The sequence below is a fragment of the Dromiciops gliroides genome, chromosome 1, assembly GCF_019393635.1.
Source record: "Dromiciops gliroides isolate mDroGli1 chromosome 1, mDroGli1.pri, whole genome shotgun sequence".
NCBI classification, from domain to species: domain Eukaryota; kingdom Metazoa; phylum Chordata; class Mammalia; order Microbiotheria; family Microbiotheriidae; genus Dromiciops; species Dromiciops gliroides.
The window spans coordinates 477,143,784-477,215,872 of record NC_057861.1 but is presented as its reverse complement, the minus strand read 5'-3'; positions in this window follow the sequence as shown (position 1 = coordinate 477,215,872).

Below are 72,089 nucleotides of genomic sequence, written 5' to 3'. Positions count from 1 at the left end.
TAAATAACCTAATTTTAAATAATGAGGGGATTAAAGAACAAGTCACAGAATAAATAAAAAATATTAAAGAGAATAATAATAATGAAACAATATGCCAATACTTATGGGATGCAGCAGAAGGAGTAATCAGAATAAAATATATATCTCTAAATACTTAAAGAGTAGACCAATGAATGAAGTAGAAAATCTAAAAAACAAAAACAAAACAAAACTAGAAAATGGACAAATTAAAAATCACCAAATACCAAACCACAAATACTAAAAATTAAAGATGAGATTAATAAAATTGAATGTAAAGAAAACATTGAAATAATAAATCTATTTGAGTTTTATAATTAAAAAAACTAGGTTGGTTTCATTAAAGAAAAATCACAATGAAATGAGTAAGCCATTGGCTAATATGATTTTTTTAGAGAAGAAAACCAAATAACTACAATCAAAAACCAAAGGGATAAATACACCATTGATGAAGATGAAATTAAAACAAATACTAGGGGTAACTAGGTGGCACACTAGTAGATAGAGCACTAGCCCTGGATTCAGGTGAACCTGAGTTGAAATTCAGCCTCAGACACTTAACACTTACTAGTTGTGTGACTTTGGGCAAGTCACTTAACCCCAATTGCCTCACCAAAATAAATAAATAAATACTAAAAGTTATGTTCCCAATTATATACCAATAAATTTAACAATTTAATTGAAATGGAAGAATAATAACCAAAATATATACTGCCTTGGTTCATAAGTGGAAGAAATGGAATATCTAATTAAGCCTGTTAGAAAACAATAACAACAAAACAAATTGAAAAGGTTATACATGAGCCTCCTAAGAAAAAAGTACCTGGAGCAGATGGATTTAAAAGTGAATTCTACTAAATATTGAAGGATAACTAATTCTAATTTTAAATAAATCATTTGGAATGATATGCAAAGGAGTCCTATCAAACTGCTTTTATGAAGCAAAAATGGTGTGAATACCTAAACTAGGAAAAGGAAAAACAAAGAGAAAATTATATACCAATTTCACTAATGAATATTGAACAAAAATATTGAATAAAATACTAGCTAGAAAACTATAACAATCCATCACCAGATTATAGTTTGTGACCAAGTGGGATTTATACCAGAAATTCAGGGATGGATTAATATATGGAACATTATTATATCAATGACAAAGGCAACAAAAATCTTATGAATTTATCAATAGAAGCAAGAAAGATTTTTGATAAAATATAACACTCATTCTATTAAAAACACTTTGAAGCATTGGTATAAAAAGATTTTTTCTTAAAACAATAAGAAGCATATGCCTAAAATAATTAGCAGGCATTTGTAATAAGGATAAGCTAGAAGCCTTCCTAATGAGACCAGGAGTGAAATAAGGATAACTATTAGAAATACTAGCAGTACAAATAAGAAATGAAAAAAAAAATTGAAGGAATCAAAATGGGCAATGAGGTATTAAAACTAACTCCTTTTTGCAACAATATGATGACATACTTGGAAAATACTAGAGATTTAACTAAAAATCCTGTAGAAACAAATATAAAATTTAGGAAAGTAGCTAGATATAAAATAAACCCACATAAATCATCATCAGTATTTAAAATATATTAAACAAACAACAAAAATATATTTTAAGTTATATCCAGTTTAAAATAACTATAGATAACATAACACCTTGGAATATACTTGCCAAGAAAAAATCCAAACTACATGAACATAATTACAAAACATTTTTATGCAAATAAAATCAGATTTGAATAATATGAGAAATAATAATTGTTCATGTGTGGGAAGAGGTGATATAACAAAATTGCAATTCTACCTAAACTAATATATTTATTCAACGGCATCCTAATTAAATTAAAAAAATGCTGACTAGAAAAATAATGACATAATTTATTAGGAAGGATGAAAGATCAAGAATAACAAAAGAATTTATGAAAAACATAGAGGAAGAAGGTTTAGCAGTTCCAGATCTTAAGCTATAAGAAAATAATCATAAAAACTATTTGGTGCTGTCTGAGAAATGGAAAGATAGATTAGTGGAACAGAGAAGTGATCCAATAGAGAGTAATAAATTATTATAATATGCTTGGGTTTTATAAATGTAAATGTATGAATTTTGGGGAGGAATTCTTTTCTAAAGGTCTCACATCTCATATTTATAGAGAATTTTGTCAAACTTACAAGAATGTGTCATTCAACAATTGATAAACAGTCAAAGGATACAAAGACAGTTTTAGGGGGAAGAAATCAAATAAAATGCTCTAAATCCATATTATTTTTCCTTTTTCTAAATAGTATTTTATTTCTCTAATTACATAGAAAAAGAAATTTTCACATTCATTTAAAATAATGAGTTCCATTTTTTTTCTTTCTACTCCTTCTTTTCCTAAGATATAAAGTAATTTGATATAAGTTATATATGTGCAATCATGTAAAACATATTTCCATATTACTCACTTTGTGAAACAGAATAAAAGAAAAAAAACAGGAAAAAATAAAGAAAGTGAAAATAATATGGCTTCAATTTGTATTCATACTCCTTCAGTTCTTTCTCTGGATGTGGAGAACATTTTCCATCATGAGTTCTTTTTTGGTGTGGTGGTGGTTTGTTTGTTTGTTTTTTTTCTTTAAAAAAATATTTTGGGGCAGCTAGGTGACAGAGTGGATAAAGCACTGGCCCTGGATTCAGGAGCACCTGAGTTCAAATGAAACCTCAGACAGTTGGTGCTTACTAACTGTGTGACTCTGGGCAAGTCACTTAATCCTCATTGCCCCACAAAAACAAACAAATATAAATAAATAAATCAGGCAATGTATATATATATTCCCAATTACATGTAAAAACAATTTTAATATCCATTTTTTTAAACATTGTGTTCCAAATTCTCTTCCTTCCTCCCTCCACACCTAAAGAACACAAGCAATTCAATATAAGTTATACATCTGTAGTCATGCAAAACATTTCCATATTAGTCAGGCTGTGAAAGAAAGAATACAAAAACAAAACCTTAAGGAAGATAAACTTAAAAAAATATTCTGCAATCTGTATTCAGACTTCGGACTTAAGTTTTTCATGTGGAGATAGATCACATTCCTCATCATAATTCCTTCAGAGATGGTCTTGGTTCATTGTATTGCTGAAAATAAACAATTAATTTACAACCGAACATCCTACAATACTGTTGTTACTTTGTAACATTTCACACTGAGTCAGCTGATGTCTTTCCAGGTTTTTCTGAGAGTATCTTACTCATCATATCTTACAGCAGAATTGTGTTCCATCATAATCACATCCCACAATTTGTCTATCTATTCTCCAGTTGATGGGCATCTGCTCAATTTTGAATTCATTGCCTTGAGAAAAGGGCTACCATAAATATTTTTGTACATATGGGTACCTAAACTTTTTGTTTTATTCAAAGAGTAACATCATATATCTGCAAAGAAGGATAGTTTTGTTTCCTCATTACCTATTTTAATTCCTTTAATTTATTTTTCTTCTCTTATTGCTATAGCTAACATTTCTAGTACAATATTAAATATTAGAGGTGATAATGGGCATCATTGGTTCACCCCTGATTGTATTGGGAAGGTTTCAAGCTTATCCCCTTTACAGATAATGCTTGCTGATGGTTTTAGATAAATAGTACTTATCATATTTTTTTGAAGGGCAATGAGGATTAAGTGATTTGCCCAGGGCCACACAGCTAGTAAATGTCAAGTGTCTGAGGCTGCATTTTAACCCCTGCCCTCCTGAATCCAGGGCTGGTCATTTATCCACTGTGCCCCCTAAATGCCCCTAGTTCTTATCATTTTAAATAATATCCTTTTATTCCTATGCCCTCTAGTATTTTTAATAGGTATGGGTGCTGTATTTTGTCAAATGCCTTTTCTGCATCTCTTGGTATGATCATAATTCAGTTGGTTTTATTATTGAGATGGTCAATTATGCTGATAATTTTCCCAATATTGAACTAATCCTGCATTCTTGATATAAATCCTACCTGGTCTTTGTGTATGATCCTTGTGATGTGTTGCTGTATTCTTTTTGCTAATATTTGATTTAAAATCTTTGCATCAATATTCTGATTTGGAAAACAACTGACTTGGAAAATAGATATAGAACTACCTGAAAGTCATGATAAAAAAGCCTAGTTATCATCTTCCGAGAAATTATCAGAGAAAATTACCCTGATAGTCTACAGCTAGAAGATAAAATAGAAATTGAAAAAAATTCACCAATCACCTCCAGAAAGAGATCCCAAAAGTAATACTTCCAGGAATATTATAGCCAAATTTCATAGCTCCCAGGTCAAAGACAAAATATTGCATGCATCCTGAATGAATCAATTCAAGTACTGTGGAGCCACAGTCAGGATAAAACAACATTTAGCAGCTATTATAATAAAGGATCAGAGGGCTTGGAATACAATATTCTGGAGGGCAAAGGAATTGGGATTACAACCAAGAATCACCTACCTATCAAAACTGAGTATAATTCTTCAGGGGAAAAAAGTAGAATTCAATGAAAGAGAGAACTGAGTCAAATTTATTAAAATGAGCCATTCTCCAACTGACAAATGATCAAAAGATATGAAGTTTTAAGATGAAATAATGAAAGCTTTCTATACCCATATGAAAAAATGTTCTAATTCACTATTTTTTAGAAAGATTCAAGCCAAAAGAATTGTGTTACTACATTATACTTACTGAGTGGGATAATAGTATAGCAAAGGAAGATGGCAAATATAGTAAATATGGGGAAAATGATATGTTAATGCACTGTTGGTTTAGTTGTAAACTGATTCAAACATTCTATAGGGCAATTTGGAACTGTGGACAAAGGGCTATAAAACCATGTCTAGTCTTTGACCTAGTCATATCATAACTAGGTTGGTTTCCCAAAGGATATAAAAACCAAAACATTAAAGGACCAATATGTATAAAAAGTATGGCAGTCCTGTTCTTGCACTAATATTTGACATTGAGGAGATGCTCATCAATTGGGGCATGGCTGAACCAATTGTTTGGTGAAATTATGATGGAACACTATTATGCTATGAGGAGGATGAACAGGATGCTCACAGAAAAACCTGTAAAACTTACATGAACAAATGAAAAGTGAAATGTACTGTATACAAAGTAACAGTAACATGGTAAGACGATCAACTGTGAATGACTTAGCTATTCTCAGCAATACTGTTATCCAGGACAACTCTGAAGGACTTATGAAAAATATGATCTATCGCAGGAGAAAGAACTGATGGTGTCTGAATACATATTGAAGCATATTTTTTTTAGTTTCTTTTCCTTAAATTTTTTTATCTGTATTCTTTCATAACCTAATATGGAAATGTGTTTTGCATGACTACACATGAATAACATATACTGAATTGTTTGAATTCTTAAAGAGAGGTTTAGGGAGTGAGAGAGGAAGAGAATTTAGAACATGAAGTTTTAAAAATGTACATTAATGGGGCAACTAGTTGGCACAGTGAATAAAGAACCAGCCCTGGATTCAGGAGGACCTGCATTCAAATCTGGCCTCAAACACTTGACACTTACTAGCTTTTGACCCTGGGCAAGTTATTTAACACTTATTAGCCCAGAAAAAATGGAAATTAACATTGTTTTTGCATGGAATTGGGGAAAAATAAAATTCCACATAAATGAAAAAAAAGCCTGAAAGTCTTCTCTTTCATTGAATGCTTATCTTTTTCTCCTGAAGGATTATAATCAATTTTGCTAGGGAGGAGATTCTTAGTTGTGATCCCAGTTCCTTTGCCCTCCAGAATATCAGTTTTCAAGCCCCTGATCCTTTAATGTAGAAACTGCTAAATACTGTGTTATCCTGACTGTAGCTCCACAATACTTGAATTGTTTCTTCTTGGTGCTTGAAATATTTTCTTATTTACCTTGGAGCTCTGGAATTTGGCTACAGAATCCTGGGAGTTTTTATTTTGGAATCTCAGTAGTTGATTGGTGGATACATTCAATTTTCTCTTTTACCCTCTGGTTCCAGAATATGAGGGACATTTTTTCTGACAGTTGCTTAGAAGATGATTTCTAGGCTCTTTTTTATCATGGTTTTGAGGGAGTCCAATGATTTTCAAATTATCTTTCCTGGATCTATTTTCCAGATCAGTTGTTTTTCCAATGAGATATTTCACATTGCTTCCTATTTTTTTCATTCTTTTAGTCTTGCTTTATTATTTCTTGATTTCTCATAAAGTCATTAGCTTCCATTTGCTCAATTCTAATTTGTAAGGAATTATTTCCATCCTTTTCCATTTGGCCAATTCATCTTCTCAAGACATTCTTTTCTTCATTGGCTTTTTGTATGACTTTTGCCATTTTGCCTAGTCTGTTTTTAAGGTATATTTTTCAGTATTTTTTTATGATCCTTTTACCAAGCTGTTGACTTTTTTTCATGATTTTCTTAGATCACTATCATTTCTCTTCCCATTTCTTCCTCTACCTCTCTTACTTTATTTTAAAAGTCATTTTACAACTCTTCTATGGCCTGAGACCAATTCACATTTTTCTTGGAGCACTGGTTGTTGGAAATTTGACTTTGCTATTTTCTTTTGTGGGTATATTTTGATTTTCCTTGTCACCATAGAAACTTTCTATGGTGAGATGTTTTTTTTCTCTGTTTCCTCAGTTTCACAGCCTATTTCTTGACTTTAACTCATTGTTCAAGTGTGTCACTGCTTCCAGGGTGGAGGATTCAATGTCTCAAGCATCAGGGGTTTTATGTAGCTGTTTCTGAGACACTTTTAGGATTTTGTAAAATTTTGGTTCTTCCAATGTGGTATAATTTAAGGAGTGGTATGTTTACCACTGTCCTGGCCTGTGCTCTTTTCTTCAATCAAACACAAACCTGTTTTTTTACCCTGGAGTTATGAAAAGGGTTATGTTCCACTGTGACTGAAAGTTCTGGTGTTCTTTTGTTCCTCCCTGGCCTGGGATTGCCACTCAAGTTTGTGACCTAGATTCAAATATGGGCAAAGCAGCAGAGTCCTGTTTCAGTGCTAGGAAAGAGATCCCTATAATCTCCTTCTGGCCAATTGTTTGACTCACTTACCCTCTTGGGCTAAGAGTTCCAGAAGCATTTGTTGCTGCTGCTGCTGCTGCTGCTGCTGATTCAATGTATCCAAAGGCCTGCTTGTGGTTTGCTAGGGTTTGGTCTGTGCTGGTAAAGCCAGCACTCCACTCTCACCTCATTGCAACAAAACTTTCCTGCCAAACTTCCTAAGTTGTCCTTGGCTGGAAAAATTGTTTTACCCTGCCCCAGTGGGTTCTGCTTTTCCAGGAATTGTCTTATGACATTTTCCCAGGTATTTTGAAGGGTCTTGAAGAGAGCTCAGACAAATCACTGCCTTTCCTCTGCCGTCTTGACTCCTATCTGCAACACAAGTTCTTTGAAACTGTTCTTGATCATTGTATTGCCATTTATAGATGATCATCACATCATATTGCTATTGCTATGTACAATATTTTCCTGGTTCTGCTCTAAAGACTTTGTTTCATGAAAGTATTTCCAGGTTTTTCTGAAATCTGCCTGCTTATCATTTTTTGTAGCACTACAGTATTCTATTACATTCCTATACCACAACTTGTTCAGACATTTCCCAATTAATGGACATTCCCTCAATTTCCAAATCTTTGCCACCACAAAAAGAACAGCTATAAATACTTTTGTATTTCCCTTTTCTATGATCTCTTTGGAACATAGATTAAGTAGTGTTATTTCTTCATCAAAGGGTATAAACAGTTTTACTGCCCCTTGGGGAGTACTTCCAAAATACTCTAGAGAATCATTGGATCAATTCACAACTCCATTAACATTTCATTGGTGTATTCATTTTTCCACATCCTCTCCAAAATTTATCATTTTCCTTCTCTGCCATATGAACCAATCTGATAGGTGTGATATAGTGCCACAGAGATGTTATAATTTGCATTTCCCTTATCAATTATTACTTAGAACATTGTTATATGAGTAGAGATTTCTTTGATTTCTTCATCTGAAAATTGCTTGGTCTTTGACCATTTATCAATTGAAGAAAAATTTGTATTCCTATAAATTTGACTCAGTTCTCTATGTATTTGAGAAATGAAGCCTTTATAAAAGACCTTTGCTGTAAAAAATGTTTTCCAGCTTTCTGCTTTCCTTCCGATCTTGGTTACACTAGTTTTGTTGATGCAAAAACCTTTTTAAATGATCCATTTTACATCTTGTGATGGTCTCTATCTTGTTTGGTCAAAAATTCTTCCCTTGTTCATAGATAATATAGATAAATTATTTCTTGCTCTCATAATTTATGTAGGGTATCACCTTTTATGTCTAAATCATGTACCCACTTTTCCCTTGCCTTGGTATACAGTGTAAGATGTTGTTCTATACCTAGTTTCTGCCATAATATTTTCCAGTTTTCCCAATAGTTTTTGTCATATAATGAATTATTATTTTAGACCCTAGGGCCTTTGGGTTTATTAAACACTATATTAGGGGGCAGCTAGGTGGCACAGTGGATAAAGCACTGACCCTAGATTCAGGAGGTCCTGGCCTCACACACTTGACATTTACTAGCTGTGTGACACTGGGCTAGTCACTTAGCCCTCATTGCCCCACAAAAACAAAACAAAAAAGTCCACATACACACAAGCAGCAACAATAACAAAACAAACAAAAGCACTCTACACACAAACACTCACACACACATATGTGAACACATACACACATACCTGCGTCAAAGAGTGGCCTTCTCTAGGGCAGAATGGGGAGAAAGGGAGGGATACAGTTACAAATTTAAAATTTAATAAACTTAATTTAATTTAAATTTTAAAAATAATTTTAAAAGCAGATATTATTATTATCCCTATTTTACAAATGAGCAAGTTGAGGCAGCAGAGGTTATGTGATTTGCCCAGGGTCACACACCTACTAAAAGTCTAAGGCCATATTTGAATTCAGAGTTTTCTAACTCAAAGCCTAGTGTTTTATCCACTGCACCACCTAAATTTTCTATAAATTGCCCCCATAAACAGAGTTTATAAGATGTAAGTGTAAACTTTTCCCATTTCAACTTGTCATTTATTTGATGTGTTTACCTATGACACAGACATAAAATGAGAATAAATATAGTATTTGTGTAATTACGAGTGCCAAATTAATATTCAAGTCAGCTAATACTAAAGGAAAGTCTGGAGATTAGTGTTTTTTGTTTGTTTTTGTTTGTTGTTTTTTGGTACTACTCAATCATGGGTCAAAATAGCATCCTTTTGTTGTTGGCATTTTAAAATTCATGTAATCATTTCACTATAGTCTATTATACTCCACTGCACATACTCATTATAAACAAACAACCAAACTACCACCACCACAAAAATAACAAAAACTCTAGTCTATGAAGTGTGGACTATCTCTACAAAGCAAGTGGAACAAATTCTAAGAGAACCAAGGTATTAAAAACTGTTTCTAAGTATTGCTTCTCACTACTTTCTTTTGGTAATGTGTAAAATATAAAGGGTACACAATAGTCTCTATTATTTTCCAAGATGTTACAAATTTCTTTTGGATTCACATTATTTTTTTATATATGCAGAATCAGTTCACAGCACCTAATGGTGGAAAGTTACTTTCTATAATACACCCTCTTCATTTTATAGATGAAACAAAAGTCATTTACCAAAGTTAAATTACATTTGTAAGTCACCAGGTAATAATTGAGAGAACCAGAATTCAAGTTCACCTTCTCCATTTGCTAACCTAGTGTTGTTTCCACTATATAAGCTTTCCAGTAACCATTAAATGTCTATTTTTAAGGTCAATTTAGAAATAACTTATCATGATTTCATGTGATAAAAGAATATCTTACATACTCTCATGAATCCTTGTAATTTCAAAAAACGAAAAGGATCCCTTGACAGATTTTTTAATGACCATGTGAATATATCATGGTACTTAGAAAGATTGTTATTGCCTACTTGATGTCAGAGTTCCCATGAAGTTCAATGGCACCTTCAGGAAGGCAGAGCACCTCTAGAGAATAAAGTCAAGAGTCTGATATTGCAGTAATTGAGGAAAATGAATTACTCTTCTTTTAGAGATGCAAACCTGGGAATTTAAAATATCATATTTGAATAAATCTAATTCAGGATTATATTGCCATTTCATTTATTTTATGTTACAGTCAAATTTAAATTTAAATTTTTTAACTTATGAATTAGTGTTATAGGAAAAGGAGAAATTAACCTGATAAGAGTATTCCTTCATATGGTTAGATGATATATTTCCTGATATCTAAACTATTTTAAATGGTTGTAAAGCAAGAAAAAAAACAAACTTTTTTTTTATCCTGGGTTAAAAAAATGTCCCAAATATTTTGTGTGACCAGCTAAAGAAAAATGTTAACTTTTTGTACATTCTAATTAATATCTGACTGTTCTCTAAATGTAGTAAGGTTTATAAGTTTTTGTAATTTATTCTGTAACTTTGAAAATGGCAGACAATTTTTATCATAGTCTTTGAAAAATGACAAAAATATACAGGTGGAAAATACACAGTATTTTCCTCCAATTCAATAATTACTGGTATGTGAGTTTATTGGTGTCCAGACACATGACCCATTCAGTATGGGTGATGTAGATTCATTTTTTAATTTGCTGACAAACCAACCCCTATATTGCATGGGAAGTGTGTCATGAAGTTAAATGAAAGAAAACAGAAGCAATTATCATTGGATAATACAGATTGTTGTAAAATATTAATCTAAAGAAAGCACTTCAATCATACTTTTCAAAAACATGTCAGGAAATACATAAAGGAAGCCAAGTTAAAGTCTCTGATCACAGAACAAGTACCTGTAAATTATACATGAACAGCACTGTAAACTCAAAGTAGGTGGGTTACTCTACAGAATTTTTCTCCTTAAAAATGCAAAGGAATTTTCTCCCCTTCTCCACTGTGCCATATACTTTTTATTCCAAATCAAAATGCACATTCATCACTATATGCCATTCACTATCCATCACTATCAAAGACCTCATGGTTTCAGAGATTCAGAAAAAAAAGAAACTCAATATTGTATGCATTATAAGTCTAATTTATTTTAAACATATTTAATACTTTGTGTTTTTAGATCACAATATTTTATAATTATTCTCACATAAAACACATAAAAGTGAGCCTCCCCCTGTAACAAAGAGAACTATCCAACCAAAATCAATTGACACATTAACCACATGGGACCATGTCAACAATCCATACCTAAGAGTTTCTCCTCTCAGCAATGAGAAGAGTGAATTTCCTCATCAAACAAAAATAACTCAACAAGCATTTAATAATCACTTATCACATCTCCGACACTATGTACCAAAGAGAAAAAGAAATGCAAAACATTCCCTAATGTTAAACTCACATTCTACTGTGGAATGTACTACAAACAACACATGTATGTGTATATAATACACATATGTATACCTGCACATGTATCTGTATATATTTACATCCCTGCATGTATACATATATAGATACAGAAACAAGATAAATACAAAGTATTTGTATTTTAAAATGCGAAGACATAAGCAGCTTGGAGGACCAAGAAACACCTCCTGAACAAAGCGGTGCTTGAATCATCTTTTTGAAGGAAAACAGGAATTCTAACAGGTGGAGGTGAGGAGGGAGATCATTCCAGAAATCAGGAATAGGCAGTTCAAAGGTATGGAGATGGAAGACAGAACATAATGCCTGAAGAATAGTAAGAAGGATAATATGGCTGCATTATGGTACATGGGGATGGCGGTGGAGGGAGCATGACTCTATTAAGCACCTGCTCTGTGTCAGGTACTGCATTTACAAATTTCATTTCATTTCATCCTCACAAAAGTTCTTCAAGATATATGTTATTGTGATTCCCATTGTAGAGGTGAGGAAACAGAGGCTCAGTATGTAACTTGCTCAGTATCACACAGCTAAGACACAACAATTTTTTTAAGCCAAATTCAATTCTGGTCTTCTGGACTCCATACTAAGTGCTCTATCTTGCACTTAGTTGCTAGAGTGCATGCCTGCAGCTAAGAATATTGTAAATATAGGAAGGGTTTGGGATGAGAAGATATTTAAAAGCAAAGAAAGTAGTTTATATTTGATCCAATAGTAATGAAGAACCACTCTTTTTCAAATAGGGAGGGATGACATGTTCTGATACACACTTTCAGAAAATCATTTTGAAATCTATGTGGATGGATTGGAGAAGGGAGAAACTGAAAGTTCACAGAACACATATATTTCATCAAACGTTTTGTTCATAGAACAATGACTATTTCAATAAAGTAGCTTAGAGGTGGCGTGGGTTTGAATTAAGGTTGTGGTTGTGAATGTAGAAAGAAACAAAATATAAAAAACCAACTGGATATGGTAATGTACTGTCACCAGGGTCAGCAAACTATGTCCTGAGTCACTGGGCTGGATTTAGCCCCCAAGGCTGTTATTTGCTCTAAACAGTAATGGGGAAGTTGAGAAGAGGGATAAGTTTGGAGGCAAACATAATGAGCTATATTCTGAATGAAATAAGATGAGTTCTATTTTATATAACTTGAATTTCATAATTTTATAGGATGTGTAATTTTAAATATCTAGTTGGCAGAAGCTAAAATATGGGGGAGGGGAAGCATATCATGCAAGAAGACTAGAAATATAGGAAAGGGCCAGGTTATAAATGGTTTTGAATGATAAACAGTGTACCTTAGATGTGTACTTGGGGTTTATAGAGAGCCAATGGAGTTTGTTGATCTGATCAGATGTGATTTAAGAAGATCAACTTCGTAAGCTAACTGTAGGATAGATAGACACAAGTGGAGAGAAACTTGAGACAGGAAGATTGAATGGGTAGCAGTGAAAAAGAAAAGGAGGCATATATGTAAGATGCTACAGAGACAGAATTGAAAGGACTTGATAACAGATTCTCTGGACAGGGTTGTATGTATTCCCAGTGTTTAGCACACTAACAGCTAGTAAATGCCATCCTGACACAGAAGCCTGTGACTGTGTAAAGTTTTCTAGTTCAGAATATGGGTTGGAGCTCAAAGTATTTCATTCTCTGATATTTTTCCCACTTACATTTTATGATATTTTATGCCTCCTCTCTTTTGATTATCTCCAACTTACCCAGTATATAAGTGTGGGTATGTATGTATACATGCACATATATAGATATGTGTATGTATGTCTCTATGCAAATTTGGACAGGCCTTGGAATTAATGAGATGGTGGAATAGCTGCTTTTCTTCATAACCTCATCAATCTAATAACTTTAAAAGAATGGGATAATCAAAATATATAATAATTTAAGTTGCATTGACAAGATGAGTCAACAGGCAATAGTTAATTTTTTGTTGTTCAGTCTTTTTCAGTCATGCCCAAATCATTTGTGACCCCATTTAGGTTTTTTTTTTCCATATAGATATATTGGAGTGGTCTGTTATTTCCTTCTCCTCATTTTCCAAATGAGGAGACTGTGGCAAAAAGTGTTAAGTGACTTGCCTAGGGTCACAGAGCTAAGAAATATCTGAAATAAAATTTGAACACAAAAAGATGAGTCTTCCTGACTCTAGGCTTAGCACTCTCTCCACTTTGCCACCTAACCCCCTATTTACTTTATACTTACCTACACAATACATACATACATATTATCTATTATATTTTTAATAAAATATATTATTATATTATACATCGTATTTCTCTCTATAATATAATGTCATATCACATGTTATCATCATATCATGTCTCTCATTAGACCATGATCTCATTTAAAGCTGGTACTGTCCTTTTGCTTTCTATGTACACTCGGTGTCTAGGAGGTACCTGATATATTGTTGTTGCTGATGTAATTTTTCAGTTGTATATGCCTCTTCGTGACAACATTTGGGGTTTTCTTGACAAAGATACTACACTAGTTTGCCATTTCCTTCTCCAGTTCATAATGCAGATGAGGAAATTAAGGCAAGTGCCTTGTCTAAGATCATGCAGCTAGTAAGTGCCTAAAGCCAAATTTGAGTTCAGATCCTCCTACCTATGTCATTCTGTCCATTGTGCCACCTGCCTTCCAAGTCACACATAGTAGGTGTTTAAATTGTTATTTACTTGACTTATTCTGTTGATTCAGCTTTAATTACTATATATTTGGCAATTTGGCTTATTCCTTTCTTTTGAGGTTATTATATTGGTGAAATGATTCTAAAAGCAGCTACTCTATCATTTAATTAATTCCAAGGCCTATCCATCAAATTTCTCTCCAGGGGAAGTTATGATGATAATTGCTTTTATAAATTGCTTCCACAATGTTTATATATTCAGCCTATGGAAAAGTATAGCTGAGGGGAAATTTATAGGAGATAACAAAGGAACAGGAAATATAGCCACATATATTAGGGAAGATATATATTACACAATAAAGATAAGATAGTAGACCAAAAGATAGTAGAATAAGTTCTGTAGCAAAATATTATTAATATAGGAGAATGCATCTCTCTACTTAAAGAAACTGCAAGGATCCTGTCCCAGAAGTCAAATCTCTCCTGACTTGTACTTAGTAGAGCAAATAGATAGATAGATAGATAGATAGATATGTGTTGCATATATTTATATGCATATATATACACACATAAATACATACACAGATATATGTGTATGTATATATGTATTGGTTTTGGCTCATCTTTATATTATTTAACATTAAAGAAAACAGAAAGTGGTTATTATGCTGAATCAACAGAATAAGTCAAGTAAATAATCATTTAAACACTTATGTATCAGGCTGGGAAGCTAGGTGGCACAATGCATAGAGTGACAGTGGGAGGAGAACCTGAGATCAAATTTGGCTTCAGACACTTACTAGCTGCATGATCTTGGACAAGTCACTTAACCCTGTTTTCCTCAGTTTCCTATCTGTAATATGAACTGTAGAAAGAAATGGCAAACTAGCCCAGCATCTTTGTGCACGTCTGCATGTTTTGTTTCATGTAAGCATAAATTCATTTCACTTTCTGTCATAAATAGGCAATGATTCTGTAACTGCATCTATGACAGTGAGATCCTGCATTTATAAAGTTCCCTACATAATGCAAAGGATTGGGCAAAACTATTTAAAATTATAATTCTGACTACCACTAGAGTCCTTCATATTCATGTTATGCATAGAGATCAAAGTTCTTATGCTTAACTTACCATCTTCAACAAAATAAAATCTCTCAAAGTCTAAAAACAAATCTAACTCTTTCTTAACATTCTCAGTTTGATAAACTTTCTATATTTCTCCCCAATTCCCTAATTAAATTTGTATTTGGTCCCCTGAAGATGTCTCCCTTGTCTGTATTTTCTCCATTACTCTGTTATTACTTTTATTCCTAAGGTTAGAAATTTTGAAATCATTCTTCATCCTGACTTTTTAACTTATCCCATCTTTTGCCCCTCCCATGTACATTTATTTCCCTTATCTACCTATCATTGCCTTTGGAACATTGCCCAGAATTGTCCTACCTTCACCTTGCATCTGCTGAACCTTCATGCATTAATCACTTCATCCTCTGCTATTCCACTTCTCCCTTTTATGATCTTCCTAAATTCCAGTTCTTTATACCTCAAAGTTACCACAGTGTCATGATTTTCCTTTTCCTGCATTTATTTAAAAATAACTTCCTTCAGCATTCAATGAACATAGTAGCTACATAAAGGAACTATTTTTGTTATATAGGAAAGTTTATAAGATATAAGAGTTATAAAGAGAAAGACAAGAATGAAGAAGTGCAAATGGAATAAGATAACTGAAAGTGAATGTGATAAAAGAAAGAATTAAGATAATCAGAGAAAAAGCCAAGTGGAATAAAAATGTGTACAGTATATTATATTGTACAAACAACATAATATACTGCACATGAGGGGGAATCACACAAGAGAGGAAAATGTAGGAAGGCTGCTCAAAATGACATTGAAATGTATGGTAAATATATCTCCTTGTATGGACTTATGACTTCATTAATGTAAGGAACTCCCCATTTTTGAATTTTTCTTAACTGGTGGAGATGAGACACTCTTCTATACTATATCTGCTAGTATCCTGGAAAGGGAATTGTGAGGCTAAGTGCCTTGGTAATGATCACATACTTTATCTATGTCAAAGATATTTATAATACAAAAATTATTTAAAAAGTAAGTTGAAGAAAATGTAATTAGTTGTAAAACATCTTTTGTAGTTGGAGTACAATATCAAGTTAAATATCTATGCTACATAGAAATTCTATCTTGACCAACATATCAAATTCTTATAAAAATCATCACAGATTTAAAGGTTTCCTTGTTTCTGAAGTCATCCATGCAATGTATAGGCTTTAGTTATACATGAAAAGTTATTACTACACATGTATGCATGCATATGGATAAGCTTTGATAACAATGTGAGTTTCTGAAAATGTGTGTAAAGGAACTAAATAGAAACTTTCACATAGTGTTGTTTCTGTCATGCATAATTCATGAAGAATTATGAAAGAAGAATGAGAACATTTAGTTTATGTTTTGTCTTGACATTTTTGACTTTTAATTTATTCTTTTGGAAAATTGCTTCTTTTATGCTCTATTGATATTGTTCTTGGAGTAAGCTTTAAGTGTTATCCAGGTTTCCTTGTTCAATCTGAAATTATATTTTATATGTTAATTTTACCCTTCATTGTTTGTTCTATGTTTTGTTTTTAATCAGCATCTTTTGGAGAAATTGGTTCAGAATCCAAGGAATCATTATCCCTCAGGGATTCTATAATATAATGAACTATATTTGCAACACAATATTTTTTCTTAAAACCATGGATAGTATTATCATATGTAATTTCAAAGACTTTTCGAATGCCTTCGTGTAACTGAATTAAATATAGTTTAATTAAATTAAAGTAAATTAAATTACTCATTAGCAATAATAACTATAAGCTTCAGACTGCATTGAATTGGAGAAAGAATTTGAATACCTGGCTTAACAGCTCTAGTGTGGTACAAAATTAATTAGCATTATACATATTTTATTTCTTTTCAGTACATGCATAGATGGGATAACACAACTAAAAAGATAAGGCACTCTGAAAAAATCATTTTTCATTTACTAATTAAAGAAAGTATTTGCTATTGTGTGCAATAAAACTAAAACAAAAAATAATTTTAAAATGTTTCATTCTTCTACATGTGGGAAGGACCAAATCATAAGTTATCTGACAACATTATTTTATTGGAGGTAAAATAAAATGATTTTCATTGTAATGAAAGTAGTAGAGGTAGAAGTAATATTGGTCCTAATCTCAGGAAAATTCATTTTTCTTAAAGGACTGATTTATATGATTTTAAAAATACAATTATGTTATACTGATATGTATTACCTTGTCATTTGACAGTTATCCAACATCACTTTTCAAACATTTCACTTAAGTATTTTGTTTTTATATCATAATGATTTCTGGAAATTATTCCCTTTACTCTCTAGATTGAACTTCTTATAACAAATTAAAATAATCAAGTATCTCAATAAATTGTCTGATGATATATAAAATATTTTGTTCTATAGGGAACAATTTTTAATTGGGGAGTTTTACCTATGCAGCTTGCCACAATATTGGGGCAAGAAAGGAGACTGACAGCCTCCCTCAATAACAGAACAGGATGTATTAACAAGAACAAACTTAAAAAACACAAGCAAGATCAGTAGAATTAAGGGAAAGGAGATAAAATGGGGGAAGGAACATGATACAACCTGAATAAACACCACTGTCCAGGAGTCAGCTGAGAACAAACACAGCTACATCCTGTCACCTTCCAGCTTCAAGCTAGAATGGCATATCTCCTCCCTTCTTCTTCCCTGCAGACCCCAGGCTGACCACACAGAGCCCCAAGCCAATTGGCTGGCACCCCAATTGACAATCACATCACTACCCTCACTGGGCTTCCAGTCATTATAATTATGCCAGGCCCATGTATGTGTTGGAGAGTGGTGATGACTTGAGGTGCCAGCACCATGGTGACAGCTAAAACCAGTGGGTGGAGCACCATGCCATCTGCGGAGGTGCTGTACTTGAGCCCCAGGCCTGTGTGCGTGCCAGGGTTTTTTAAATTCTAGCCAAAAGATGGGGTCATGAAAACCTCAAATAGCAATTAATACTTTACAGTTATAATAATCCAACACTTTTCTGAGAAAGGGAGATATGATTCACCATTTCTGCTGGACCAGCATACATTTTTATAGCTACTCAGAATTTGGTTTTATTTTCATTGATATTTACATTGTAAAAATCATAGGGTTTATTACTCATTTGTATTTTTTTTTTACAAATTTCCCTCTGTATCAGTTAATAAAATCGCCATTTTTCTCTGAATAAACAATTTCCTTCTCCATCAATTCATAGATATCTTCCCATTTTCTCTGAATACCCCATATTTGTCATTTCTTATTACTTGATAAAATTGTATTGCATTCATATTCTATGTTTAATATTTTTCTAGGCATTTTCTAATTGGTGGGCAACCACTTGATTTTCAATTCTCTAGTAACACCAACAATATTGCTAGGAATATTTTAAATATGCATTTGAGCTTTGTTTGCATCTTTGACATCTTTGGGAGTATATAGAAAGCTATGCAAGTATTGAGTTGCCTTAATAGGTATGAGTATATTGGTATTTCTTTCTTTTTTCTGTCAAATATTAATTTCTTTCTTTTTTGGGGGGAGGGAATCAGGGTTAAGTGACTTGTCCAGAATCATATGGCCAATAAGTGTATGAGGCCAAATTTGAACTCAAGTCCTGTTGACTTGAGGGCAGGTATTCTATCCACTGTGCTATTTATCTGCCCTTTCCTAGCTTGACTTCTAACCAGAATTGCTGGATAAATTCACACCTCCACTAATATTATTTTAAGAGATTCTCTCCCCAGGGCTTCCTTCCTATTGATTTTCTCTTTTGCTTCAAATTTGAAGGGTATAAACTGAAAACTAGAGGTTTTTGTCTTTTTTTAAATTGAAGGAAATTAGATTAGGCAATGAGGAAACAAAACTGTCTTCCTTTGTAGTTGATATGATCATATACTTAGATAATCTTAGAGAATCAACTGAAAGATTACTTAAAATAATTAACTACTTTAGCATAGCTGCAGAATACAAAATTAATCCACATAAATCATCTGCCTTTCTATATATTGCCAACAAAGTGTAGCAGCAAGAGAGAGAAATTCAATTTATAAATAATTGTAAATAAATGAAAATACTTGAGTCTACTTGTCAAGGCAAATCTAGTAACTATATGAACATAATTACGAAACACTTTTATTTTTATTTTATTTTATTTTTTATTTTTAGTGAGGCAATTGGGGTTAAGTGACTTGCCCAGGGTCACACAACTAGTAAGTGTTGATTGTCTGAGGGCGGATTTGAACTCAGGTACTCCTGACTCCAGGGCCGGTGCTCTATCCACTGCACCACCTAGCTGCCCCATGAAACACTTTTAATAAAATTCTTATCTAAATAATTGGGTATGTATTAATTGCTCATGTGTAGACCAAGACAATATAATAAAAATGACCATTCTACTTAAATTATTCTAATCTGAGCAATATAAATAAAACAACCAAAACTATAGTTATAGAGCTAGCAAAAACAATAGCAAAATTAATCTGGAAGAACAAAAAGTCAAGAATATAAAAAAAAATTAATGAAACTAAATGGGGAAATGATCTATTTGTGCCCCCCAAAATGGCAGTTCTTTTTAGTGGTAGCTAAGAATTAGAAAATGAAAGGATCCTCATCAAGTGAGAAATGACTAAACAACTTGTGGCATATGGTTATAATGGAATATTATTGTGTTCTAAGAAATGACAAGCAGGATGACTTCAGAAAAACCCAGAAAGATTTACATGAACTGATACAAAGAGAAATGAGAAGAACTAAGAGAACATTGTACATACTAACAGCAAAAATATATGATGAAAATTGTGACTGTTCTAGGCAATACAATGATCCAAGACAGTCTGAAACGACTCATGGTGAAAAATTCTATCCATTTTAAGAGAAACAACTGATAATGTCTGAATGCCGACTGAAGCCTTTCTTTATTTCTTCCTTTGTTCCTTTTTATTTCTTTGTTTTGCTTTCTTTCTTTTTTCTTTTTCTTTTCTTTCCTCCTTTATCTCTCTTCTTTTACTCTTCTTGCACATAATTACTAATGTGAAAATGCTTTAAATAATTGCACATATACAAGCTATATCAGATTGTTTACCACCATAAGGAGGGGGAGGGAAGTTAGAAAGGGAGAGAAATTGAAACTCAAAATCTTTAAAAAAAGGAACATTAAAATTGTTTTTATATGTAATTGGGAGGAAAACAAATTATTTTTAAAAAATCAGGGCAGAAGCTATGATCTAAGAGCTTCAGTATTCCTAGCCTTTTTCCTAACCAAATGACCCCCCCTTAAAACAAACCAGGACTTGACCCTCAAACTGTCTAGATAACACTGCACCATGATTCCATTAGTCTTAAAAAATTTATAATTCCTTTTCCTGCCATAATCTGAAGATTAATATGACTGAAGAATCCCAGTAGCATGTCTGATTGTATCTTTTCTCTGTCTATGGCTAGTTGAATGTTGTAGGTTTTGGTTTTGTACCTAATACAAAGAAGTTTTGTAAAAGTGAACAAGTTTGGAGGTAGAAGGGTTTTTTTGCTTTATTTTGTTTTGTTTTTACTTTGGTGTTACCTTCCCCCCACCCCCACCCCAGTGTGAAGGTTCTACAATTGTAGAATCCCCATCCTTGTGAGGGAATTCTTTATTGTATCTGGCTCTTACTCCCGTAGGTGTTTTCAAAAAAGTCATATGATACTCATATAAACATATCAAATTTAAGGGCCTCATGTTTATAGCATTGGCTAGCCCATCTAATACTTTTGTGAAGATCTTTTAATTCTGACAATGGATGATGACAGTATCTGTAAAATGAAAAGCTCACATCAAATGTATTTAAGACCTGTACCATATGTAAAGTTCTATGTTTCTTCTGGATAGCCAGGCTTTGTGAATTGCAGCCAAGAAAGTAATCACAGAACCTTAGACATGGAAGTTGGGAAAGGGCATCTTCCATTGTGGTTACCAACCTTTCTAAGTGTGAGGAATACACAAACACACACATGTATACCTGTGCATGTATGTACATGTAAATATCTATGCATGCATGCATTTACACATATATGTATACTTTAAAGAATATCTTTATATACACACAATCCCCTCACTATTTTTAAGAATCCCATGTATTTCCCTCAATCCTCATTTTCTTTTCTTTTCTTTGTTTTTGTGAGGCAATTGGGGTTAAGTGACTTGCCTAAGGTCACACAGCTAGTAAGTTTTAAGTGTCTGAGGCTGGATTTGAACTCAGGACCACCTCGACTCCAGAGCCGGTGCTCTATCCACTGCGCCACCTAGCTGCCCCAATCCTCATTTTCATGAAATGTCAATTTTGCTTCTAACTTTTGCCTCCTTTAATCTATCTTCCCTTTTGTCTTATCCTTATTTTATCTCCTGTTCTTATTTACTTATCAAATAAATTACATTACTATAGACAAGTAATTAAACACACACACAGATGGAGGGAAAAGGAGGGAGGGAGGAAGGAAGGTAGGGAAGGGGAGAAAGAGAGAGAGAGAGAGAGAGAGAGAGAGAGAGAGAACCTTACTTCTTTGAACCAATTTTAATGAGTAATGTTCAAACACTGCCTGCCATCTCCTTCATTTTCCCTTCCTTTTTAAAAGTCATTCACTGTGTGCCTCTTTACTGTGAAAAAACAATTGTCCCATTTTACCCCTTCATTGTATGGTGGTAATTCCAATATAATCAAACCACTCTCATGTCTTCTGTCTATGTACACACCTCAATTGCCCTAATGATAAAGTGTAATCTTCCCATATAGGAATGCAAATAGTTTAATCTGATTGAGTTCCTTATGGTTATTCACCCATATATCTTTTTATGCTTCTCTTGAATCTTGTATTTGAATGCTTAATTTTCTATTCATCTCTGTTTTTTTTTCACCTGCAATGCTTGAAAGTATTTTATTTCATTTATCATTTTCCCCTAGAAGCATTATACTCAGTTTTGCTAGGTTGGTCATTCTTTGCTGCCAAGAATATCATTTTTCAAGGCTTGCAATTCTTTATTGTAGAACCTGCTGAATTATTTTGTAATCCTGACTTTGGCTCCACAATATTTGAATTGTTTTTTCTTGATTCTTAAAGTATTTTCTCTTCAATCTGGGAATTCTGAAATTTGACTATAATATTACTGTTAGTTGTCATTTTGGAATCTCTTTCAGAAGGTGATCAGTGATTTCTTGGGCAGAGCCAAGATGCTGGAGGAAAGGCAGTTAGCTCTCAGAACTCATGACATGATCACTCCAAAAAAACCTCCATAGGAGAATTCCTGGAGCAGCAAAATCCACAAAAGACTGAGCTGAGATCATTTTCCAGCCATAGATGGCTTAGAAGATTGGCTAGAGGGGGCCGCTGTGCTGGGGAAGAAGTGGAGCCCCACCCCACTGTATGCAGATCCAGTCCCAGGCAGGCCTCTCCAGAGAACAAGACCCCCAGAGCCTCTGAATCAGCTGCAGCACCAGCAACTTCTGGAACTAAGCTCACAGTCTGGTGAGAGGGCTGAGCATTTGGGCAAGGGGGAGATTACAGGGGTCTCTACTGGCTCTGAGGCACAACTTGGGTGTTACACCCCTGCTGGGAACCAGGAAATAGACTTGAGTAGTGGTGGCCCAGATAGGGGAGGGATGCAGGTTCATTGGAGCTAACAACCACAGCACACAATGTTTTGCTGCCTGGTTAATTAGCAAATTGGCCTGGGGTTGCCTAAGGACCAGAGAACAGACCAGGCAAGTGAAGAACCTGACCCTCCTTAAATTGTACCAACTTAGACCACCTAAAGCTTGGGACAGTACATCCTGGAAACAGTGCCCCACTTTAGGAAGGTATTAAAAGTCAAGTAAAAGACAGGCAAGATAGGCACACAGAGATAGATGCAGACCATAGAAAGTTCCTTTAGTGACAAGACAGATTGAGGTGTACTCTCAGAAAAGGATATTAATATCAGGGTTCCTATATCCAAAGCTTCCGAGAAAAATTTGAATTAGTCTCAGGCCATGGAAGTGCTCAAAAAGGACTTTGAAGATAAAGTAAGAGAGTTAGAGGGAAAAGTAAGAGAAAAAGTAAGAGGGAAAAATGGAAACAGAAGGTAATCAGTACATTATTTTAGTTTCTATTTTACCCTCTAAATCTAAGATTTGGGGGCAGTTTAATTTTTGTTTGAAGTATAATTTCTGGGTTCTTTATTTGATCATGGTTTTAAGGTATCCATTAATTCCTTTTCTTTTTCTTTTTTCTTTTTGGAGAGGCAATTGGGATTAAGTGACTTCCCCAGTGTCACCCAGCTAGTAAGTGTCAAGTGTCTGAGGCCAGATTTGAACTCGAGTCCTACTGACTCCAGGGCTGGTGTTCTATCCACTGTGCCACCTGGCTGCCTCCAATAATTATTAAATTCTTTCTCCCTGATCTATTTTCCAATTCAGTTGGTTTTCTCATGAAATGTCACATTTTCTTTTATGCTTTTTATTATTTTCATTGATTGTTGATATCTCATGAAGACATTAGCTTCCACTTGTTAATTGTAATTTTTAGGAAATTATTTTCTTTAGAGAGATTTTATCCATCTTTTTTCATTCGGTCAATGCTATTTTGTACGGAATTTTTGCTTTAGTGAATTTTTGTACCTCCTTTTCCATTTAACCTATTCTGGTTTTGAAGGTATTATTTTCTTCTGTATTTTTATGTCTTTTTTCCCAATCTGTTAATTCTCTTTCATAATGTTCTTGCATGGCACTAATTTCTTTTCCATTTTTTTCATACAATATTCTTTTTGCCTCCTTTACATCTTTCAGGAATTCTTGTTGTACTCGACTCCAATTAATATTTTTTAAGGCTTTACTTATAGCTATTTTCCCATTATTTTCTTCTGTTTTTATGTCTTGGCCTTCTATGCCACCATAGTAACTTTTTATGGCCATTTTTGTTGTTTTCTCTGTTTCCTCCATCTTTTCAGCCTATTTCTAAGTTTAAACTTCATGTTATAATTGGGCTCTGCTCACCTGGGAGTAGCTGTTTCTTGGGGTCTGAAAATTTTTGGTGTTTCCAAAATAAAATGATACAGGGAGAGGTATAGTCACTAGTATCCTGATCTGCAGTGTGTTTTTTACCCATTAAGGGCCCCAACTACTCTGATATTTTGATGTTTCTGGCACTCCAAAATTTGATGTGAGACCTTATTTAAAATTTGTTTAGAGGGAAATGTTTAGAGAGTTCAGCTGGGTTGCCTCTAGCATGCCATCTTGAATCTGCCTCCTCCTACTCCCAACTATTTATATGGCATGTGCAGAATTTAAATAACTTGCTCAAAGTCATATAGACAGCAAGAGGTAAAGCTGAACCTAGATCCAAGGTCACCTGGCTCCTAATTCCATACTGTTTTTTAACTAAATAATCCATGTATCTTGAAATGGTACTTATATCTTCCATTGTTTTTTAAATTTTTAAATTTAAATTTAATGTTTTTTGGATTTGAATAGAATTTTATTTTCCAAAATATGTGTAAAAACAAAAATTTACCATCAATTTTTAAAAAACTTTGTGTTCCAATTTCTCTTCCCCCCTCCATTCCCACCCCCACCCACAAGAACTCAACAATTCAAAATAAGTTGTACATGAGTAGTCACAGAAAAAATCCCATTGTTTTAAATGACATAAAAACAGTGCCATGTCTAACCCACATTTAAAAATATTTTTACCTGCATATGAAAACAATTTTAATATGCTTTAAAAATTTTTAATTCCAAATTCCCTTTTTCAATCGCTCCCCTCGCCTTTCATTAAGAAGGCAAGCAATTTGATATAGGTTATACATATGCAGTCATGAAAAACATATTTCCATATTAGTCATGCTGTGAAAAACCCCCTCCCCCAATCAATAAAAATAAAGAAAGTTTAAAAAAAGTATGTTTCAATCTGCAGTAAGACTCTAAAGTTCTTTCTTGGAGATGAATAGTATTTTTCATCATAAGTTCTTTGAAACTTTGAACACTGCATTTCTGAGAATAGTTCATAATTGTTCATCATATGATATTGCTATTATTGTTTGTAATATTCCCCTGGTTCTGATCTCTTCATGATATATCAGTTCATGTAAATCTTTCCAGATTTTGTTCTGAAAGTTTTGAAACCACAGCTATTCCTTCACAATCTTATGCCTTAACTTGGTCAGTCATTCTCCAGTTGGTTGACATTCTATCAATTTCCAGTTCTTTGTCACCACAAAAAAGAGAGTATAAATATTTTTTCCGTATTGGTCCCTTTTTCTTTTTTTTTCTATAATCTCCTTCTGTTACAAACCTAGTAGGAATATTGCTAAGTTTAAGGTAATTAACAGTTTTATAGCCATTTGGGCATAATTCCAAATTGTTTTCCAGAATAGTTGGGTCAATTCACAATTCCACCAGCAGTGCTTTGATGTTCCATTTTTTGCACATATCCTCCCACATATGTCATTTTCCTTTTCAGAGTATTTCAAATTTGTATTTACATAATCAATAGTGATTTAGGATATTTTCCTAATTTTAAATAGCATTGATGTCTTTATCTGAAAAATGCCTATTCTTATTCTTTGGCTATGAGTTGGAGAATGATATGCATTATTGTATTAACCTTCAAGTGCTTTGCTTCTGACTACCACCTCCCCCAAATCTCCTTCCCTTCTACCAGACCCCTCCTTTCTCTTATCCTCCTCTTCTCCTCTGTAGGATAAGAAAGATTTATATGATCGAGTGTGAATTTTATTCCCTCTTTAATCCAATTCTCATGAGAGTAAGGTTAAAATCATTTCTACAACCACCCATAATTCCCCTCCACTGTAAAAATTTTGTGCCTCTTTTTGAGAGATATTTAACTCATTCTATCTTTCCCTTCCACTTTTTTCCACTGTATTCCTTTCTCTCACCCCTTCATTTTATTTTTTTAAGATATCCTCCCATCATAATAAGCTGAAACTCCTGCCTTGCATATATTCTTTCAAACTTCCCTAATAATGAGAAATTTCTTAAGAGTTATAAATAACATCTTCCTATCTAGGTATGTGAGCAATTAACATTATTTAATTCTTTATTATTTCTCTCTCTGGTTTACTTTTTTAGCTTCAGTTGAATCTTATATTTGTGAGTAAAATTTTCTATTCATCTCTGGCCTTTTTCATCAAGAAAAAGTGAAAGTCTTCAACTTCATTTACTGCCCATCTTTTCCCTTGGAGGACTATACTCAGTTTTACTCTGTAGGTGATTTTTTTTTTATCTAATTCTAGCTCCTTTGTCCTCCTGGAATATCATATTCTAAGTTCCATGATCCTAATTAGCAGCTGCTAATCTTGTGTGATCCTGATTGGGCTCTACTATACTTGAAATATTACTTTTTGGCTTTTTGTAATATTTTCTTCTTTAACTGGGAGCTCTGGAATGTGATTATAATATTCCTGGGAGTGTTCATTTTGGGAATACTCAGTAGATGATTAGTGGATTCTTTCAATTTCTAGTTTACCCTTTAGTTATAGGCTGTCAGAACAGTTTTCCTTCATATATCTTGAAATGTGATGTGTGTGTGTTTTTTTTTATCATGGTTTTCAGGTAATCCCACCATTCTTAACAACTCTCTCCTCTATCAATTTTGCAAGTAATATTTTCCCAAAGAAATCTTTAACTTTTTTCTATTTCTTCATTCTTTAAATTTTGCTTTATGTTTTCTTTATGTCTCATTGTATCAGTAGGTTCTACTTTCCCAATTATAATTTTTTAAGGAATTACTTTGTTCAGTGAAATTTTGTATCTCCTTTTCAATTTGTTTGTCTACTTTTTAAAAAAGTTCTTTCCTTCAGTGAATTTTGTAAGATCTTTGTCCATGAAGCCCATTCTGCTTTTTAAGGACATCTTCTCTTTAGCGAAATTTGGACATCTTTTTCCACTTGGCCTATTTTGCATTTTAGGAAGTTCTTCTCAGTGCATTTTTGTGCCTCTTTTATCATTTATCATATTCTTTTCTTTTTTTAAAAGAATTATATTTGTTAGTATCTTCGTACCTCCTTTACCAAGCTGCTGACTCTTTTGATGATTTAATTCTATCACTCATGGTTTCTCAAGTTTTCTTCTACCTATCTTATTTTATTTCAAATATACTTTTGGAGCTCTTATTCTTTTTTGGGGGGGATAAGACAAATTAATTTTTCTTTGAGGTCTTCCATGCAGCTATTTCGATATTGTTTTCTTTTATTGAATTTGCATTTTGATCTTCCATGTCATTATAGTGAATGGTGCCATCTCAAGCTTCATGTTTTTCATACTGCTATTTTTAGAGCTAAGTTTTTGGGGGTCTAAACATTTTTATTTATTCTAAAGGGATATGATCAAAGGAGAGATTTGGTAACTTCTCTCCTGACTTGAGCTCTGGTCTGGGCATATGCATTCTTTTCTACTCTATGGCTATGACCATTCCTCTCTAGTTCCCATTCCTCTCTAGTTGTATACTCTAATATGAGAATTCTCTTCCTCAACCTCGCAATGGTACTGGGAACTTCCTATGTATTAGAGTCTTGCCTTCCATGTCAGGAAAGGGTCCCTTATCATGTCCTCACCAATTGTCCAACTAATTTTCAGCAGTCTGAAAGCTCCAGAAACTACTAGTGTGGCTGATTCAGTCATGTACGCAAACAGACAGACAGACAGACAGACACACACACACACACACACACCACACAAAGCTGCTGGCTTTCTGGGCTTGGCCTTTGCTAGAATGCACTACACATTCAACCCAAATATAGACCTTTCCTACTGACCTTACTTGTCATGGGCTGTAAAATTATTTCATCCTGCCTTTTGGTTGGTTCTGCCATTACAGAAATGTTTTTAAGGTATTATTTTAAAGTTTTTGGAGGGGAATTTGAGAAAGCTCAGGCAAATCCCTGTCTTTACACTGTCACTTTGGCTCTACACATGACTAACCCACCTTTTAATAATAACTAGTTTTACTTGTACAAATAAAGAAATTTTATTCAGCCAAATGAGAAGGGATATTCAAGTGGCCACATAGGGGATTTCACCTGGATGCAGAATGCTCTGAATGAGCATGTCATGTTGCCATACTCAAATAATCCATAAATAAGTCCATGGAGTAGAATGAAGATAAATAGCTAAAAACTATATGACTTGTAAAAAGGGTAAAGTAAATGGCTAAAAGAAGTATTTGGAGGCTATTGGTAATAGATTTATTGTTTTAATAATGCTTGAGGGGTTATCAAATATTTTTAAAGGTCAGCAGATGGACATCATTAAATTCTCTTTCTAATATGCTCATACTTCCCATTAACATCAATGATGTCTTGGCACTTTCTCAAGGAGTCAGCATGTCAGTTCTAGTGCTTTGGATTTATGCCAACTTCTATATTAGTATCAAGTAAGCTTTTTATAATGTTAGTATTATTTATACTAATCTTCTTCCCCATCTTTGAGATATTTATGCAAAGTCAGATCTTTTCTGTATGTAGTTATTATGTTAGAGGGGACACAATTCATTGATGTTACCTAAATCCCTGTACTTGAGAGCAATATTAGAGCAGAGACCCATACTTTACATTTCTCACATTATGTTCTAAATAAGTTGTAGAGTATTCTTTTTCTGAACTTCAGTATAAGAATGGATAGTTATCTTTGAAACCAAGGATTCCCAGGTTCTATCCTTGTCTCTGACACATGATGACTACATGACCCTGCTAAATTACTTTTTTTTGGCAATGATTTAGAAAGATTTCCAAGACACTAAGTTGAAGAGAAGGTGCTGAGCTACAATGGTAGGATGTTTCATCTGAGAGTTCCTGATACAGGGTGTGACAAACAACATGGGAGGGTTTTGATATTTAATAACTCCTTTATTCTTTGTTTATAATTTATAATATCATAGCATCATATACAGTATAAATTGAAAATGAATTAACTACATATGAAAAAATCAAAACTCATAAATGGTGAAAATTAAAGGAAAATAATTTTCAAAAAACTTGTTAAAATATTATGCATTTTGGCCCACCTTATACTAATGAAAGCACAGATACAGTCATTACCTATATAATTTTCTTTTGTAAAAATATTTTTTCATACTTTCTATTTCTTATATATCTGTCAACATAAATGATTTTGGAAAAATCTAAAAGCATGTGTCATGAGTAACATTTGTGGACCTCTCACCTATATGAAAGTGTTGGGTAGGGATGTAATTTAATATATCTTCATTCAAGTTCTTCTTGATCTTAATAATATTTTTGCATTTGTTTTGGAATTTTTTGGTGTGTAGTCTTTCACATTACTATTTGCTGTAATTAACCTGTATATTATTTTATTGGCTCTGCTTAATTTATTATCCATCATTTTATTTGATTCTCTGTATTCATCACACACATCATTTCTCACAGTAGAGTCATATTCCATTACATTCATTTTCTGCAATTTGTTTAGCCTTTCTGCAATTGATGTGCTTCTTTTTTGTTTCCAATTATTAGCTACCACAAAAAGTGCTACTAGAAATATTTTGGAGTACACATAAGATTTTTTACAGTAGACTGCAGTTTGATAGAAAGGTTCATTTTATGATGCAAAAGAAATGAGTAATGCTTTTATCATTTTCTTAAAAATTGAGTTTTCTTTTATCTCAATTCATTAATCAAGGGGAAAGGGTAATCAATGGCATGATTTCTGTCATAAAATTACTCAAATAGGATAAATTTTCTTTCCAATAAAATCTTCAGGATAAATGATCAGTTTCCATTTCTATGGAAAATCCATTTCACTAAATGATACTGACACATAAAATATTTTAAAAAATAGATTTTTATTAGAAAAAACTGCAAGTATGATAGAGGTAGTTTTTTTAAGTGATATGTTAGCTAATTGTCACTCTGTACAATATCTTCCAGTTAATCAGTGTAAATTGCAAAGTTTAAAAGCTGATGTCATGCCTTTGGATATTGTACCAGTCATTGAATTTTACCAGAAACAGAAAAAAAAAGATATGTTTTTAAATGTCAGTGTGCTCTCAGTGGAGTACTATTATATTTAGCCTTTCAGTTTTGTGAAAAAAATTTTCTTTCATAAGTACTGCATAAATCTTAGCACAGGCAAGTGTCTCATGGAAGAAGAAAACATGGCTAGATTTCAATCTGTATCACTGAAAAGAATGTCAATATTAATTAAATCATAGATCCTTTGATGTGTTAAAATGTGTTCAACAAACAGAAACAGAGGATTTTCAAACATTTAGGAGTAATCTTCAACTTCACTTAAAAATGAATAATGAAAATAACTAAAATGTATATGGTGATTATTATGTGTCAGGCACTGTCTTAAGCACCTTACACTTAACTCATTTGATCCTCAGAACAACCTTTGGAGATATGTGCTATTTTTACCCACATTTTACAGATGATGAAAGTGAAGTAAATTGGGACTTCATTAGTGGCTTACCCAGAGCCACACAGCTAGTAAGTGTCAGAGGCTGGATTTGAACTTAGGTCTTACTGACTATAGACCCAGTGTTCTATCCACTGAGCCATCTGCTAAAGGAGAATTATTATTTTCTCATTTCAGAGTCATTTGTTTCACTACCAAAGGTGTCCTTTAAAAAATTCTCTTGACATTTTTTGTTCTAATATTAATCTGAAGAAGTTCATCTCAGATATACTTTGAGGCACAAATTAACAGTTTCCTTGAAAGTTTCCATAATCATTTATATCTTTCCTCCAATTCAATCACAAATAAATATTCCTTTCCTCCTCAAAATCCGGTTTAAAACTGACTTTCTACAGGATATTCTCTATGCATTGCTGTTTCTTCTGCAAGCAAAGGTTGTGTTTATTTTCAACTATATTAATTGCACTTGTGGAATTATTGCTTCATTTTAAAAAGTGTTTAGAAATTCCTTGTTAAATTAATCAATTCCTGAATCTAGATTGATCCTCCTACATCTAAATAAAAAATGCAGGTTAGAAAGATTGAAAGCATGAACCCAGTAAGCTCAAATTTTAGAACTTTCTGGTACAATGACCTGTAAATAGATTAAGTACAAATCCTAGTTAACCTAATTTGTAACTAGAGATAATGATATCTCTGTACTTATGTTGGATATGCCTTACTCATTAATTATAGATACATTCCCTTTACTAATTAATTGGAGAGTTTTTTAAAAATATGCATATATATTTACATATGTATATATTTGTATGTATATTTGCATGCCCACATACAGAGGAAAAAAAATGGATGATGTATTGGAATTAGAAGACCTAGATTTTTGTCCTCCCTCTACCACTTTCTACATCTTTGTGGCCTTGGTTAAGTCATTGAATCTTTCTGAGCCTGAGAGTAATAACAGGTATACTATCTCCCTCACAAAGTTTTTGTGAGGAAAACAGTTTGTAAAATAAGGTTCCTAAAATGTGCAAGAATATAAGTTATTATTGTTTCAAATCTTTTACTTCCCATAATGTACAGTCTCTGAGAAACCAACTGTCTTGCCACATGTTTAGATTGGATTGGTCTGATTATTTTGACTGTTTAATTAGCTGATTTGTATTATCCATGTGGTGCTCCAATCTGTTACTCAGCAACTGACCTAAAACCAGGCAGCCAGGTCAATATATAGAATTGGCTGAAATTCATGGATGATCTGTTCTCTGTATAATAATGATAGCTATAATTTTGTACTGGCTTTCAGTGTTCTTGGGCATTGATCTTTGAATCACAAGATAGAAATCATAGAATCGCTGAATTATAGAATTTCTGAATTAGAAGGCCTATCCAAGGACACATCTCTGAGCAGAAATCCCTTCCTTAGCATTCTAAGAAAAGGAGTTCAGCCCAGTTCCTCTTAAGTTCTTTTCTCTAGTAGCTCCATATTAGATTTATCTCAGTGGACTTTGTGTGCTGCCCACAGATCTTCCCCTATACAGAGCCTGTCTATATTTACTTATTACTTCTGATTCTGCCTTTTTCAAATATGACTTGGAGTCTTGTCACCATCGTGTTTATCCACTCTCAATGATCAGTTTATTGATATCCTTTCTAAAATGTGATGCCCAGAAATGCACACAATGCCAATAATGTGGACTGACCAGGTGGAATGACTGAGCAAAATTACAACTACTTTGAGCAGTAAACATTAGACTTGTTTCCATGTTGTTTGTATGGCCAAGTCTGTGGTTACACTGCCCTGCTTGAAGTTGTGATTTTGTCACTGGACATTGGGAGGTTGGGAGACCAGAGCACATAGGTTTTGTAGCTGATTATTGTGTAAATATGTATAGATATTCTCTTGGAGTATATCTTAGCAACCAGGATTACTGTTACAGGTCTAAACCCTTAGTAGTTGTCAGTAATAATCATAACACCCTGCTCTTGCTTCTAAAGATGTTCCTCAGGACATCTTGAGGTTTCTAAAAGATGTGTCCTATCAATAAAAACAGCCAAGCCCAATAGAAGTTTTAGCCTAGGCTTTGGCCATTATGTTCCTTGAATATTTCCTTAATAAACTCTCTTTCCCCCCAAATACAGAAATTTCTCATGATCAGGAGAGATCTTATATTTTAGTATGAGTCATTCCAGGGTTAGCTAGGTGGCACAGTGGATAAAGCACTGGTCCTGGCTACAGGAAGACCTGGGTTCAAATCTGGCCTGAGACACTTGACACTCACTAGCTGTGTGACCCTGGGCAAGTCACTTAACCCTCATTGCCCTGCAAAAAAGTAAAGAAAAAAAGTTGTTCCAGGCTAAGGGGTTATTTATACCTTTCACTATGATGTTCAGGAAACTTTTTTTTTTTTATTTAAAAGCTACTATTTCTCTTTGGTGCCAAACACATATGTACTTAGAATTGTTAAGATGTACAAAAAGGTCCTTTATTGCTCTAGTTCACCTCTTGGTTATTTCCTTCATTGAAGAAGTGTAAGAGGTGACCTTTTTACTATCTATCCACTTCATTGGATTCAGCTTTATATGTAATTAGTTCCAAGTTTAGAATTAATGGTTCAATATTCTATACTGGTTTAAGATTGGCTATATCACATTAATCACAAGATTTTGCTAATAATGTATTTATAATACCAGAAATTCTCCCAATTATTGTAGTCTTTCCCTGAAACAAAGAATTAATTTTACTTTTTTCCCACTCCCCATATATGGATGTAATTATTCCAGTGTCTTTTTTATATTTTGTCCTTCTCCAAGGATGATTTATCCACAATGAATAACTACTTTCTGATGGACTTTGTTCATAAACATATCTCTTTCTAATGCTAGTTACAACCAATAAATTCCTTTCTCTTCTTTCCTAACATCAATTTATTGACTGAATCTTGCATTTTGTACAATTTTAAAGGCAACTTTACTCACCACTATCCCATCCTCAGTGCGACTACAGCATAAACCACTTCATTGTTCATTGTTAGTGGCTCTACTTCACTTCTCCATATGTTAGCTGCCCTTGTACATAATTCTTTCCCTTTGGTAATCTAGCTTTATTTTTGCACAAAAGGCAGAAACCAATTGTTTGGCTGATGCTCAGTCAATAAGCAATAATTTACTGCCCGCTTGGTGCTAGACACTACTAATCACTGGGGATAAAAAAAAAAAAGGGCAAAAGACAACCTTTTTCATTGAAGAACTCACAATTTAATGGAGGATGAAAAATAAATGAGAGAAAATTGGATAGGCTTTCTATAGATAATATGACTTAAATTGGAACCTAAAGGAAGATAAGGAAGTCAAAGGGCAAAATTGAGGAGAAAGGGCATTCCAGGCATGAAAGTCAGTCAGTGACAATTCCTAGAGGGAAGTGGAGAATCTAGTTAGAAGAAGAAGAAGAAGAAGAAGAAGAAGAAGAAGAAGAAGAAGAAGAAGAAGAGTCAATGAATCAAAAAGTATATTGGGGCATGGGTGGTTTAAGGTATAAGAAGACTGTAAAGTTGGGGTAGAACCATGTTATAAAAGGCTTTGAGCACAAAACAGAGGAGTTTATATTTCTTTAGGGGAATGATAGTGAGCTCTTAGAGTTTATGGGGATGGAGTGGAGAGATATAGTGAGACCTACACTTTAGGAAATTCACTTTGGTACATAAGTGGATGATGGGCTAGAGGGTGGAAATATTTGTGGTAGACAGAACAATTATAAGACTATTTGAGTAGGTCAAGCATGAGGAAATAAAGACCATGGAGGTGGCATTTTCAGAGGAGAGATGGGAGCATACTGAAGAGATGTTGTAAAGGTGAAATCAACAAGCCTTGGCAACAAATCAGATATGAGACATGAGAGATTTGAAGGAGCTGAGGATTACACATAGGTTTCAAGCCTGGGGAACTGTTAGAAGTATGTTACCCTCAACAGAAATTGTTGTGCTTGAAAGGTGGGAGGGTTTATAGAAAAAAAAAAAAAGAAGAGATGAGTTTAGTTTCAGACATGTAGAGTTGAAGACATCTATAGGACATCCAGTTCAAGCTATTTAATAGGTATTTAGAGATGTGACATTGGAGTAAGCAGAGACGCTTAAGCTGAATAACTAGATTTGAAATTCATCAGCATACAGATGATAATTGAATCCTTGGAAACAAATGAGATCAAAAAGTGAAATAGATATAGAAAGAAGAGGGTCTAGGACAGAACCTTGTGTACCACCCATCATTAGTAGGATTGATGTGAATTAAGATTCATCAAAGCAAGCAGAGTAGGAGCAGATAGGAAGAGGAGGACCAGAAAACAGTAGTGTGCTGAAAACACAGAAAACAGACTATTGAGGAGAAAGGGGTGATAAAATTGCTGGTCTGCAGAGAGGTAAAGAATGAAGATTGATTAAAGTCCATTAGATTCTCCCCTCCCACAGACAGCTTAAGATGTGGACAGGAGAGTTCTGTGATACCCAGATCAGGGCTGGGCTAGAGCACATGGAAGTAATGTGAGTGGTGGGTCTTAGAGATGGCTGCAGGAAGGACAGAAGTAGCCTCTAAACTGTTCAGGACAGAGATGGTAAGGGGATCAGACAACTGCAGGGTCAAAGTTAAGAAATAGGCTGGAAAATGAGCAAACAACAAAAATGGAACTTGAGAATAAAAAGCTACCATTGTTGCAGGGAAGACCAAGACAAAATCAGAAGAAGACAAGAACATGAAACCAGCATGAAAGCCCAAAGAAAAATGCTGATTGAACCCCAAACAAAAAAAAAACCTACTAGAAGAGTAAAAGAAAACAATAAAAGTGGTAGAGGATAAGATGGGAAATGAAATTAGAGTGATAAAAGAAAACTATGAACAGAAAAAAAAGAAAACACAACATCAGGTTGGAAAAAAGAGATACCAAAAATACTTAATAAGACTAAAACCAGAATTGGTCAAATGGAAAAAAAATTATGTACAAGATTAACTAAAGAGGGAGCAGCTAGGTGGCACAATGGATAAAACACCGGCCCTGGATTCAGGAAGACCTAAGTTCAAATCCGGCCTCAGACACTTGACACTTACTAGCTGTATGACCCTGGGCAACTCATTTAACGATCATTGCCCCCCCCCCAAAAAAAAAAGATAGAAAAGAAAAGAAAAAAAAAGATTCACTAAAGTAAAGAAATCCTTTAAAAGCAGAATTGGCCAAATGGAAAAAAAAAACACAAAGTTACAAAATCTGCAAGAAAATTGTCCTTAAAAAATTAGAATGGGACAAATGGAAACAAATGATTGCATGTTTTCATTCAAGAAACAATAAAACTAAATCAAAAGAATGAAAAAAGTAGAAGAAAATATGAAATACCTAGTCAGAAAAACAACTGAACTAGAAAACAAATCAAGGAGAGTAATTGAAGAATTATTGAATTACCTGAAAGTCATGATCAAAGAAAGAGCACAATTATATTTCAAGGAATTATAAAGGAAAATGCCATGACATCTTAGTCAAGAGGGTAATAACACACCAACCATTTTGTGACAGTGATTTAAAAATGAAAACCACTAGTAACATAATAGTCAAATTCCAGAGCTTCTAGCTCAAGGTTTAAAAAAAAGAAGAGTTGTAAGTTGTGAAAAAAAATAATATCAAGGAACCCCAGTTAGGATCACACAAGATTTAGCAACTTTAAAGGCACAAAAGGCTTGGAATATGATGAGCTAGAATATAAAGGAGCTAAGATTACAATCAAGAACAACCTACCCAGCAAAACTGAATATAATCCTTCAGGACAAAATGGATATTTAATGAAATAGAGGAAATTAGAGCATTGCTGACCAGAGATGAATAAAATTTTGCATTCAAACATGAGGCTCAATAGAAGCGCATAAAGAACATGAAAGAGAAATCACAAAGAACTCAATAAAGTTAAACTGTTTACAATATTATTTTTTTTAAATGAGGCAATTGGGGTTAAGTGACTTGCCTAGGCTCACACAGCTAATAAGTGTTGTGTCTGAGGCCAGATTTGAACTCAGGTCCTCCTGAATCCAGGACCAGTGCTCTATCCACTGTGCCACCTAGCTGCCCCAACTGTTTATATTCTTATATGTGAAGATGATGCATGTAACTCCTACGAACATCATTATTACAACAGTTAGAAGGAGTCTACATGGGTATGAATCAATTATGTTGGGATGATCTATAAAAAAAATTAATGAATGAGAAAGATGGATACACTAGGAGAAAAGGGAAGGGAGTTAAAAAATGAGGAAAATTGACTCACATAAAAGTGACATGTAAGGAAGAGCTTTTACAATGAATGTGGCCAAAGAAAGGTAGCAGGCAATACATGAATCTCATTTTTATTGGAATTGGCCCCAAAAGGGAAATACACACACACACACCTTCAGTTGGGTATAGAAATTGATGTTGCTGAACAGGAAAAAAGGAGGGGAAATGGATAAGAGAAAAGGAGGGGTGATCAAAGGGATGACAGATTAAGGGAGACAGTTGTCAGAAGCAAAACAATTTTGAGTGGGAACAGAATAAAAGGAGAGAGACAATAAGAAAAGAAAAGAGGATGGAGGGAAATACAGAATTAGTAATCATAACTATGAATGCGAATGGGATGAACTCACCCATAAAATAGAAGTGGATAGCAGATTGGATTAGAAAACATGATTCGATAATATGTCATTTACATGAAACACACTTGAAAGAAAAAAGACACACACCAAATTGAAATAAGGGGCAAGAGCAGAATCTAGTATGCTTCAGCTGAAGTTAAAAAAGGGTAAAAGTAGCATTCATGATTTCAGACAAGAAAAAGCGAAAATAGATCTATATAAAAGTGGAAGTCAGGGAAACAACATTTTGCTAAAAAATATCATAGACAATGAAATAATACTTTGTACCAGAAAATTTCTCTGAAAAAGGCTTCATACATGAAATATATAGGGAGCTGATTCAAATTTGTAAAAATAAAAGCTATTATTCAATTTATAAATGCTCAAGTATATGAAAATGAAAATTTCGGAATAAATCAAAAATATTTATAGTCATTTGAAAAATGTTCTAAATCATTATTGAAAAGAGAAATGTAAATAAAAAAATTCTGAGGTATCACCTCATGGCCAGCAGAAATGACATGCTCTAGAGGATGTGGGAACATAGGTCCACTAATAAACTATTGGTGGAATTGTGAACTGGTCCAACCATTCTAGAGAGCAACTAGGAAGCATGTCCAAAGAGCTATATAACTACACATACCCTGTGACTTAATAATACCACTATAAAGTCTATATCCCAAGGATATCAAAGAAAATAAAAGGGTTTATGGGTACAAAAATATTCATAACAATTCTTTTTTTGTGTGTGATGGCAAAGAATTGGAAATTTAGGGGATAGCCATCAGCTGGGAAAGGCTGAAAAAGTTACATTATATGATTTTGATGGAATACAATTGATAAAGGTTATGGTTTCACTAAAATAAGAAGAATCAGGAGTTGGCTGTACAAAGCAACATTTTAACAATCAACTGGGAAAATATAGGCAATTTGATCGATATGATGATCAAAGACAAGTCTGAAGAACTTATGATGAAAAACATAATCTACTCACAGAGAGAGAACCGTGGAACTGTGAGTGAAAATTAAAGTATAATTTTCTAACTTTGTTTTTCTTATATTTTTTTCAACATGGCTAATATGAAAATGTTTTGTGTGATTTCACATTTATAATTGATATCTTATCACTTGTCTTCTCAGTGGGTGGATGGGCAAGAAGGAGTAAGAATTTGCAAGTCAACATTAAAAAAAAAAAGAAAAAAAATATGGAGGTGTGGCAAAGGAGAGAAAGATTGTGATCTAACTTCTGAATCCATAGAGTATAATGATTTGCTAAGTGACTCCTAAGGAATTATTGGGGGCATTCTGTTCTTCCTATCATCTATATTTCTTTCCTTTTTTTTTTCTTCTGCCTTGCTTTTCTCTCCCATTCAGGCCCTCCCTCCACTTCCTTGGCTAAGCACTAGGATCTATTAATAGTGCCAGTGACAGACTAAACATTATACTTTATTCTAGAGCATGATATCTAAAATGGAAAATGATTCTTGTGCTATATAAATTCTGTGAAATTCCAAAAACATCCATGCTAAACATCATTGGGAAATGGTAATATTAATTTATTACTTAAAATCATGTTTCATTCACAAAGCTTGATAAAATTATTCAATCCAATTTTGATAATTTTGGAAGAGTTCCCAAGCTTTAGAGAAAATAAACTAGTTCCATTACTGTTGCCATATTTACATAGCCCCACTTCAGATCCAGTATTAGTACTACTTTTGTCTGTATTAACAATAGATGTTTGGTGATTTTAGTGTATAGGTGCATTGCTATGTCATATATATATATATATATATATATATATATATATATATATATATATATATATATATATATATATATACACATATATGTATATATAAAATCTATTATCAATCTTTCTAGATGTAGATATATATATGTAAGTATACATATGTACAAAGGGTGAATCACTTCATAAATGGCATAAATATTATTTCATAAAATTTAGAGTAAGACACATTCATTTTCAATAAGTTGCCACTATAATTTTGATATAAAATGATAAGGCTCAAAATTGACAATATGGTATTTACTTTTACTATGAGTATTGATTTCATCCCCTTGGTTTTTAATAGAGTGGTTCCAGAGTTCTATGGGTCTCTTGAGCTCAAATGCCAATTATAACTTACCTATCTTCTCCTTCCATTAAAAAAAAAAAATTAGGCAAAAGCAAAAGTTCTATTTCTTCCTGAAAAAATAATCTATCCCAGACAGTACCTTACACATATAAAATTGTGAAAAAATGCATTGAAGAAAAATTAAAGAAAACTTGGCTTCTAACACATATAAAGTTCACACTAAAACAATCTTATTTTCTAAAATGTTCAGTTACAATTTCCATGTATGTCTGATTACATGAAATTCTGATAAATAATATAGTTTCGGTATAAGAAGCTGATGAAGAGGAATTAGCCTACTGCCCCAATTGATTCAGTTTCTTAATGGATAATGATGAATAACATTGGATTTTACCGACAAATAAGCATGATTATTTCTATTATGTAGTATATTATAGTTAAGTTCTATGAAATAAACCTTAAGGTATTTTCAAGCCTCATTTTGTAAACCCATTACAAACCAATATGTGAAGAAATCTAAAACTGAAGCATCAGTAGGCTTGTGATTGAAAAAGTGTTTTACAAATTTATCCATAACTTGTTAGCATGATGAAATGAATAAGACTAGTCATAGAAGTTTTCAGAGGGGAACTGGTATGAAAAAAAATGCTATGTGCTGAACAGTCTTTGCAAATAGTCATTTCTACTTAAGGAAATCTAACCAATTTGAATGAGATGAACTGTATTGCAATACCTCCAGCTCTGACACTTTGCTAGTTATATATTCTGTTGGAAGGTTTCTCAGCAGCTTGTGTTATTCAACACGAGGCTAATTTTTTAAAGACTTAGTAAACAAATCAAGCTGAATGTATTGCCCAGGTCTATGAGGAATTTCATGGGCAATATAAATTTTTCACCCTTGGGATATCAGCAAAGTGTTACATTTGACAAAAATTGAGTTTCCACAATTTAAAAACAAAATATTTAAGCTGTGAATGAAAAACACTGTTGAGGATATGGGAAAAGTTTTTGAATACAACTATGGCCTCTTTCATGAAGTCCACACCCATTCCATACACAATTGCTCTATTTGGTAAGCCCTCTCTCTCCTAAATGGAAAAAAAAAATAGTTGAAGCCAGGAAAATTAGTAATATTAGAAACTGTGCAAATATTTTTAAGAGAGAATTCATAGGATTTAGAAATCTAGACTTATAAAGAAAACAAGACTATCAACAATCCTACTGCTTTTCCTACAATATGAGGGGCCAAAACTATGTAGATAGATTCTGAAGCTATCATAGCCTGAAGGATGTACATTGAGACTTTCTTATGCAAAATTGTGAAATTAGAATTTTTTTTTGTATGCCTCTCTCAAACTTGCTCTTTCCTGCCCTAAACCCTGAAATGTCATAACTCTGGACTTTATGGTATTTTATTACTCCTTTCCTCATTTCTCCCCAATGTTTGTACTATTTTCCCAGGTGGTGCTAATAATAATGAAAATTTAACAAACCAAATCCTCTTGTGCTAGAAGCAAAAGGTTAGCGCAGCAAATACATTTTAAAGGTAACATGGAAATTATTAGAGATACATACTTTTGAAAAATTTAGACTTAAAGGATGACACCAATAATAGGAAATGGAGATCAAATTGTTTCAACTAACTTTTTAGCTGATTCTCTATGGTTCTGTAAGTATAACATCAGATCATCTACAAAGTGATAGTTTCCTTTCCTCACTGCCTAATTTTATTCCCTAAGTTTATTTTTGTCTTATTGCTATAGCTAGTATTTTGAACAATATTGGATAATTAATTGTGGCAATAATGGGTATCCTTGTTTCACCCCTGATCTTGAAAAGCTTCTAGTTTGTCCCCATTACAGGCAATGCTTGCTCATAATTTTAGATAAATACTACTTAGTATTTTTAAAGTCATATTTATTAGTATGCTTTCTAGTGATTTTTAATAAGAACGACTGTTGTAATTTGCCCAAAGCTTTTTTCTGTATCTATTGAGATAATCATATTATTTTTGTTGTTTTTATTCATATGGCCAAATTCCTGATAGTTTTTCTAACATTGAACTTGTCCTCCATGCCTTCTGTAAATCCAACCTATTCATAGTGTATGATCCTCTTGACATAGTGCTTTAATCTTCTTGAATCAATACTCATTAGGGAAATTGGTCTTTTTTCCCTCTGTTTTGGCTCTTCCTGGTCTAAGCATAAGACCATATTTGTGTCATAAAAAAGGAATTTAGGGCAGCTAGGTGGCACGGTGGATAGAGCACCAGTCCTAGCTTCAGGAGGACCTGAGCTCAAATCTGCCCTCAGACACTTAGCACTTACTAGCTATGTGACCCTGGGCAAGTCACTTAACCCCAATTGCCTCACCCCACAAAGGAATTTAATAAGAATCCTTCTTTGTCTATTTTAATAGTTTTATATAATATTGGCATCCATTTTTCTTTAAATATTTGGTAGAATTCACTTGTGAACCCATCTGGTCCTGGGGATTTCTTTTCTTAGGGAACCCATTGATTACTTGTTCAATTTCTTTTTCTAAGATAGGATTGTTTAAGTTTTCTATTTCTTGTGTTAATCTTGGCTGTCTCTCTCTCTCTCTCTCTATATATATATATGTGTGTGTGTGTGTGTGTGTGTGTGTGTGTATGTGTATGTGTGTAAATATTTGTAAATATTTATCCTTTTCACATAGGTAATCACATTTTTGGTGTATAATTGGGCAAAATAGCTCCTAATGATTAATTTCACATTCATCGATGGCCAATTTTTTTTCTAATTTTTTTCTTTTTTTAAAATCAAATTAATAAATGTATATATTCTGTTGGTTTTTCGTAAAACAACTTCTTAATTTTACTTATTTGTTTCATTATTTTATTACAGTTTTATTAATCTCTCCTATCATTTTCAGTATTTCAAACTTGTGCAATTAGGGATTTTGAATTTGTTCTTTTCCTAGCTTTGTTTTAGTTGCATGCCCAATTCATTGATCTACTTATCTATTTTATTGATGTAAATGTGTAGTGATATATTTCCTCCACATACTGCTTTGGCCACATTCCATAAATATTGTCATGTTGTCTTGTCAATCTCTTTAACAAAATGATTTATCATTTCTGTGATTTGTTCTTTGATTTCCTTGTGATATTTTGAGTAGGCTAAAATTTGAAACTTGAAATGCAGGCCTTGAAAACACTTTAGTCATCTATGCTTTCTTATTTGACCATCAAAGAACTGGAAGAGATTACAGATTGTAGCCTCTCAGGGTACTAAAAATTTAGAGGCTGATAAACAAGCATTGGTTTTGTTAAAATGCTCTTCCACATTATTTCCCATTTGAAGTGTTAGAAGATTCTTTGGCAGTGTAAATGGAGGTTAATGTTTTTCCTTTTTCCTTTTTTAGAAGTGTTTTGAAAAGAAAAGATCTGGAAAGAATTATTATCTTGAATGTGTATTTCACATAGTGTATTTAACACACCTTAAATTTTTGTTAATAAGTGTATCTATCTTCTTTGATTATTTTCTTCAAAACATCAGGATATTTAGCTGGTATGTCCCTGTCTGCAGTAGTCACCTCTTTATTAATTTTAACATTATGCAAATAAAATAAATTTTAAAGTAGTCGAACTAGCCAGTGCTTTCAATAAAAGCTTATTAATTATCCATTCCATCTCCATTTTCTGTCACTGCCATAAATAAACTTTACACTTTTGTCAGTATGGCTGCTCTGCTAGTGGAATGATTTTTTTTTTTATTGGACTCTTCAATCCCTGAAACTAGAAGATGCTCATTTCTGCCATTCTAACACATCTATGACTTTTAATTATTTGTTTTTTGTTTTTGTTTGTTTTTGTTTTTGTTTTTTGTTTTTTGTTTTTGCGGGGCAATGGGGGTTAAGTGACTTGCCCAGAGTCACACAGCTAGTAAATGTCAAGTGTCTGTGGCCAGATTTGAACTCAAGTACTCCTGAATCCAGGGCCGGTGCTTTATCCACTGCGCCACCTAGCCGCCCAGACTTTTAATTATTTGTAAACCAAAATAAGCCAGTGCAACTAATTTATTTTATCTGCCTGTTTTTTATATATTCTGTACCATATATTCAGGCATTCTTACATTTTATCCTATTTCAGAAATCATTATAACCATGTTCATTTATGTCATTTTTTGTTCTTTTGTAATAACATACATCTTTTTGTTATAGTGACAATGTCTCCATGTAAAGCATCCTTCCTTTTATATATTTTCTTAAAGAGTTATTAAAAATAATAACTGTTTACAATATCATATGTAGCACCATGTAACATCACATTTATACAAAAAGATAAACAAATACAAACTAACAATATTGCAGTATGTTAAAACCCTTGACTACCTTTAATATTCCTGTTATTTAAATGTTGACTCCCATTAAATGTTACTTGGTATCATTTATACTTTGAAGTTGGGATGATAGCTTGGGCCTGGAGCTCAGTACATCCTGTTCCATAGTTCCTGTGCAGGTATTTACCAGTAGGTCAAATTTGTCATCTTGGGCTAGAAAGATGAACTACTGCAGTTTTTATTTCAATTTCTTAATCGCTACTCAGGCTTGTATTCTTTTTAGTTCATTATTGAAAAGTTATGCCTCCTGTGCCTACTCTATCATCTCTGTTTGGTCTTAGTTACTTCCTTTTAAAATTTAATTCAATTTCTTTGGAAATTTTCTCTGGCTACTCCAGATTGTATAGAACACTTCCTTTTCAAACTAATCTTTCAGTGCATTTTCCATTTAACTTTAGATTTTCTTTACTTTTTGCTCATTGTATAATTATTGCCAATTTTTTTCTTTCCAATTATTTAACAATCTTTCTTATTTCTTTTTTTTTTATTTCCCATAGCATCTTGAAGTGTGCTAAAGACAGATTAGGAACTCAATAATTAGATAGATAGAGAGAGAAAGAGACAGACAGAAAGACAAATAAATGGGTGAGAAGAAATGAATGAGTGAACAGAGACATGAATGAAATAAATGAATCAATGAATATGTATGCATATGTACCCATACAAAAATGAACAAATAATTACGTAATATTTATAAATTATTTTAAAATACTTTCCTGTCAAATTTGAAAAGTAAAATGAAATTTTGATAATTATAATTTACTCATCAAAAGGTAATATTTTAGTATAGCATACTTTCCTATACTGGAAAGCATAGGAATAAATAATATTCTTTAATGTTAAAAACAATATCTAACAAAAATCAAGAGATAGTGTTATCTATAATAGAAATATACTAAAAGCTTTGATGAAAAGATCAGGATTAAAGTAAAGATGTCCACTGACATTACTATTATTTAATACAGAAATAAGACAAGAAAATACATTGAGGTTTCATATATATGTATATATATATACACCTCAAATTTTATATATATATATGTGTGTAAATTATAATTTATATGTTTAGGCAAAGGAAAATAATGATTTTTACTGATATCATGATTTACTTAGGACAACCTAGAAATTAAATATTAATTGATACAATAACTTGGTCAGCTAGGTGGTGCAGTAGATAGAGTGTAAGGCCTGGAGTCAGAATGAGACACCTTCCTGACTTCAAATCTGGCCCTAGACACTTAGCAACTATGTGACCCTGGACAAGTCAATTAGCCCTGTTTGCCTCAGTTTCTTCATCTATAAAATGAGGTACAGAAGGAAATGACAAATCACTCAAGTATCTTTGCAAAGAATATAGTAAGAGGGGTCACATCTAGTTAGATATGACTGAAATGACTGAATAACAAGAAAAACAATAAGACAGAAATTTTTAGGAGTTTCAGTAAAGTGAAAGGGCATAAATAGTCATGCAAAAATCACCAACTTATATATATATTACCAAAAAGTAACATACCTTTACTTTTACCCCCTCTCTCAGGGTCAGGCCTATTTTATCACCCCCTGAGAGTTCTCTGGTTCCCTGAAAGGTTTCTTGGTGTCTCTTTCTCTATGGCTATGGGCTTGATTCCAGATGACCATATGTTAACACTACCACTTACTTCCATTTAACCACTTAATATTGAATTGGCTCTTACACAGAGATGTTTACTTCAAAAAATACAGGAAAAATGACAATACAAATACTCCTCACAATACCTTAGGAATATACTTTCCCCAATGTACCCAGAGGGTTTATTTTATTTTATTTTATGTTATCTTGGTGGGGAGATTAGGCTTGAAACTTCATTTAGTTCCCACATAAACTTTGGTCTCTCCAAGTGTATATCAAGATTCAGTATCAATTCTATTTGGGCCTGCATGTCAGCTACTGCTCAGATGGGGTTCTGAAAGTCAGTCTCTAAAGTTATTCTTTGCCTTTCAGGGAATTGACTACAAAACGTAAACTTTGGAAAAATGGGATGCCAAAGGAAGCTCTGCTTTCTTAACATCTTGGGACAAATATGCTACATTTCATGTAAACTATAATACTAGAATACCTAGGAGTATTCTGTATCCTTGAATCTACAAGATTATAGGCTGAACCCCTTTCACTAGTCAAGGAGCAGTAAGAAAGAATGTTACTAAAATTGAACTGATTGGACATTTTTTGACTACCTCTCAACCAAATCAAAGAGACTCCTCTTTAAGTCATGGTTATTTGATGGGGAACAGTTACAGAATGTAACCTGCCTCATATTATATATCTCCTGAAAGCAGTTTCCAAGAATCCTACATGTGGAAGATATAATTTTAGTGGAATGTGGACATGCTACACAGGTGCATTATATATTTATTTGGAAATATTCATGTTTGTGAATAATTCTATGGTTAATCATAAAAAATCAATGCTTCCTCATGTACTATATATATACATATATATATATATATATACATATATATATATATACATATATATATATATATATATTTGAATGATAGCTTACCTGAAATTTGTCTTTTATGAAAAGAGATGTTGAATATTGTCTTTCAGTTGCCTGAGATTTTCAAAGAATTAATGGTAAATACATAAGATTAAAATGTTTTTATACAATGAACATGTTATATTTTATATGGAGAGGTAAAATTTTAATGCTTACCATTTCATTTGCAAAGGAGAGAAGTGGAAGATTGATCTTATTGAGAAGGGGGAAAATTACAAATGACAAAACTAGGAACATTTTAAAAGTATATTGAGAAGTGAATCAGAAAAAAAAAAGTATGTAATGTCTATGATATCCATGTTTATTGGTTAGGAGAAATTGTTTTCTCAAGGCAAGTTCTGTGTGACTGTCATTAAAAATTGAGCATTTTCTCAGAAGGGATAAATGCAGAGAAGCTCCAATATTTGACTAATGTCTTAGGGAAAGTGACCCTGAAAGCTTTAGGTCAAATCATAGCAGGGAAAATAATTTAGAATCTATTTTCTATAAAGTATTCATAATTCTTTGACTAATTTATGCTTATGCCCTAGTTTTATGTAGGGAAAAATAACTCACCTTTACCCCTGTTAGGTATCCAGTTCCATGCAGTTACTAAGAAAAGATTTGAGGGAAGACATTTGGTACTTAGTTTAATGCAAAAGCAGGATCAATATTTTCAGCTCAGCATCAATTTTATATGCAACTCACTGACTACCCAAGACTTAGGACAAAAGGATTTCCAGAGCCACTTTTAAAGGTATAACCATCAGATATCATTGATGACAAAATTATAAGTCTGTAATATATCTTTCTTTCCACTAATACCAGATAAGATGCATTGTGCCCTGCATGTTAACGTTATGAAGGTATTTATTAATTTCTGTTTTTTGCTCTCCTTTGTTGAAGATTTTTATTTCTGTTTATAGCACAAATTTTTAAAATGAGAAACTTTTTTCCTCTTTACCACTTTTTTAGACTGTTAGGGATTAAAAATTTTTGTTATTATGTAACTAGAATATCAGGATATTCCATTCAGTCTTGAAAGTATCAAGAATGCTTTGCTTTTGATTATAGATTCAATTATTTTCTTTTGATATAAAAATATTAGGTTTGGAATCATTTATCTTATGTATAAAAATATTTCATATTGACTTCTGGTTTTCCCACAGTATTGAAAGGATAATGTGATTTAAATAATGAATAAAGAATATAATGTTTTAAACTCTCACTATCTATTTTGAATGAATTTCTGAATTAATTGATAACTTCTAAATGATATTGTATAGGATCACTTTTAGTTTATGAAAGAGAGATATAGTTGTCCATTTTGCAAAGGCTATACCAATCATCTCTTTCAGGGAAGCCAGGTTGAGGAGAGCTTAGTTTTGTAAAACAACCCTAAGTCCTTGCTGATCTAAGTAGAAATTGATTCTGTACTTTGGAAATATGATTCCACATCTTATGAAATGCTGCATTATCACATTTGATAAGAAGTACTCAGACAGGGCATTTTTTAAATAACCATTTGTTTTTTAGAGCTTAAAGAGGAGGCCATACAATTTAATCCTCTTCTCATTATTTTTGGGGTAACAACCTGGACTTATTTAAAGACAAATTTTCCATTCTTAAAGTAAACAATAAACTCCAAAAAAAAAAATGATTCCCCAAAGTAGGTTTCTTTCTGCAGGTTCTCAATGACAATTTGTGGCATGTTTCAATAGTGCGTGATTTTTCAAAAATTTCATTAGCACACCATTGATTGCTCATTTTTCAGCTCTCAAAACAATTTAACATAGTCTCTTTCATGCAGAGGATAACATATTCATATTATTTGATTTTTGATGAAACCAAATGACCCTTTAAATTTGCAATAGGGTTCTTTAATTTTGTATGAGTTTCTTTACTGCTGTTCATTTAATTTTCTGTTTCCATTAACCATCTGCAAGCATTTGACTCTATGACAATTATTCAGCTGTGCTACATCATGACTGACATATTTTATAAACTCAAAAAAGAGAGAGAGAGAAACCATGAGGAGGTGGGGGTGTGAAATCAGCTGAACAAAAAGTCACGGTTTAGAATAGTATATTTCCATACAGCTGAAACATCTGAGTGGTAATTATTGGTCGGTCCAACTGTAAATCTAGCCTAATTGCATTTTGTCTTTCTTTCTGATAAGCACTTCATGATGAGGATGATTACTCGGCTAAACACATTCATTCCATGACTTTTTTTTCCCATACTGATGGCCAGGGGGCCCTGCAAATAAAAAGAGTATGCAGAGAAAATGGCTCAATTCTATCTCTACTAAATCAATCATGATTTTTTTTTTCAAGGGAGAGAGGGTCCTAGTCTATGTGCCTTTCATTTTTCAGCTTACTCTCTTCATAGGGGGATTTGGTTAGTATTTATTAGAAAGTGTTTTAATTAACCAACATGACTGGGAGGCCAAGCCAGGGCAATTAGTGCTGATTAACTGTGTCGCCTGTCAGACAAATAAAGAAAATTGCTTCTTGCCCATTTTCTTTAAAGGTTTAAATTTAAAAGACCCCTACTGATTGATTTAATTTTTCTTTGTGCCACAAAACCTTTTCCCACATAGATTTAAATATAATTTTTGCCTCTTCATGCTCAGCTTATTATTTTTATTTTTGAATATCCAGAGAACATTTTAAATGACAGCAATAGGGCAGGCAGTTAATGTCTTTTCATCAATGTCAGTATTTCATAGTCAGACAATTAAGCTGAGCATTTAGATTACAATTGTAAACTCAAATGTTTAAGTGGAACCAAATGAATATAGAATTGAAGGCCTTCATATTACTCCATCAGTATATTTCATATTTAAAGCATAGTGGAGACTTGACAAGGAAATCCTAGAAAAGTAATAGCTTTATAGGAAAAAAATACTTTGGCAATACTCTGAGAAAGAAAGTCACACTAATATCACTTCAAACTCCATGCCAAAGTAAAGGAGTAAAGGTTTATCGAAAGGCAGAGATACCTAGCTTTTTATAAGGCTACTAGAGATGGCAAGTGTTAACTTCTAACTTGTTTTGATATTAAAAGCCCTACTTACCACTGTGGCAAGAGAGTATCATTGCTAATAAATTCCTCTTATTGAACAAAGCTACTCTGTGCTGATACACAAATCTGCTAGGCTCTGCTAGAGAATAAATTACAGTAGGACAACAAAGTAGATCATCTGGTGAAAAATGAAAGGATCATAAGTTTAGATAGGCAGAAGAAAGTTATAGACCCAGAAATGTAACTTTCAACAGTATATTATAATACTTTTCAGTGCTGAGAATCAAACCCTCTAAATAGAATTGATCTATAACAATCAGAAACCCAAATGAGTACATTTGAAACAAATTTGAGTTCAGCCTAAGAAGTATTATAGCCAGAGTTCCTTAAATGTAGTTGGCCCCACCCATCAGTTAAAACAGTTCCAATCCAATTGATTCATTATATATGTATTATAGAAAAGGCTTGTCGGCACACATCCAAATTTCCATTTGCACTGAAACATACATCTAGCAACATTTCCAGACACAAAGGACAAAACAAATTAAAATTCTGTCTTTAAAGCCATCTTTTAAAGCCAAAGTCTACTCTTTATCATACACATATACCTGCATTCATTCATTTGCCAGTAGCTTTCATTTCCCTCAAACAACATTGATTGAACCCTTTGCTTCATTTACCATGCAACTAAAATTTTTCAAGCTCTACTCCTCAAAAATGGTCCCCCTTTATTTTCTTTTCCTGCACTTTATTCTGACTAACATAGAATTTCTTGGCAAATCCCTGCAAATGCACCCTTGATTTAATTTAAAAATAATTTTAATATATTTTGTTTTTACAATGCCCACATATTCCAATATATCCTTCTTACCTCTCCCCCTTGGAGAGCTAGCTATTCCATATAAGAAAAAATAAAGAAAGAAAAGGATAAAATTTAGGACACTAAGGAAAATATAGAAAAGTTTCACAATTATATGCAGGATTCTACAACCAGAATGCCATATCCTTGCAAATAAGAGGAGGGATATGTCTTCAACTATCAATTCTTTAGGGCCAAGCTTGGTCATTTTAATTTCATAGTATTACTTTTCTATTGGGGGGGGGGATAAAGTGGGAGAATATTTTTGTACTTTCTATTTACATAATTGTGGTCATGTTTTTCTTAGTTCTTATTTTATTTTACTAAGTATGTGTTAGTCTTCATATGGTTCTCTGCATTCATCAAAATATTAATGACTAACATCATGGTAATATATTCCATTGCTTTCATGTACCACAATCTCTTTATTTTTTACAATTAATGTATATTACTTTCCAGTTCTTTTCTCTCATAATGAGTTCTATTATAAAGATGTTTTTGTATATGGACCCTATTTTTTCCTATAATTGACTAGTTTTATGCACATTAGATCTTATAATTTTTCCATTCCAAAACCTTCAATTTTTCTATTGCCCACTTCATAAAGTCCAAATTCTTTAGATTTAGCTATCATGGCCTCTTATCCCAATTTAGCATTAGTGTCTAATTACGTATTTTTTACTTTTCCAGTATCCAAACTTCTTGCAAAGCACAAGACATACTTTCAACCCAGCCCTCACAGCCATTGTTGAGAATTCAAGAAATTCCTTTAAGGGAAGAGCCCACCAGGGGTAGCTAGGTGGCGCAGTGGATAAAGCACCAGCCCTGAATTCAGGAGAACCTGAGTTCAAATCTAGGCTCAGATACTTGACACTTACAAGCTGTGTGACCCTGGGCAAGTCACTTAACCCTCATTGCCCTGCAAAAAATGAAAAGGAAAGAGCCCGCCAGCAACTAGCCACCTCCAGAAACAAATGCTGATTAACATCCACAGACAGGTAGACAAGCACAAGGCCCTTTGAATGGGCAGCACTCTCCAGAACCATTCTCATTCCAACTAAGACTTCACAGCCATTATCCGTGGAAGAAACTCTTGAAGAAATGCTCAGCCATCCCCACCTGCTAACTAACTCTCACCCTTAAGGAAAGGCAAATAAGTACCACTGAGGTGGAAAGGTATCCTGAAGGAGAGACAGGAGTCAGCATTAGCCAAGCAAATTAAACCACCACCATCATCACTTTGACCATGACCTTCCCTCAGATCCTGATACTCAGCCAGGATCCTGAACTGAAGAACCTTGGGAATAAAACTGTTTCCAGACCAGCTTTCATAATTATTATCTTACCAACTGTCCTTATGGTTTCTACAGCTACACCTACTGAAGACCACCTTCCCCCCTAAAAAAAAAAAATGTTTTTGCCATCAAAGTCTTTGGAATCATCACATGTTGCAGCACCAGCAGCTGACATGACTTTTATCAATGGAAAATTACATTAACAAAGAGTTATCAACATCTCCTTTACCTCTACGGATTATGGAACCTATGAATCCAACTTGATGCCCAAACCTTCCATCTATATTATCTCTTCCATTAGAATGTGAACTTGGGAGCATGAACTTTCTTACTTTTCCATTTGTATTTACAATACATAACATGTAGTAAGTGCTTAATAAATACTTTTGCATATATTCATTTGTTTAACATATCTATGCCTTTGTTTACACTGCTAATTATAGCATACTCTCCATTTCTACCTTTTAAAATCACTCTCCTTCTCTAGGCAATCTCAAAAGATGCCTATTTTACAGTCTTTCTTGTAAGACCTTAGTATGATGTAATCCTTTGAATTCTTTAATAGTTCTCTATTCAGATTTTAATTATGTATTTACTCATGTACAATTTTGCAGAATCTTGATTGTTATCTTTAAAAATAGAGTGAGGGGGGCAGGATCAGCCTAGAAAATTATTCAACTTCACTTTAAATAAAGTTGTTAATCCTATCAGGTAAGACAATATCTTTTTAGTTTTACTAAGTGTAAACACATTATTAGTGTTAAGTCTGGGCACCTTCTTCTTAATGACTACTGGAGTCTATATAAAACCAACATGATAGTTGGACAGTGCCAAATTTATTATGTACCTAGAATGTTCCAGGTACTGTGCTAAACATCTTACAAATAATACTTCCATTGATACTTACAACAATCTTAGAATATCTGTGATAATATTATCCCCATTTTATAGTTGAAGGAAGTGAAACAGGCAGTGGGTAAGTGACTTGTCCAGAGTCACACAGCTAACAAGTTTCTGAGGCTCACTTTAAAATTATGTCTCGTAGACTTCAGGTCAAGTACTCTATTCCTTGAACAACCGAACTGCCACTTTAATGACTTTCTATTTATGTTACCAAGTTAACTTGTTTCTCCCAGTGAGGGTTGAGTTGATACCTCAATTTATATTGTACTTGAAATAGGAAACATGAATTGGAGAAAATAATGGTTGACCTTTATTATAGGTACTGAGAGAAAATTTTTCCTGGACCTCCAAAGATCACTGGAAAATTTTGTTATTGTGGGAACTATCAGAATTGAGTGAACCAAACCTACTCCATCTTTTCAAATTACTCCATTCTGATACCAAAATTTCATTTTCCTACAAATTCTGTTTCATCTCCCTGCTGCCAACTTCTAAAATTTATTTATCTCCTTCCTAACTAGAAAAGCTCCATATCTTTCCTCTCATTAAAAACCAGATTACCTAATCTTGTATTGTTGTTTATATACTTTTAATTGTTTTAATTTAATGCATCAAAATCTGTGTGCCTTTATATTTGGAGTCCAGTGCCAAGCTGAGCAGGCCAGATTTGGACCAGATTTGTTATGCATTTGGCATTCATTGCTTAAGAAATCAATATCCTTGGAGGTTCAAAACTTTGCTTACTCAGTTATTTCAGATTCCACCCATCACAGTGTACCCTATGTAGAAAGTTACATCTCAAAGTTTTATTTAAAACCTTGTTTGATGCCTTTAACACTGAGAAAATTATGGAAGAACCAGAACAATTTGCTTTTTCACCTGGAGAGTGAAAGAGTGACTTTCTGACTTAAAGAATCTCATTCCTATGGGAAAAGGCCCATATTATTTGAGAACTTTAGTTATTAATTTTTTTCTAAGATAGGAAGCTTGATTTTCTTTTCCATTATAAGTTAGTCAATTATTAAATCCAGAGAATATCACACTTAATACCTAACATATCCTAGAACTAGAAGGGCTTATCCATGGTAGAGGGACAGGGCTAGGACCTCATGTGCCCAGTGGAATTAGTGGATATGAATCCTTATATAAGTACCAACACAATTTATTGTTGGTCCTACTATGATGGGTAAAATGATGACTTGCAGTCAAGCCAAGGAACCTAATTCCTGTTGGGGGGCAGCCTTGTATGCTCAGAAAATCTTGTAAAGCTCAGGATTTTTACTTAAGTAGGAATGGTTGATTTTTTCCTTTTTCTTTTCTTTCTTTTTCTCTTTTCTTTGTTACTTATGAGTTGGTGAAGGTCCTTTTGCACAAATCAAGATAGGCAGCTAGTAAGTGCCAAGTGTCTGAGGCCAGATTTGAACTTAAGTCCTCCTGAATCCAGGGCCGGTGCTTTATCCACTGTGCCACCTACCTGCCCTCACCCGTACATTTTAACAAATTTGCCTACTTCAAAGTTCTATGGTGATGGGGAAGTGCTAAAGCAACAGGTACAGATACACTGGGAGCTGTAGTCAGAACCATGCCCACAGATGGCCCAGGCCATGAGGTTGTCTTTTCACTGAACTGAAGCAGCAATGAAATCCTGGAAGCCCCCTGGGTATCTGAGAAGCCTTTTGAAAGGACCACAATGTTTAACTCCTGATGTAAGGAAAGGGCTAGAAAATATACCATAAAAAATTTCCTTCACTTAACCCTGTCCTGCTCACCATGCGAAGTGAGAACCCTACCCTATGGTCAAAACACAAACACACACACACACATACACACACACACACACACACACAGATGTACAAAAAACATTTGTGACAATGGTTCCAGTCATGATTGGTACATGGAATGTTCCCACATTTATGGACAACAAGAAATCCAGTGGACCTGAAAGACAAACAGCTCTTGTTGAGAGAGAAATCAGAAGGCATCACATCCAATTAGCAGCCCTGAGTGAAACAAGGCTAGAAAATGAAGGCCAGCTTACTGAAGTCAAAGATGTATACATGTTTGTTTGTTTGTTTTTTTCTGGAGGGACTACAATGATGGGGAGCTCCATGAAGCTAGTGTAGTTTTCATAATTTAAACTAATCTAATCAACAAGCTTATATGCTTCTCAAAATGAGTGAATGATAGACTCATGACAAGGTGGTTGCAACCTGCAGAAAAATGCCACGCCACCATCATCACTGCATATGCCCCCCAATGACAAACCCTGATGAGATTAAAAAACATTTTATAAAAATCTGGAAACCCTTTTCAAATGTGCTGAAAGAAGACAAACTTTTAATTCCGGTTGAATTTGATGTCAGAGAAGGCACAGACTATCAGACATGACAGTGATTCCTTGGGAGTAATGGAGTCAGAAATAGCAACAGCAACCGTAATGTACTACTGAAGACTTGTGAATCTCATGTCCTTTTCATCACCAACACTGTTTTCTGTTTACCTAAGTGCAATAAAATTTTGTTCATGCACCCTCACAGCAACCAGTGAAATTTAATAGACTGAGATGATGTGAGAAAAAGGAAGGCAATGTGTGGTGCATAGTGCTGGACTGATCATGAACTTAACCTCTTCTACCTAAACATTTGCCTTCAATAAAAGCAGTGGACCCAGGGCAAGATGACTACCAGAAGATTTAATGTCTAGAATTTCTCCAAGTGTATTTGTTATTAACTTGGAGGGGAACATCACTCAACAGATACTTGGCAACAGTGGAACAGAAAATAAGTTCACAGCTTTCAGATTTAGTATACAGAACAGCATTTACTCATCTGGGACAAAATATTTAAAAACATCAAGATTTGTTTGATGAAAATGATTGGGAAATTCAGAAGCTACAAATGAAAAATGAGAACTCTACAGGGTTTACCAGCAGGATAGTTTGTCTCTAAGAAAGTAATATTAACTTCATCAAAAAAAAAAAAAAGTTCAAGCAAAGCTTAGAGAGATGCAGGATTCTTGATTCAGTAAGAAGGCTGATCTGATTATGTTTTACTCTAATAGTAATAATCCAAAGAGTTTTCAGGATGCCCTAAAAACTATTTATGGGCCAAAGTCCTATGGTGACTCTCAACTGTTCAATGCTTATTGATTAGTGATAGTAATCACATTGATTAGTGATAATGATATGATCTTGGAGAGATGGACTGAATTTTCTCATAGTTTTATCAACAGCCTATCAACAATCAATGCTGAAGTCACTGAATATATAGCTCAGGCTGAAATAAATCCCTCTCTAGCTGAAGGTTCAACTGAAGAAAAGGTTTTGAATGTTATTAGGATGTACCCATATTGCAAAGCACCTACAGCTAATTCTATTATAGCTGAGATTTATACAGCAAGGGGTCCACTGATGATACAAAAACTGACTATATGGCAAGAGGACATTATGACACAGGAGAGGAATGATATCTCCATTGTCTGTCTCTATAAAGGAAAAGGAAATCAGGTGTCTGGTGACAACTCTGTGTGTGTGTGTGTGTGTGTGTGTGTGTGTGTGTGTGTGGTGGTGGTGGGAGAATCTTTATCTTGGTCGTTGCTGGAAAAATTCTTTCCAGAGTTCTTCTTAATAGTCTGATCATTCACTGGGAAGATGGCCATCTACCTGAGAGCCAGTGTGGCTTCAGAAAGGGTTGAGTAATGGTCTATATGGTGTTTGTTGTCCAACTACTCTAGGAGAAATGCCAGGAGCAGAACAGAGTTCTGTACATAATATTTGTTGATCAGACCAAGGCCTTTAATTGCATTTCAATGAAGCCATTTAGGCTGAGATGCAACAGAGTATGAATTAATCCAATTCTCTGCAATTTGAGCTAATTTTGGCCTGATAATAAATACCATGAAAACAGAAGTTCTCCACCAGCTAGCACCATGCCATCCATAAGAGGAACCATCAGTGACAGCAAATGGAGAAATTTTTAATACTGTGGATAAGTTAACTTTCCTTGGCAGTATACTTTCTAGGAATGTACACATAGATGTTGAGATTGATGCAGAAATTACTAGATATAGCTCAGTGTTTGAGAGGTCCTAAAGGAAAGACGTGGAAAAGAAGAGGTATTAGGCTGCCTACAAAACTAAAGGTACACAGAGCCGTTGTGCTGACCTGATTCCTGTTTGCCTGTGAAATCTGGACACTCTACCAGAGTCATGCTAGGAAACTCAATCATTTCCATTTGATTTGTATTAGGAAATTTCTAAAGATAACCTGACAAGATAAGGTACTTGACATTGAAGTCCTTTCTCTACCTGAACTGACAAACATTCAAACTGTACTGTGGAAAATGCAACTCTAGTGGATAGAGCACCGACCCTGGAGTCAGAAGGACCTGAGTTCAAATCTGGCCTCAGACACTTAACACTTACTAGTTAGGTGACCCTGGGCAAGTCACTTAACCCCAATTACCTCACCAAAAAAAAGAAAAAAAAAGAAAATGCAACTCTGATGAATTCTGATAGGCCATCTACATTATTGAAATGCCAAACATACATTTTCCCAAAAGACTATTTTATGGAGAACTCACACAAGCCAAGCACTCATTCACATATCAGAAGAAGCAATACAAGGACAGTATCAAGGTCTATCTGAAGAAATTTAGAATCCATTGGGAGACACAGGAGACACTGGCACAAAACCACCCAATATGGCATGCTTACATCAAAGAAATTGCTGTACTCAATGAGCAAAGCAGAATTGCAGTAGCTCAAAAGAAACATGAGATGCACAAATTTAGAGACATTTCCAAATATTCATATAGATTATTTATACCCAACCTGAGATAGAGCCTTCCAAAGTTGTATTGGTCTGATTAGCCACAATCAGAGACACTATATCTTGACTCCAACATAAGTGTTGTCATTTTGGTCTTCTTTGAGCACAGAGGGAAGAACTAACCAACTATATAGAAAAGCTTCTTGAGGGTAGTATCCTCTTTGTATCACCCTAACCCTGTAGTAGAGTGTCTTAGCAATCAGCAAGTAATTGTTGTATGAATTTATAAAGGATTTAAATTAGAGTTTAACTTTAAGCTTAATTTCAAGTTTTTATTGACATAATTAATCCCTGCAAGAGCAAATCCAGTGGTATCTCTGTTTATTTCCTACTCTCCTATGTAAACTAACAGCCCAGAAAGAAAGAGTGTATAAACATACTCAATCTATTCTAGTAGAGGTAAGTTTTAAACTAAAGTATATATTTTTTAATGTTTCCAATTGGTCAAAGAAAAATTCAGCTTGAAATCAGTCTTAGGTCAGAAGGTCATGAGTTTTTTAACTTCCTACAAAGTTAGAGAAATCTAAATTACATAGAATGAGGCTTGGCAGTCAGCTCACTGGAGTCAGGGACATTTATTGGGAATGTTGAAATAGAAGCTAGACAATAATTTAAAAGGATTGCTTTAGGAGGAATTTATGTGTCAAACAATGGTTAAAACGAGTGCTATTTGGGGCACTTCTAATGTGATGCAGCAACATGTGAAGTTTGAGATAGTCCCATAGAAAAAAGTAATTATTCCCTCTTACCTTCCCTGGCTACCACCTTTAAAGGACAAATTTGCACACTCATCCCTTCAGCAATGAACATGTAGACAAGGCTTATGGTTTTTACTTAGCTGAAGCCTTCACTCTTCCACTCAACTCAGGTTTAGATGGTCCTGATCATTCTGTCAGAATAAAACAATACAGGAAGTAAACTGGACTTAGTAGCCTGCCTCTGAGGGAAGTGCTTATTGAACTTTATTCACCCAGCTCTCCTCTATCACTTAAATCTCCTACTTGTGATTCAAACTTTTGCCAAGGGAAAATCCCAAATTCAGCTTTTGCTTTGCTTTGGGAAATTTATAAAATAAAATGTCCCTAAATATTCTCTCATTAGGTGCATGAGATTTCATTCAGTACAGTGTGAGGAAGAGGAGATGAGAGAGAGGAAAAACAACAACTACAACAACAATAATGATTAATTCCATCTCAAAAATCAAATGGAAAGGCTAAATCATTTATTTCTCTATAATTCACTTACAGCTACTGTCCACTTCTTTCTGCTTTCCTCTTTCTAAAATCCAACATTTATATATTAATCCAACTGTGCTAAGCACTGAGGATGCAAATAATAAAAATAAATTTGATCTCTGCCCTTGAAGAGTTTACAACATTAAAAAGGAAACAACACATGAAAGAATGTAGGAAAGGGAGAAGTGTGAGGAGGGATATTTAGGGATATGTTCTGTGGGAACATCTTTTTCCATGACATTGAAACCAGGCATAAAAGCAAATGCAAAGTGGTGTTAAATTATGAAAGCCCACAATGAGGAACAGGCAGAATTGATATTTTGTTTTTCCCCTTTATTTAGAATTTTTCCCAAATTATATGTAAAAATAATTTTTAATATCAATTTTTAAAACTTTGCGTTCCAAATTCTCTTCCTCCCTCTGTCCCCTTAAGAATGCAAGCAATTCAATATAAGTTTTACATTTGTAGTCATGCAAAATATTTAAACATTAGTCGGGTTGTGAAAGAAAACAGACCAAAAAAACTTTAGAAAAAGGAACTAAAAAACTATAATTCAGTCTGTATTCAGACACCATCAGTTCTTTCTCTGGAGATGAATTTCATTTTTCATACATCCTTCAGAGTTGTCTTGGATCATCATATTGCTGAAAATAGCTGTCATTCACAGCTGATTATCTTACAATATTGCCATTACTTTATATACAGTACCTTTCACTTTGCATCAGCATATGTAAGTCTTTCTAGGTTTTTCTGATAGCATCTTGTTCATCATTTCTTATAGCACAATAGTGTTCCATGATAATCTCATGCCACAATTTGTTCAGCCATTGCCCAATTGATGGACATATCCTCAATTTCAAATTCAACTTTTTATTTTTATCTCTTTTTGGATACCAACCTAGTAGTGCTATTACTAAGTCAAAAATATACATGGTTTTATAGCCTTTTGTCCACAATTCCAAATTGTTCTAGAATGTGTATTAGAGTACTTTATTTCAGAGGGCTACAGGTAGCTTCAATTATTATATCTGGAAACTTCTTATTTTTTGATCATCTATCAAATGGGGAATGGTTCTTTAAAAAAATTTGACTCAGTTCTCCATATGTTTGAGAAATGAGGCATCAGACACACTTGCTTCAATTTTTTTCAATTACTATTGCTAACTGTATTTCCCTCCATTCCATTCCCTCCCAATTTTTTTCACCCTGTCCCTCCTAAAAAGTATTTTACTTCTGACTCCCCCCACACCCAATTTGAACTCCCTTCCATTATCCTCCCATCCCTTTTCCTGCCAATTTTCCCACAGGATAAAATATATTACTATGCCCAACTGAGTGTGTATGTTATTCCTTCTTTGAGACAGTTCTGATGAGAGTAAGGTTCATTCAGTCCCCAGTACCTCCTCCTCCTTCCCCTCCACTGTATAAGGTTTATCTTGTTTCTTTTATGTGAAATACTTTATCCCATTCCATCTCTCCCTTTCCCTTTCTCCCAGTCCATTCATCTCTTACCCCTTAAATTTATTTTTTAAGATATCATCCCTTCATATTCAACTCACACCTGTTCCCTCTGTCTAAATATACTCCATCCAGATGCCCTAATAATTAAAAAGTTCTTATGAGTTACAAGTATCATCTTCCCAAATAGTAATGTAAACAGTTTAACCTTCTAATATTTCTTTTTTTGTATTGAATAGAATTTTATTTTTCCCAAAACATATGTAAAAACACATTTTAACATCAATTTTTAAAAACTTTGTTTTCCAACTTCTCTTCCTCCCTCCATTCCCACCCCTCCACCTACAAAAACTCAAGCAATTCAAAATAAGTTATACATGAATAGTCATGGAAAACATTTCTACATTAGCTAGGTTGTGAGAGAAAACAGTAAAAACAAAAACCCAAACTTCAGATTAAGAATTGTCAAAGAGGAAAAAAATAATTTAAAAATGTGTTTCCACTTGTTTTCAGATACTATAAGTTCTTTCTCTGTAGATGCATTGCAATTTTCATAAATCCTTCAGAGTTATATTGGATCATTGCCTTACTGAAAATAACCACATGATCATCTTACACTATTGCTGTTATTTTGTATACAGTACATTTCACTCTGCTTCAGTTCATGTAAGTCTTTCCAGGTTTTTCTGATAGTATTCTGTTCATCATAACCTGTATAGAGTACCTTAAACTTGACAGATAATTTTCTTCATAATAGCCCAGCAAAGTAGGTGCTATGCGTTTTGCCATTATAATCAATCATCATAACTATTTCCCTCCATCTTATTCCCTTCCTCTGATATTTACTCTATTTTCTATCTTCTTTTAACCTATCCCTCCTCAAAAGTGTTTTACTTCTGACTGGCCCTTCCCCTGTTCTGCACTCCCTTTTTTTCAACCTTCCTTCCTTATCTTTTTACCCTCCTACTTTCCTGTAGGGTTAAATAGATTACTCCTCCCAACTGGGTGTAAATGTTATTCCCTCCATGAACCCACTCTGATGAGATTAAGATCTTCAAGTTAATTCTGTGTTCTAAATATTTCTTCCTCCCTCCCTCCTCAACCCTCCCTATGAAATCAAGCAATTCAATATGTCATACTTGTCCAGTAATGCAGAACATCTTCACCTTCCTTGAAAGTGCTTTGCTTTTTACTGTTCTCTCCCCCAATCTGCCCTTCCTTCCTTCCTCTCTTCCCACATCCCTCCCCCCCCCCATTATCTCCCTCCCCTCTCTCAGGGCAAAAATATATTACTATAGATACTTGAGTATGTGTGTTAGTCCTTCTTTGAGCCAATTCTGATGATATTAAGGTTCACTTACTCCCCCACTCCCTCCCCTTATTCCCCTCCCCTCCATGAACTTTTTTCTTGTTTCCTTCATGTGAACTACCTCTCCCCAGACTATCTCTCCCCTCCCCCCTCCCCCAGTTTATTCCTCCTACACCTCAGCCCTATTTTAAATATGTCACCATGGGTTAGTTAAGTGGCACAGTGGACAAAGCACCAGCCCTGGCCCAGGAGGCCCCAAGCACAAATCCGACCCCAGACATAAGACACCCACCATCTTCACATTTTTATGCTTCTCTAGGGCCTTGTACTTAAAAGTCAAATTTTCTATTCAGCTCAGGTGTTTTCATCAAGAATGTCTGAAAGTCCTCTCTTTCATTGAATTCTATTTTTCCCCCTGAAGGATTATACTTAGTTTTGTTGAATAGGTGATTCTTGTTTGTGATCCCAGTTCCTTTGCCCTCCAGAATATTATATTCCAAGCCCTCAGATCCCTTAATGTAGAAGCTACTAAATCTTGTGTTATCCTGACTATGTTTACACAATACTTGAATTGATTCCTTCTGGATCCTTGCAATATTTTCTCCTTCACCTAGGAGCTCCAGAATGTGGCTATTACATTCCTGGGAGTTTTCATTTTGGGATCTCTTTCAGGAGGTGATTGGTGGATTCTTTCAATTTCTATTTGACCTTCTGGTTCTAGATTATTGGGGTTATTTTCCCTGAAAATTTCTTGGAAGATGATGACTAGGCTATTTTTTTTGATCATGGCTTTCAGGTAGTCCAATAATTTTCAAATTATCTTTCCTGTATCTATTTTCCAAGTCAGTTGTTTGTTCTATGTGATAGTTTACATTGCCTTCTATTGCTCATTCTTTAGGTTTTGATTTCTTGCTTCTTGATTTCTCATAAAGTCATTAGCTTCCATTTGATCAATCATAATTTTTAATGAATTATTTTCTTCAGAGAGCTTTTGTATCTCCTTTTCTATTTGTCCAATTTGGCCTTTCAAGCTATTGACTTTTTTCATGATTTTCTTGCATCACTGTCATTTCTCTATCCATTTATTTTCCTTCTATCTCTCTTACTTTAATTTCAAAGTCCTTTTGGAACTCTTCTATGGCCTGAGAACAATTCATATTTTTCTTGGAAGCTTTGGATGTAGGAGCTTTGACTTTGTTACCTTCTGCTGAGGGTGTATTTTGATTTTCTTTGTCACCATAGGACCTTTTTTAGGGTCAGCATTTTTTTCTGTTTGTTCATTTCCCCAGACTAATTCTTGAATTTTAACTCTTTGTTAAAGTGCGGCACTGTTTCCAGGTTGGAGGGTGCATTGCCCCAAGCTTTAGGAGTTTTAGCAGTGGTTTTCAGAGGTAGTTCTAGGAATTTGTAAATCCTCAGTTCTTTCAAGGTCTTATGACCCAAAGAGAGGTATGTTCACCACTCCCCTGGCCTGTGCTCTGTTCTGCAAACAACCACAGGCCTGATTTTCTGCCCTGGAACTATGAACAGAATACTGATCCACTGTGGCTACAAGCTATTGTGTGCTTGTACTCCTCCCCTGTCTGGGATGTCTATCCAAGACTGTGACATGGATCTGAGTATGGGAAAAGCAACAGATTATTGCATCAGTGCTAGCAAAGAGACCCCTGTAATCTCTCTATAGCCAAATGCTCAACCCCCTTACCATCTGTGCACTGAGTGTCAGAGGCAGTTGTTGCCACTGCTGATTCAGAGGCTCAAAGAGGCATGCTTCTGGTGTGCTTGGGCTAGTCTGTGTTGGCTCAGATTGTGCTGACACAGCTTGTGCTCCACTCTCACCCAAGTATAACAGACTTTTCCTGCCGACCTTCTAAGTTGTCTTTGGCTAGAAAATTATTTTACCCTGTCCTTTTGTGGCTTCTGCTGCTCTAGTAATTGTCCCATTGCATTATTTGAAGACATTTGGAGGGGTCTTAGGGAGAGCTCAGGCAAGTCACTGCCTTTCCTCTGACATCTTGGCTCTGGCCCCTCAGAATCAATATTTTCTAAACAGCATTGGTACTAATTAAATCAGAAAGCTTTTTTTTTTTTAATGCAGCATTAAAAAACAGGAAATTTTTGAATGAAATATCTTCCCTTTTGGGTAGTGAGGATGGTGAAGGAAAGAGAGTCAGTGTCTTCATTATTAGGTACCTTATCCCAGAAATAAATTCAAGAAGCTCTCCTGCCTCTGACACTTTCTCAGTACTTTCAACTGGTGCTAGAACTCTAGTAGTGACCCTCATATAAGGCCTACTGCCTAAACAACCAGTATCCAAGTTTTTAAATTTTATTTTTAATTCGTGGAATGAAACAACCTTTTCTATAATATAGTACAAGAAAAAATTATTGTACATAAAACCACAAATCTGCTGTGTAAAACATGCTGTTCCTATCAAATACACAACAAAATAATTGTTTTTGTTTTTCCTTTTTGTCTTCCCTCCTGCCATATATACTCTAGAGGTGGCTACCATTAGAAACAAATAAGTATGTGTATATGTGTATGTGTGTGTGTATGTGTATGGAAATGTATATATTTTATATTTGTATACATGTGAAAAATAATACTACACATACATTTATTTTTCAATTCTTTCTCTGCATGAAGATTGCACCTTTCTTCATATGTCCTTTATAATTAATTTTGCTATGTATAATAAGTAAAATAACTTATTTGTTCAAAGTCATTCTTAAAACGATATTGCTATTACTATATACAGTGCTCTTTTGGTTCTGCTCATTTCACTCTTCAATATTTTGTGTGTCTTTCCATATTTTTCTAAAATCCTTGAGCTCATAATTTCTTATAGCACAGTAGCATTCCATTACAATCGAATATCAGAATTCCCCAGCCATTCCCTAATTGATGAGCATCCCTGAAATTTCAAGTTCTTTGCCACCACAAAGACAGCTGCTATAAACAATTTAGAACATACAGATTCTTTTGTTTTTGGAACTTATAGGTTTATAACATATAGGTTTGAGAACATATAGGATCTTTTCATTTTTCCTTAGTCATCTTTGGGTATAGACCAAGTAGTGATATTGCTGGTTCAAAGGTATAGGTATAGGTATAGGTATAAGTATAGGTATAGGTATAGGTATAAGTATAGGTATAGGTATAGGTATAGGTATAGGTATAGGTATAGGTATAGGTATAGGTATAGGTATAGGTATACGTAGTTTAGTAACTCTGTGGGTAAAATTCCAGAATGCTCTCAAAAATGGTTGGATCATCTTACAATTCCACCAACAATTAATTAGTTTCCAAGTTTTTCCACATCTTCTCCAACATTTATTACTTTCCTATTCTATAATTTTAGCCAATATGGTAGGTATAAAATGATATCTCAAGGATTTTTTTTTTGTGTGTGTGGAGCAATGGGGGTAAAATGATTTGCCCAGGGTCACACAGCTAGTAATTTTTAAGTGTCTGAGGCTGGATTTGAACTCAGGTCCTCCTGAATCCAGGGCCCGTGCTTTATCTACTGTGCCACCAGCTGCCCCCTTCAAGGATGTTTTAATCTGTTCATCTCTACTAATGATTTAAAACATTGTATATGAGTATAAATTGTTTTGATTTCTCCATTTGAAAACTTCCTTCTCATAAACTTTGACCATTTATCAATTGGGAAATGACTCATATTCTTTTATATTTGATAAATTTCTAATTGCTATTTGTGAATTTACCTCCATCTTAGTTTTACTCATTATTTGCCTTCTCAGCCTGTCTTTTTACTCTATTCCTGTTACCTTTTATCCCCTTACCCTCTTATTACTTATTTTACTGACTCCTCTAAAATTCCCTCTCTTATCTTCACCCCCACTCACCTAATCTTATTAAATACACCTTTATAAAAGTCCCTTCTTAGGGGCGGCTAGGTGGCGCAGTGGATAAAGCACCGGCCCTGAATTCAGGAGTACCTGAGTTCAAATCCGGCCTCAGACACTTGACACTTACTAGCTGTGTGACCCTGGGCAAGTCACTTAACCCCCATTGCCCCGCAAAAAAATAAAAATAAAATAAATAAATTAAAATTAAAATAAAATAAATAAAAGTCCCTTCTCCACCCAATCTTTCTCTTTTCTCACCTCTCTACAGATTCAGAAGAATTTTAAAGCTCTTGAGATGTACTTTGTTTCCTATTCAATTCAGATGAGAGTAAGTTTCAACATTACCAGCCCTCAATCTCCACCTCTTTTCTCTGTATTAATTCTTCCTTTCACACCCCTTTTTATGAGAAACTTGTTCCTTTTTACCTTTTCCTAATGAATTTTGTTTTTTAAATCACCCCGTCGTAGAACTCAGCCACAAACTTTCTTTCAAACTACTTTAATAATGATAAAAACTTTAAGAACACTAATCACATTTTTATATAGCTTACATAACAGTTTAATCTTTTTCGGTATCATATAAATGTTCTTTAATAATTTCCTTATATTTCTCCTGGATCTTTTATATATCATTTTCCATTGAGTTCTGCTCTTTTCAAAGATTTTAAAAATTAATTTCTCAAAAAAATATAGGCAGATTGGCCATTTTTATAGTTAATAACTTTAGGACATTGTTTTTGTATATATTCATTTAAAGATTTTTTTTAAAAAAGCCACAATTCACATTATAAGCCAATTACCACCTATTCCAAAGGGATCATTTATGGAATTATCCCAACGTTCAAAGTGTTTCACACACACACACACACACACACACACACACATATGCACACACACAAACACAAACTGCTTCCATAATGCCTTCATATATACCCATTTTTCCTTCATCCCCAAAAATATCTATTCTCCAACTCCACTAGCTATTTTCCCATATCTCTCCCCACATTTGTCACTATGTTCTCTATGAAGGCTATCTACAACAGGGGCCTCTTCTTCTATTGCTCTGACTCTTTTCTTAATTCTCTACAGTTTGAATATTGACCTCTCTATTCAACTAAAATTGTCTCACAAAAGTTACAAGTTATCTTTTAAATGCCAGATGTAATAACCTTTACTTAATCCTTATCTTTGAAATTTCTGCATCTTTTAAAACCTTAATCACACTTTCTCCTCAAAACTCTTTTTTTTTTTCTATAGATATTCTGGAAACTGTTCTCTTGTGATTCTCCTACCTCTTGGCTGATCCTTCAGCCAAGTCACATTCAAATGTGAATGCCCCACAGTGCTGTGTCCTGGAACCTTATCCAACTATATTCTTTCATTTTGTGATTTCATCAGCTGCTATAGATTAACAATCATCTCTCTGTAGATGTTTCTCAGGTTACTAACCACTTTCTTAACCTCCAGTTTTGTGTACTCAAATGCATATTGGACACCTGGAATTAAATATCCTAGAGATGTCTTAAATGGAACATGTCTAAAATTGAACTCATAACCTACCTCTTAATAACCCTGTGCAGGGGGCAGAGCCACAATGGCATAGAGAAGACAGCAAGTTGCCTGAGCTATCCTGTGGTTCACTCAGAAAGAACTTTAAATCAAGCCTCTAAATGGATTCTGAAACTACAGAACCTACAGAAAGAGAGAAGCAATCTTCCAATTTAAGATAATTTATAATACTTCAGGAAAGGTCAATCTATCTCTGGCAAAAGGAGATTGAAGTGCTACAGCACAGAGGGTGTCTGAGGAAGTAAGCAGGAAACTCTTGGCCTCAGCAGAGCAACCGAGGCCTCTTAATCCTGGCTCACGAAGCTGGTGGCACAGCAGACTAGTTGTGACATCTACCAGCACCAGCTGAGAGAGGTCAGGCTGCCAGCTAGAGGACCACCCACAGGACAGGTGTGGCCAGACCTGGCCATCCCAGTGTGACAGAATGAAGCACAGGGGGCAAGTCCAGGGTGGTGAGGAATCCACAAGCCACAGAGGCCTCAGAACAGAACGCCAGTGACACAGCCCCTATCCCCTATCCCCCAGCACAAGAAGCTTGAAACAGTGACCTTTGTGCCCCAGAAGCAGACCTCCACTTTAAAAAATAAACCACAATATGAGTAAGAAACAGAAAAGGACTCTTAGCATTGAGAGATTCTGTGTAGACAGGGAAGAGCAAAACGCAAACTCAGATGAGGACAGTACTCTCAAATTGCCTACATGTGAAGCCTCAAGAGGGAAGATGAATTGGTTTCAAGACCAAAACAAGCTTTGGAAGAGCTTGGAAGGGCTCAAAAAGATTTTAAAAATCAATTCAGAGAGGTGGAAGAAAAAATGGGGAAAGAAATGAAAGCAATACATGAAAATTATGAAAAAAGAACTAATAGCTTGGAAAAGGAAGCACAGAGATTGACTGAAGAAAACAATTCCAAAAAAAATTAATTTGGCCAAATCTAAAAGGAAGTGCAAAAGCTTGCAGAAGAAAACAATGCCTTAAAAATTTGAATTGGACAGATGGAAGCTAAGGACTCCATGAGACACCAAGAATCAGTCAAGCAGAATGAAAACAATGAAAAAAAAATAGAAGAAAATATGAAATACCTCCTAGGAGGGCAACTGAGCTGGAAAATAGATCCAGGAAAGAGAATTTGAGAATTATTTGACTGCTTGAAAGCCATGATCAGAAAAAGAGTATAGACATCATATTCCAGGAAATCATCAAGGAGAACTGCCATGATATTGTAGAATCATAGAATAAAATTGTCGTTGAAAGAATCCACCAATCACCTCCTGAAAGAGACCCCAAAAAGAAAACTCTAAGGAATATTGTAGTAAAATTCCAGAATTACCAGGTGAAGGAGAAAATACTCCAAGGAAACAGAAAGAAGCAACTTAAAATTCATGCAGCTACAGTCAGGATTGCACAAGAGCTGGCAGCTTCAACATTAAAGGATCACAAGGCTTGGAATATGATATTATGGAAGGAAGAAAAACTTGCAACCAAGAATCAACTACCCAGCAAAACTGAGAATTGTCTTTCAGGGGAAAAGATGGACAATCAATGAAATCAAGGTTTCCTGATAAAAAGACCAGAACTAAATAGAAAATTGGATCTTAATATACAAGACTCAAGAGAAGTACAAAAAGGTAAACAGGGGAAAATTTTATTCAATAAGGTTAAAGTGCTTACATCCCTACATGGGAAGATAATATTTATAACTCTTGAGAACTGTATCTCTATTTGGGCAGACAGAAGGAATATACATAGAGGGTATAAATATAAATTTTCTTTGATGTGAGGATATAAAGGAATTTAAGGAGTGAAAAAGGAGTATATGGGGAGAAGAGGAAAGGGGAGTTAGAATGGGGTTAATTATGTCATATAAAGTGGCACAAACAACCCCTATTACAATAGAGGGAAAGAAGGGAGGGGTGAGCACTGTTTCAATCTTACTCTCATCAGATTTGGTTCAAAGAGGGAATAACACATACACTCATTTGGATAAAGAAATATAGCTTATTCTTTAGGGAAGTAAAAGGGTAAGTGAAAAAGGGGGGCACTGATAGAAGGGAGGGCAAAAGTGGGGCAGAACAGGGTAAAGAAAAGGGAGGGGGCTGATAAAAGAGAGGGCAGATTGGGGGAGGCAGGGGTGAGAAGCAAAATGCTAGTTAGGAGGAATAGGGTGAAAGAAGGCAAAAAATGTACAGAGGGGGTAAATAGGATGGAGGGAAATAGTAATAATACCTGCAAATATGAATGGGATGAAGTCTGCCATAAAACAGAAGTGAATAGTGGAGTGGATTAAAAACTGGAATATCACAATATTCTATATACAAGAAACACATTTGAAGCAGAGAGATACACATAGGTAAAAATTTATAGCAGAATATGTTATGCTTCTGGGGCAGCTAGGTGGCAGAGTGGATAAAGCACTAAACTATATCAAATTTATAAGAATCCAAGTCACTCCCAACTGAGAAATAGTAAAAGGATATGAACAGGCAGTTTTCTGATGAAGAAATCAAAGCTATCTATTGCCATATGAAAAAATGTTCTAAATCACTATTGATCAGGAAAATGTAAATTAAAACAACTCTGAGGTACCATCTCACACCTATCAGATTGGCTAATATGACAAAAAAGGAAAATAATAAATGTTGGAGAAACTGTAGAAAGATTAGCAAACTAATGAATTGTTGGTGGAGCTTTGAACTGATCCAACCATTTCGGAGAGCAATTTGGAACTATGCCCAAAGGGCTATAAAGTTTTGCATAAACTGTTGGCCCAACAATACCATTATTAGTTCTTTTTCCCACAGAGATCGTAAAAAAGAGAAAGGACTCACACACATAAAAGTATTTAAAGCTGTTATTTTTGTGGTGGCAAGGAATTGGAAATTATGGGGATGTCAATCAATTGGGGAATGGCTGAACAAGTTGTGTTATAAGAATGTAATGGAATACTATTTTGCTGTAAGAAACGATGAGCAGGAGTTCAGAGAAACCTGGAAGGACTTACATGAACTGATCCTGTGTGAGAAGAGCAGAACCAGGAGAACATTGTACATAGTATCAAAAACATTGTGTGTTGATCAACTGTGATAGACTTGCCTCTTAGCGATACAATGGTCCAAGATCGTTCCAAAGGACTCATGATGGAAAATGCTTTCCAAATCCAGAAAAAAAAAAAGAACTGTGGAATCTAGATGCAGATTGAACCATAGTATTTATAATTTTTTGTTTTTGTTTTTTGAGGTTTTTCCCTTTTGCTCAGATTCTTCTTTCACAGCATGACTAATGTAGAAATATGTTTAATGTGATTGTACATATATTACATATATCAGAATGCTTGCTGTCTTAGGGAGAGGAGATGGGAGAGGCAGGGAGAAATATTTGAAACTTGAAATATTAGGAAAAAAAATGTTGACAATTATCTCCACATGTAACTAGAAAATAATAAAATTATTTTTATGATTAAAAAAATCCCTGCCCAATAGCTTCCCTATTACACTTGAAGGTACCAACATCCTCTTAGTCATCCAGATTTGCAATTTGCATGTCATATTCAATTGGTCACTTTCTTTCTCTCTCCAATTCACCCCTGCCCATATCCAATTTGTAAAATCTCTTAAAGAGTCCCACTTCTGTTGCTATCACCATTCTGTTGCTTTCTCTCATTCTTTCACACCTGCAATAAACAGCCTTCAGCTTTCTGTTACAAATTTTTCCCACTCCATTTTCCCCTCCACTTAGCTTTCAAAGAGATCTTTCAAAAATTCCACTCTGATCATGTCATTTTCTTACTCAAGTCAATAATAGTACCTTCCTGTCACCTCCAGGATGAAATGTAAATCCTCTTTCTAAAGGGGAATTATAGAAATATGTTTTGTATAGCAGTGTGTTGAATTATTGACATCAAATTACTTTTCTTCTCAAAGAGTGGGGAGGGATGGGAAGCAGGGAAAAATTTAAAACTCAATTTTAAAAAACGTTAAACAGTTTTTCATATAATTAGAAATAATTATATGAAATAAAATAAAAACATATTAAAATTAAAAGGCATGAGGAAGAGGATAGAATAATAAAATATTATAATCAGAAGTAATCCTGTTTAATGTTCAAAACCTTTCACAACCTATCCTCTACCACCCTCTCTCACATAATTTTTCCAATGTTCATAAACCTAATGAAGCTTCCCACATATACTCTCTCATTCATTGGTACTTGCTTTTTTGTTCTTTGAACAAGTTACTTCATCTCTTAATTCTGGGCATTTTCATGCCATGCTTGGATATTCTCCCTTCTCATCTCTACCTCCTGGTTTCCCTGACTTCCTCCAAATCACAGATAAAATTCCAACTTCTACATGAAGCCTTTCCTTATACCTAGTAATTCTCATATTCTTGTTCTATTGATTATTTTAAATTTACACACAGAGAGATGTACATATGTATGTTGTTTGTAATGTAGTTGCCAAATTTAATATGGGGAGAGTTAATTGGTTGGCTCGCTGTAATATTGGGGTTAAGAAAATAATGAGGGACCTCTAGGTCCGAAGTTTCCTCCCTTCCAAACTGCCTTTTTTATTTATTTCACCCAGGCCAATAAGAAAGGAGATTAACAGCCTCTTTTCCACAAACCAATCAGCTTTTATTAATGGCAATAAAATACATAACAAAGGTGAAATTAATTAAACCAATGACAAGGGAATAGGGAAAGAGAAAATGGATAAGCTCCCTGGCTCTGGCAATGACTGACACAATCCTCAAATTTTCTTCCAGCTCAACTAATTCAAAGAGCTGGATTCATTTTTATTAACTTACCACCTGGGGTCTGTAGTTTCAATAGGAAACATCTGTGCAGCCCCTTTGCAGTCTGCTCTCAGAAGCTCATGACAGGAAATAAACTCCCCTCAGCAAGTGTTCCCTTTTTTCTACTTTTTCTCACCTTCCCCCAAAAGGGAGGTCCTTCATGCTGGATGTCAGAGAGTGGTTCCCCTGCTGACATCAGTAGCATAAATCACTCAGGGCAAGCCAGGTGTGGCCCATATCCAATCATCCCAAGTAGGTAACTAGCTGGTTTCCCAAACAATACTAGATCATTCAGGTGGGACCCCTGGGCATCTGCCAAATTCCATTATTTTATCACATTATAGTAGTTTGCATGTTCTATCTACATTTAGGTGAAGAACTTCTTCCATTTTTTGTATCCCCAACACAGTAAAGTACTTAGCACATCAAAGTTACTTAATACATGTATTTTGACTGAGTGACTGCCACCATATCTCTGTCCCAAGTTCCTAAGTAAGCACTGTCTTATTAATAATAATACACTCTTTTTGGAATACATCATGTATAACATCAAAAATATTTCTATTTTAGATAATAATTTGAGGGAAATGATACTCACTCCACTAGAAATATCTCACATTAGCTACTATAATTGAAGACCAGTATTCTTTTTTTTGACAGAA